The sequence below is a fragment of the Dipteris shenzhenensis genome, chromosome 26 (assembly GCF_047967505.1).
Source record: "Dipteris shenzhenensis isolate YYH24624 ecotype China chromosome 26, Dip_SZ_1.0, whole genome shotgun sequence".
Taxonomy (NCBI): domain Eukaryota; kingdom Viridiplantae; phylum Streptophyta; class Polypodiopsida; order Gleicheniales; family Dipteridaceae; genus Dipteris; species Dipteris shenzhenensis.
Window position 1 is genome coordinate 42,057,397 of NC_141621.1, and position 72,089 is coordinate 42,129,485.

At 41.2% G+C, this 72,089-nt stretch overlaps 1 protein-coding gene across 2 annotated transcripts; it reads left to right on the forward strand.

Moving 5' to 3' along the window:
• Positions 1–21,447: 21,447 nt before the first annotated feature.
• Positions 21,448–47,356, forward strand: LOC147885097 (Mitochondrial substrate carrier family protein). Of its 2 annotated transcripts, none has more exons than XM_087397507.1 (9): positions 21,448–21,712; positions 22,654–22,764; positions 22,846–22,907; positions 23,127–23,363; positions 23,453–23,623; positions 23,853–23,902; positions 24,378–24,507; positions 24,791–24,828; positions 46,891–47,356. In XM_087397507.1, exons 1-9 carry the CDS (start codon positions 21,688–21,690, stop codon positions 46,985–46,987), a joined length of 921 nt encoding a protein of 306 aa, XP_087253633.1. In that variant the 5' UTR covers positions 21,448–21,687; the 3' UTR covers positions 46,988–47,356. The 2 variants fall into 2 exon arrangements, with proteins under 2 accessions (XP_087253633.1, XP_087253634.1); XM_087397508.1 differs by lacking the exon at positions 21,448–21,712 and adding an exon at positions 21,797–22,077.
• Positions 47,357–72,089: the final 24,733 nt, after the last annotated feature.

Sequence of the window (72,089 nt, forward strand, 5' to 3'; positions counted from 1 at the left end):
CATTTATACAAATTGATTTTATGACTTTGTGAATTAAAAAACCCCTTCTAGTGCATAGTTATATGAATTTTTTGGTTCAATGCTCTTTATTTTGGATCCATGTCATATGGTTACATATTTTTAGGTGCACCCCCCAAGCACACATTTGTTGCTAAGGAATTCATTGTCTTGTTTCTCAAATCGATCACTTGTTGATGAATTGGTTGCAAACCTTTACTCTCTTAGAGCCATTGTCAACCTCTAGATGTGTGACTCACGAGACCTTGGATCAAGAACATGTGTCAAGATTGTCCAAGTCAATGGAGTGAAATTCTACACCTTACAATGGCCATAGAATCTTCAACCAAACCAGTTGACCTCTCATTAGCACATCAAATTGCAAGACCCATTACCACAAGATCAAGCTATCCCAAGCTATGTACATCATACATTTCTCGATAATCAAGAATAGGCAATATGAAGAGTGTTTCCCAAAACACTGATGATCCTTTGTTGGAAATGTATTTTCAACCCTAGAATGATTATGATGTGCGAATCTAGCAAGGATTGGAAAGGTACTTAATCATCATGAAGCTCTATCAATACTATTGGCAGTGAGCAAGTCAACGTAGTGAGATTCTACACGTTACAGAGGCCATAGAAGCTTCATCAAACAAACCAATTGATCTCTTATAAGCACCATCAAATTGCAAACCCCATTACCACAAGGGCACGCTATGTTAGTAAAACACAGTATTCAAAATTGTTGAACTTTTTCTCTTATTTTGGACTTTCCCCCCAAAATGATCACCTCCACTTCATATTCACCTAGTATACTCTAAAATGGGTGAATTTGGAACACCATATGGGTCACCTCCATACAACTATGTCCTACAGAAACAAAAATTGAAGTGTGGGTAGGGAAGAGAATGTGAGGAGGATGGCAGAATCTTTTCTAGTATAGTATTCCGCACATTTCATAGCCTGCCTTTTATTGTTTTCACTATAAACATGACTCACTATAGTTTGATATTCTAAGTTCTAGTGGAAAGAAGGAGAAGATACCCCCGGTGTGCGCCATATGTTGGGAGGGGGGGCTAAGGTTTTGGGTGGTGAACCTCAATTTTTCCCCACCTTATTTTTCTCCGAGTCAATGTTAGCTTGGGTGTACCCAATCGCGAAACTATTTTCAGGGCTATTTTGGGGCCGCAACGTCATGAAGGTGCACTGGCATAATAATGAGATGCAATCTATTTGTTCAAAACACAGCATAGCTCAACACATGGCATCTATGCACTGCTTCGCGCAGTGCAGTCTCTAGCCTATGCCACCTGATCACTTATTATCGCATAGCCTTTTGCTGCTGCAGCTTTGCCACCTGTCACTGGGCATGCACCCATGTAAATCATTAAAATTGAAGGTTGGCTTGGAGAGACCACCGCGCTAGTTCTTGCTGTAATAATTAGATGCAATCTATCATTCTGAACATCGCCGCAGTGCAGTCTCTGACCATCTATCATCATGCAGCCTTTTGTTGCTTCTTTGCCTGCAGCCCACATCCAAATCATAGGTTGGCTTAGAGAGACCACCATGCTCGTTTTTTGCATAATAATGAGATGTAATCTATCATTCTGAGCATCGCCTCAGCACAGTCTTTAGCATGACCACCTATCATCACCCAAAATTCAAGGTTGTCTTAGAGAGACCACCGCACTAGTTCTTGGAGTTATAGCTCCGTTACCTATTTTTACATATTACAGGAGGAGATCTATGAAAGCCACCGTGCTGGTTCTTGGAGTTATATATTTATTTACCAAGGAAAATGTATTCCGTTGTGCAACCAAGCAAAATGCAATTGATGATATGGCCCTTGAGGGGTCCCCTAAAGGGGCAAGGACCATATCTATGTGCATTATACAATATCCAGGATGCCACTGGTGGACAGAAAGGGCATGTCGATATGGCCCTTGCCCCTAAAGGGGCCATATCGTCAATTGCATTCTCTAAAAGTTTAATTGTATTTTCCTAGATGTATCTCCATGCAACCATACGGTGGGGTCATTGGAGTTATTCTAGCGCTATTTTGGTCATAAGCCAAGGAAATTATAGTCCTTCTTTCCTGCTATTTTAGTACTTGTTGCAGTAAATATAAATTATAGAAAAAGTATAATTTATCGAGTGAAAATTGAGCAAAAGAGATTACAATGTACATTTACGTCCAATAACAGGTTATATAAAAATTATCAACTTATACCGAGCAAAAATTGAATAGAGGATTCTACATTTATAAAAACTTGGCAATTGCTGAGAGCCTTAAACAAAAGATTATAGGTAGAGGCCATACCCATTCAAATACAAATATAACAGTTAACAATAGTGCATACTGAGAGCCTCAAATTGAACAAAAATAGATTACATAAATGCCTTAGAGACCAAAACATTACATCCAGTGAACCAAAAGATCGTTGAGCTCACCCAAAAGATTACATCCGTCCATTGTTGCTAAGAGCCTCGTCTGAGCAAGAGGGAATTTGTACAACTCAGTTTTTCGCCAGTCTAGCTTGTTGCATTAAAAAATTAAGGAGGATATGATGGAGAGGCCGAAGACCATGCACATTACCACAGGACTTAGATTATGGCCCCCCCAACAAGGCGAGAGTACTCTCCTCTCAAAATATTGAGGGCTTCGTCTCGTGACATCTAGGGGGAACCCATACAGCACAACCATAAAGAGGCCCTATGTGAGCATGTTTTCCAAGCTGATGACATTCAGATGTGTTGGGAGTCGCATGTGGGAACGAAGGGTCTCCACTAGTGCGAGCATTTCTACTCCACGTGAGTGCAATACAATCACCTTATATGAGAAGGCAGATATTATTGGGATCACATAGCATCGAGGGGGGGACTAACTAGGCATGCTGAAGATGAGTAGAAGATGAGCAGGGGAGCGGATGCAGTGGATGAGAGTTGGAGGGGGGAGCGTGGAGATTGAAGTAATCAAAATCTTGCAAACATTTCTTGAACTTGTGGTATTCTATTGGTGCTTGTAATACCTGATTTTGTATCGACCTACTTCCATGTTAGTACTTAAATATTTTAAGTAGCTCGGTGGTTGAAATCTAACGGTTAACTATACTCAGTCTAAAGGGCACTAGCACTGTGCAACAAATTTTAGGATAGCACAACAGTAGTGTAGGGATAGCACGATAGTATTGCAGGATTAGTGCACGATAAGTTATCGCCAGCATGGTGGTTGGTTGCAATAGAATATGAGCAGCCACCAGCGTGGTGGTTTGCCTCTATTATTACAAGATGAATGGATTCATTATGGAAAACCAGTGCGGTGGTTGTTGGGATATACTAAAAGCAAGCATGGGATGAAATCTGACGGTTAACGAAATGATAAACAGTCTAAAGGACACTGTTTTAGTATAGCACTGTGCAATAAATTTTAGGATAGCATGACAATAGTGTAGGGATAGCACAGTAGTAGTGCGAAATAAGTTATCGCCAGCACGGTGGTTGGTTTGCTCTAGGATATGAACAACCACCAGCGTGGTGGTTTGCTTCTATTATTACAAGATGAATGGATTTGTAGGATGTGTGGATTTGTTATGGGAAACTAGCACGGTGGTTGTTGGGATATACTAAAAACAAGCATGGGTTTTACCGTTTGGGATTTACAAAAATAATTTAATAAAACTAGCACGGTCGTTGTTTGGGATATAAGAAGCAGTCTCAATACAAATTCCGTTTTGTAGGACAAGTGGACATATTGTTTCCCTGCAATGAGACTACATACATTTTCTTAGTATTATCTCAGTCGTCCTCGTCCACTGCTCCAAGACACCCCAAGATGTGCTCATGCATGTCTAAATCCAATTTGAAGACACTCTTGCCCTTCTTTCATTGTTCTGTCATAGGTTGCATCTGGAACTTAATAGCTCTTACTAGATGGGAGTACACACATGTTTGTGGACTCTTATGTAGCAGTTTGTAATTGCGGCCTCTCTTGGATGTTTTTTTGTACCAAAAAGCTCCGACTACTACATTCACTTCTCATAGGTTGTTCTCCAATTATCCTTAAATGTTTCCTCAACCTTGTACTTAGGTTTTGTGCATTGCAATAGAAAGTATGGGTCATCTTCCTCATTCTCTTTAGAATTTGCGACAACTGTAAAGTTATCCCCCTCTTCCAGACAGTGAGTGAGGTCATCGAAACTCTCCCCAAAACTGTGGCAAGTCATTTGTCTCTCCATTGTTTGTGACTCCATCTAAACGTAGAGGAAAAACCTGAACTTGGTCCCATGTCTTTGCAGTTGCAATGTTCTCACAATCGTCATGATCCCTATGATGCACGCACTACAGAAACAAGAAAGTTTTCTTGTTTGGCCACCACTGCACTTTGAGTCTTAGAAGATTGAGCCTCAACTGAGCATCATTTATCTGTAGCCATCTCACCATGAAGACAAGCTCTCTCAATCTCTCTTCAGTGCAACCCACAATAACATCTCATACTTGCAAAACAAGGCGCAACATTAATGTATCATATAACACAAATGAAATTCGTATAGGATAGAATTTGCATATGGATGTGAGTTGGAATAGTGATGAAGAAACTCGACTCTTTTACTAGCAATGGAAACCGACTATGCTAGAGGTCAGAGTTTTTTGGCAATACAAAGATGCGACCAAGAGGACAATCCATGTGCCCGTACTACTTTGTAGAAGTCACAAGTCATCATGTAACACCATATGCAAGCCATTCACTCGAGGGGAGCATATATCCTTGCATCCAAATCGTTGGAACTTGAGATGGCTTAGCTCCTAGTAGACACACAATGTTTGATTTTTCTTTGGGGATCCAGAATTTACCATATCTCGAAAAACTTTGAATTATGTGGTCTTCCATATTGGTTTAGCTCCTAATAGACACTGGTGTTCTTGAAAAGATCCTCTCAGCATGCCAAACCCTTGTTCTCATAGAGGTCCTAGTAGAATGGCATTGGTGCAATTCCCCTCAGTTGCAATGGGGAGAATGGCACTAGTGCCATTCCCCACTACCTTCTATACTAATGCCAATTGGGATCCCTATCAGAAGGTTGAAAGTTGAGAGAGATGCATGACGGTCCCTTGTAAGATTGTGTTATTAAGTGGAGGGCAAATTGATTTGAGTAGGGACTTCTCCATCTAGAACTCCACTCTCTTCAAATAGTATCTTTAGATTGGTTCCTAGGTTTGGATTCCCTAGTCACACCAAATAGAATCTTTAGATTGGTTCCTAAATATGGTTCCATTGATCTAGATCCATGCATCTATCCTTACATCCAAACCCTTGGAGCTTGGGCCCATTATTACCTATGAGATGGTTGAAACTTGAGATAGGTGCAAGGTCCCTTGTTGGATTGTGATATCAGGTGGAGGGCAAGTTGATTTGAGTAGGGGCTTTGTCCTTATGAAACTCCACTCCCTCCAAATAGTATCTTTAAATTGGTTCCTAGATCTAGTTCCATTGATTTGAATATGATTTGAGTAGGGGCTTGTCCTTCTAAAACTCCACTCCCTCTAAATAGAATCTTTAAACTGGTTCCTAGATTTGGTTCCATTGGTGGAGGGCAAGTTGATTTGAGTAGGGACTTGTCCTTCCGAATCTCCACTCCCTCTAAATAGAATCTTTGGATTGGTTCCTAGAATTGATGAAAGAGTGACCTCCCTTCATGAAGATTCCCTAGAGGTCATCCTTGGTTTGCATTCTAGATTTGGATTTCCAAGTCACTCCCTATGGAATTTGGATCCAAACCCCACATAGCATCTTTAGCTTGGTTTCTAGATTTGGATTCCCAAGTCACCCTAAATAGAATCTTTGGATTGGTTCCTAGATCTAGATTTCCAAGTGGGATTCGCTCGTACATTATACTAGGATCTAGACTCATGGTTTAGCTCCTAATAGACACTGGTGTTCTTGTATGAATCCTCTCAGAATGCCAAACCCTTGTTCTCATAGTGGTCCTTGGAGAATGGCACAAATGCTATTCTCCTTCTCCTTAGTTGTAATGGGAGAATGGCACTAGTCTCGTCAGTTGCAATGGGGAGAATGGCACCATTCTCCTCAGTTACAACCTCCTATGAGGTTCTAGGGAAAGGCCTTAGTGCCATTTTCTTATGAGGTTCTGGAGAATGGCACTAGTTCCATTCCCCACAACCTCCTATGAGGCTTAACATGGAGGACAAATTGGTCCTCAATTGGCATGGATTGGGGCTATGACATTGCTACTTTCTAGATTTAGATTCCCAAGTCACATCAAATGGAATCTTTGGATTGGTTCCTAGATTTGGATTTCCAAGTCAATCCCTATGGCATTTGCCCCTGGGACATTGTACTAGGATCTAGACTCATGGTTTAGCCCCAATTTAGCTCCTAATGGACACTGGTATTCTTGTAAAGATCCTCTCAAAATGCCAAACCCTTGTTCTCATAGTGGTCCTAAGAGAATGTCACTAATGCCATTCTCCTCAGTTGTTGCAATTTGGAGAATGGCACCAACACCATTCTTTTATGAGGTTCTAGAGAATGGCACTAGTACCATCCCCTAGACCTTCATGCATGACCTCTTTGGAGTAAATTTTGGTGCCTCTCTCTTGTGCATTCAATGCTTTTTAGGATTTCATGTTCATTTTCTATTCACATCCCTCCACTTCAATTGGCATAAAATTTTCCTTGCATATGGCAGTTCTTGTTTGGGCAAAATATTCTTGAACCTCAACAAATGCCTTGATCCATTGGACAGAAGGATCACTTCACTTTTGGAGTACTTTGGCCTTCTATACTTATGTCAATTGGGATCCCTATGAGATGGTTGAAACTTGAGATATATGCATGGACCCTAGTTGGAATGTGATCTCAAGTGGAGTTAAGTAGATTTGAGTAGGAGCTTCTCTTTCTGAAATCCCACTCCAAGGTTCTGGGAGAATGGCAGTGCCATTCTCCTAAGTTGTAATGGGGATAATGAGACTAATTCCATTCCAACAACCTCCTATGATGTTCTAGGGAAAGGCCTTAGTGCCACTTTCCTATGAGGTTCTGCAGAATGGCTCTAAAGCCATTCCTCACAGTCTCCTATGAGGCTTAACATGGAGGACAAATTTAGATTCAGTTGGCATGGATTTGGGCTATGACATTGCTATTATTGGATTCACTCTCAAATAGCTACCTTCATGCATGTCCCATTGCAAGGGGAGTATGGCATTAGTGCCATTCTACACATCCTTAGAGGAGGTTGTGTAGATAAGGATAACAAAAATTGCACTAGTGCCATTCTGTCTAGAGCAATTGGAGAGAATGGTACCAATGCCATTCTGCCCATTGCTTAAGATGGAGGATAATGTGGCCCTGATTGCATAGAATAAGGCAAGAATGAGGCTTGACATGGAGGATAGTTAGTAAGGTGAGAATAAGGCATGATATATTGGCACTAGTGCCATTCCTCCTGAACCTCCTATGATATAATGGTTTTGCTACCACTCCTCCTAAACATCATTATAGTGGAGGATGGCACCATTTCCATTATACAGATTGTTTATGCCCATTGCAAGGGGATGATGGTACTAGTGCCATTCCCTTGACCATCATATGGAGAATGGTAGTAGTGCTACTATCCTCGTTGTTGTAGGAGGAATTGCACTAGAGTCTACTTTTCCCATGGGCCTTGGGAACAAAGAATTTCTCGATACTTTTGGGTTCCACCACCATGGAGTACGGTTCATTGCATTAGGTGATGCCTGTGGTAATTCAAATGAGTTAGACAACCACACAATAAAACCCTTCTTAGTCTTTTTTATGGACAAGGTCCCCAATCCCTCCCATTGCAATGGGGAGAATGGCACTATTGCCATTTCCCACAGCTTATATGAGGTTCTAGAAAATGATATCCTATAGACTTAGTAGAGCACTTAGTAAGAAAAATGATAGGATATAGACTTGGTAGACCACTAAGCAAGCAAAATGATATGACACATTCAATGCCATTGGTGGTTCAAATGTTTTAGACAAGCACACTATCACCCTTTGTAGCCTTTTTGATGGACACAATTTTCAACAAAACTCATCCCAATCCTTCAGAACAAAGACTTTTTGGCTACTTCCAGGTTTCCATCACCACGAGGTATGGGTCATCCATTAGGCAATGCCCATGGTGGTTTCAATGTTTTAGACAACCACACAATCCAACATGATCCAACCCTCCTCATTGCATTAGGGGGAATGGCTCTAATGTCATTCTCCAATGAGTTTTTTAAGAATGGAAGTAGCTCCATTCTCCCCATTGCAATGGGATGAATAAGGCATGGAATAGGATTTGAGCCTTATGCAAGATGTCTCATTTCAAGATCTTTCTTAAGAGGATTTTAGGGATCAAATTTTATCATAGGTATTATTCTTACACTATCAAGTGTTTTTTCTAGGTCGTACTCCAGGGAATGGCACTAGTGCCATTCTTCCCATTGCATGAGAGAATGGAATTAGGGACATTCCCCACATCCTTATAGGAAGTTGTGGAGAACGGTACTACTGCTAATTTTTCCTAATTCATGGGGAGAATGGCATCAATGCTTTCATTGAAGGTGGAATATTTTATAATTCTTTTGAAAATGTTTAGAGCATTCATTCTCTATTCATTTTCTTGACACTTTAACCTTATGAAATGGGACTTGCGATAATGGCTAGTAAGGGAAAAATTAAGGCTACTGTGCTGTCTCTTTTTGATGGTGTGGCCTTTGGAAAAGGGCAGCATCCAGACTTGTTCAATAATGAACTCCAAAAACTTCATAAAGTGCATTGTTTTGTGAATCTTCACAGAGTAGAATTTGAAGATGTGGGCAAGTCTACGTAATAAAGGAGGGCAAAGTTGATGAGAAGGAAATCATCCCTTGCCTTATTATTCATGTAGTGGGTGATAGGCTAGATTAGTTGGATCTATGAGCATGCTACAATGAAAGCCATTGTAGATTATACAATGGCATCAAGGGGCTGAGATGTCAATCTAGATGTTTGTGCCAGTTCAACAAATATCAAGGAGAGGGAGCAAGCTCATGAGTATCAAAAGACACAAGGAAAGATAAGAAAATAGAGGCAAGAGGGAAGGTTATATGGCCAGGTGCAGAGGATATAGGGGCAACTGACAAGGAACCAGAGAGAGGGGAAGTATAATAGTGCAGGTGGAGATAATATACATGTAGGTGTTGCAAGTGGTGATAGAAGGACGAATGTGGGGGATAAAAAGAGTGGAGATAAAGAGACAAAAATCTGTGAAGGAGAAAAAGAAAGTGCGAAAATAGGCAGTGTTGGGAAAAGGGGGAAAGGAGAGGGTGACGCGTCTGGAACCACAATTACACTATACAAGATGCTAGACAAACCTATTGACTTCAAGGAAATACCAAAAATTTTAGCAAAGGACACCAATATGACAAGGCTAGTGGATTATGCACAATACTTTCCATTTGGACTATAGTATGAGATTTTGATTCTTGTTATAAATTACTTCAAAGCACCAAGCCAATAAGTTTATAGAGAAATGGCCGCTAGTTATGTCAACAAGTTGGTCCATAGTTTTTCCTTGATGTTAAAGCATCATGGCACCTATGACTACCTAATTCCATTTCAGAAAGACACAAAAACTCCAATGTGCAAGGAAGAGATACATAAGTAAAAGCTAAAGGAATACACATATTAGATCCTTGTAGGTCAACGTTCTATATATGCTACAAAACTTTTGTAACTCAAAGCACAGGGGGAAGCCTTTGCACAAAGAAATAGTTTTTATGTATGTAGGAAGGTAAGAATTGTAGTCAATGTGCCATCAGATGCAAATTGCAAGATATCCTCTATGGCCAATACGAAGGCCTAGATAGTCTTAAAGAATCAGCCTTACATTTATATCTTACAACATTTAAGGGTGCAATGGACTACATTTGGATGATCCATGAAGCCAACCCAAGGCATTGTCAAGGCCCAAAGGACATAAAAGATTGCCAAATTTGTGATGTGAGTAATAAACTCTACCTTCCTTTTTACATTCAAGTTTTCATCTATTAAAAAAGATTTTTATAATCTATGAGGAATGGCACTAGTGCCATTCTTCCCAATGCACAATGGAAATTATGACTTTGAAATTGGGAAAAATTGGCTCTTGTGCCATTGTACACAGCTTCAGAGGTGTGAAATTGTGATGAAAGAATGGCCCTAATGCCATTCTCTAATCTCATAATTTTTACTTTGCAATAGGAAGAATGGTGCTACTGCCATTCTTGTAATGAGAGAATGGCCCTAATGCCATTCTATATAATCTTAAATTATAGAGAATGGGACTAGTGCTAATTTCTCCTTGCAAAAGTTATAATTTAGATCTTGCAATGCAAGAATGGCACTAGTGCCATTCTCTATTACATGATTTTGTGAAATATCTTTTCGAGGTTCATAATCTAAGGTGATTTTGGTTTTTTCTAGGATTTCATTTCAATTGCAAATGTTTTGATGGGCACTAACTTTTCCAACACGACACTGATATGGTGACATAGGAAGATGGCATCTACAAAAAGTGGATAAAGATCTTGACCTTGGCGAAGCAAGGAGAACTCCTAGGTTGTAGCCCAACAACAACATACATGAGATGTTTGTTGGGTTTAGACGATGACAATGTGTGGGTAATCCAACAAGAGATTGAGGTAGGAGAAATTTTCATGTTTAAGACTAGCAAAGAAAAGGATTGTATCAATGTGTCTCAGTGGAAAATGGACATCAAGCAAAAGAAAGTACTCAAGGAAACTATCATCAAGGAGTACAGCTTGTGACACCCATCGCCTAGGTTTCAAAGTTGGGAAGACCTTGCAAGCTAATGTTGTGAAGAGAGTGGGAGAGAAGTAAGGAGTCTCACTTGCAGCTTTCTCACATACACAATGGGGGAATACACACAAAGGTGGAGGCTGAAAACAGTTTTCCTCTTCTTAGTTGTGAAAGCCAAAAGAACTCACTCTTAGTACAAAAGAATAGGTGAACCCTATATGTGGGTCTCAAACCAAACTCAGCTAACTAAGGTGGCATACTAATTGAGCCACTAACTAGAGTACATAAAGATAGCTGTCATCCAGCTATTATTCATGAGTGGTGTGCCAACCACATCTATAGCTAACAAGTCGGTGACATAAATGCACAACGATCACCCTGGCATATCACAAGTGGAGCTCGATATCTCAACACTCCTCCTCGAGCTCAATCCCAATTCCTGCACATCAAGCAAGTCTTTGAACTTGCGCAGCTTCTCTGTGCCCAATGCCTTCATGAATATGTCAGCTACTTGATCCTCTATGCTGACATAAACTAGATCAATAAAACCTACTAGAACCTTCTCCTGCACATAGTGATAATGCACCTTAATGTGCTTTGTTCTAGGATGATAGACTGGGTTATTTGCCAAGTGTATACTGCTCATGTTGTCACAATAAATGACAACTGGCCCATTTGTAGACTGATGCATATCATAAAGTAGCTTATGCAACCAAGCTACCTCACATGCAGCCATTGCTGCACTCCTGTACTCAGCCTCTGTGCTCGTCGACAAGGCAAGTGTAGGGTGTTTCTTGCTGCTCCAAGTGACTACAATACTCCCAAAAGAGAACACATATCCACTGGTAGATCATCTATCAGAAATACTACTAGCCCAATCAGCATCAGTGTATCCATGCAACTGTATCTGAACCCCAGTCTCATAACAACATAGCTCAAATCTGGCCTGGTAATAGTCATATAAATCAAACTTCCTACTATGCATGTGTACATACTAGGGTCTTCCAGAAGCTCACCTGTATCTGCACTCAACTTCACATTCTGCTCCAAAGGAACTGAAATAGGCTTACAGCCTATCATCCCATATTTGGACAGCATGTCCAATCCATACTGCCTCTGCAAGAGCCATATCCCACTTGTGGATCTAATCACCTCAATGCCCAAGAAGTAACGCAGCTCTCCCAAATCCTTCATCTCAAACTTCTACTTCAATAGCATTTTCACATGAAGGATATCTTCATCACTATCACCTGTGATGATCAAATCATCAACATAAATGACAAGCAGCATAATGCCTTTCTCTGTTTTTCTCACATAAAGTGAGAAATCTGCCTTGGAAATCTGAAAGCCAATAGTGACAAGATACTGTCCTATCTTGTTAGACCATGCTCTGGGTGCTTGCTTCAAGCCATACAAGGCTTTCTTCAACCTACAAACACTGAACAGCATGAACATAACCTGGTGGCTGCTCCATATAGACCTCTTCTTGCAAATCACCATGAAAGAAAGCATTCTTTACATCCATCTAATGTAAAGATCATCCCTTTGATGCAACCATAGTAATGATTGCTCTTACGGTTGCCATCCTTGCAACCAGACTGAATGCTTCTTCATAATCAATGCCATATATTTGTGCATGCCCCTTGACAACTAATCTTGCCTTGCATTTGTTCACAAAACCATCTGCATTGTGCTTCACCTTATAAACCCACTTGTAGCCAATTGCATTCTTGTCTTTAGGCAAAGGCACCAATTCCCATGTAGCATTTGCTTCCAAGGCATCCATGGCTTTCTCCCATTTTTCTTTTCCCATGGCTTGCTCAAAAGAAGTGGGTTCTGGTTCATGTATCACTTTGACATATAGGCATAGTGAATGGCTGTAAATCCATCATATTTGCACACCACTATCTACATTGCTTTGAGGAGATCCTCCTGATCTCAATCTGCCTGTCCATAGTGAAGTATGTGAACCATTGCTAGAGGACACTACAGATCTGCTAATATTTTGTGATTGCTGCTGTGAATTCCATGTAGCATTACCATTTTGTGAATCTACATCATCAATCACATTTACTAGTTTATACCAACTGCCCATCTCATCAAAAACAACATCTCTACTCACTGTAAACTTACGAGTAGAAGGGTTATAGCATCTATACCCTTTCTGCTGTAGAGAATAACCAATAAAGATGCACTTCTCAGCTTTTGGATCCAACTTGGATCTCAACTCATCTGGCACATGAACATAGGCAATGCAACCAAAAACTTTCAAATGAGAAATATTTGGTTTCCTACCAGTATACCTCTCCTCTCGTGTCATGCCATGTATTGCTGCAATGGGAGTCCTGTTCATTATGTAGACTACTGTAGCAACTGCTTCAACCCAATAATAATTTGGCAGGTTTTTTTCATTGAGCATGGCACGAGATACCTCTCCAATATGCCTGTTTTTCCTTTCTGTAAGTCCATTTTGCTATGGGATATGACTGCATGAATATTGTTGCTTTATGCCATGCTCTTGCAGGAACCTTGCAAACTCATTTGAGAGGTACTCTCCCCCTCCATCTGATCTTAGCCATTTTATTTGTAGGCCTATTTCTTTTTCAACCATAGCTTTAAAAGCTTTGAAATGCCCAAACACTTCACTTTTCTTTTTCATAAAATACACCCAAACTTTTATGCTGTAGTCATCAATAAAAGTGACACAATAATGACAGCCTCCAATAGATGCAGCTTTAGTAGTCCACACATCAGACTGGATTAATTCCAATGGCCTCTTACTCTCTTGAACATGTTTAGAAAATAGTTTCCTTGCCTGTTTTCCAAATTGACAGGCTTCACATACCTTATGCATTTCTGCAACCTTGAACTTAGGCAATCCTGCAATAATATTTTGGGCTTGCATTAATTTAAGTCGCCGTACATTAACACGACCAATGCGTTTATGCCAGATATCAATATCTGCAACTACACCGATCCCATGTGCAAACATTGCTGCACTCAATTCAGGCATGTCCGCATCCAATGTAAACATCCTGCCCTTCTTCTTCCCTATTGCTATCAAGCAACCTTTATTTTTCATATCCTCAACAAAGCATCCATTAGAATTAAATCTAACCTACAAGCCCTGCTCAACCATTTGACCAACAGAAACCAGGTTGTTGGTGATATTCGGGACATGAAATACATCAGATAGGTATTTCTTTTTCCCATCGTGCATAAACAAAGGAATTTTACCAATCTGCACAATAGGATGTGCAGTATCATCACCAGTCTCCACAAATCCTAGCCATCCTGGTCTTTCCATTTTCTTTGCATCTTGCATCCATTCTGCATGACCTGCCATGTGGTTTGACGCACTTAAGTCAACATACCACACATCATTGCTTTCTTTTGGACTTGTCACAGAATTGGTCATGTGCTGCACCATAAACAAATGCTTAATCACCCTGTCTACTAGAGGATGCATAATCGCCTTGCTGCAATTTTCCAGTCATGATGTCATTTTGCTTTTTATAGCAGTCTTTAACCATATGACCCATTTTACCACAGTAGTAGCATTCAATATTGCTGTTTACATTTTGGCCTCTCTACCATCCACCACGTCCTCTTTGGCTCCCCCTGCCTCTAAACTTACCACGTCCTCCTCCATAGGACCGGTTTTCTTGAATTTGCTACATATTCTGATTTTTGCCATAGCCTCCAAATCGGATTGCTCTACCTCTTCTAGTATTTGAGTAGAAGACAGTTTCTTTTGAAGTTTCTCCTGAAGAAGATGCACCACCATTTCTCTGCTCTTCAGAAATTAGAAGAGCAATCAACTCCCCAAAATCAGGAAAATTCTCACAGATGGCAATGGATGTCCGAAATTGTGCATAATCCTTTCCTAGACCATTCAAGGTCACAGAAACTAAATCATCATCTTCCACTGGCAATCCAATAGAAGTAAGTGCATCTACAATCTTCTTCACGTTCATGTGGTAGTCATTGATGCTCATATTTTCTCTCTACACATTATGTAACTCCTACTTGAGCTGCATTTTCCTGGCTTGTGTATTTGTTCTATACATTTTTGTCAAAGTATCCCACGCCTCCTTTGACGTGCTTGCATCCTGAATATGCACAATCATAGAATCTGAAATACTGATAGACAGCCAGTACATAACTTTTCTTGCTCTCTCATGTTTGCAACTCCTGTTGATTGGGAACATTAGGAATAACTGGTTCTTGTTCAGCTCCAGTAATGAATTCCCAATAGCCTTTTCCCTTAAGGAAATTCGTCATTCTAAACTTCCATGCTTGGAAGTTGTTCTTGTCAAGCTTTTCAGTGACTATCTATGAAAGAGCATCAGACGCCATTACAGAACACTGCAAAAATATTATGTCACTGCAAAAAACACAACTTTTGCCTCACAAGGGCAAATCTGCAAAACTGACGAAAGTGGTATTTGACCACACAGTCACTTCCTAGTGACGATTTTGCATCAACAAGCAATAAGAATGATTCTGTCACTCCCAATATCTCTATGCACATGCATAGGATGCAATTTTTGTGGCAACTTTTCACCGACCTACAAAACACAGTCGCACAGCAAAAACAGGGCCTTTTTCTCAGTGCCTGCGAAAATCTTCCGCCACCAAAACGGGCCCCGAAATGGCATCGAATCGAAAAAATAATATCACCGAGGACTTTGCCCGATCCCGCAACATATACTGCCCTCTCACCACACTGCAAAGGGCATCCCAATCTGAGACAACAGTGCACTCGTGCACTTTTTAGCTGTGCTACCTACAGAGATTTGCTCCCAAACTCGAAAAAGGAAAGCAACACTGATCCTCTTACCAAGACACCGCGAACTTGGTTTGCTTTCTTGAGCTTCTTACCACTAACCGAGCTCTGATACCATGTGAAGAGAGTGGGAGAGAAGTAAGGAATCTCACTTGTAGCTTTCTCACATACACAATGGAGGAATATACACAAAGGTGGAGGCTGAAAATAGTTTTCCTCTTCTTAATTGTGAAAGCCAAAAGAACTCTCTCTTAGTACAAAAGAATAGGTGAACCCTATATGTGGGTCTTAAACCAAACTCAGCTAACTCAGGTGGCATACTAACTGAGCCACTAACTAGAGTACATAAAGATAGCTGTCATCCAGCCATTATTCATGAGCGGTGTACCAACCGCATCTACAGCTAACAAGTTGGTGACATAAATGCACAATGGTCACCGTGGCATATCACGAGTGGAGCTCTATATCTCAATAAATTTGGCATTGATGCAGATATTTATCAGTGCCTCAAGGGATGTTGTGAGACTTGGCTAAAGGAAAGGCTACAAGCTGGGAAAGTAACACCTGTATTCCAAAAGCTACAGCTAGGTACATCGATTGGATAATAAGTGTTAAAGATGGTAGCAACTCCTTAAGGCAATCCTGTTTTGAAATTTCCTCGGTGAACATGGAAGTAGAGGGCGAGAGATTTTTGACACGTCATTTCAAAGACCATCTTCCCATTAGCTTGTGTGTCCTTGACACCACACAAGGATTTGTGAAGGAGATGTCTTGGGACAAGGACACATTCATGAAGTTCCTTGCCACCATGATGCAAATCGCAGTTTCTCCATCACAGTTTGAGTTGTTATTATTCTTGGACATGACATGGATGGTAAATCTAAAGGATTTCATTACAGAAGGATCGTTGTGGTATCGAAGGTTTGTGGGTGTCATTTACTTTAAATAAGGATAAACTCGAGAGGCAGCTGTCATCAAATTCAATAGCGAAAACTTCACTACCTGGCAATTGTCCATGTGGCTCTAGTTTATGCATAAGAACTTGTGGAGTGTGGTATCTGGAAGAGAGAAAAAAACCAAAGAGTAGTGGAAATGAAGCTAACAAGTTATTGTCTTGTGAGAAGAATGAGCCGTGCGCTAAGAGATGAGTACTTTCATCACCTCAATGCATCAAAAACGATAGCAGAGAATTGAACAACTCTTGAGACATTGTTTGGTGTCTGGATGAAGCATTCCAAGGCAGCACTAAAGCAAGGACCCTTCAGTTTGCAAATGGAGGAAGCAAAGAACCTGGGTACGTTCCTCAATCGCATGCAAGCATTGCTTAAACATCTTCATGAGTTGGGATCCAAAGTTGAGGAAGAGGATAAGAAGGCCATTCTTCTAAATAGCTTGCCACCCAGGTATGAAGACACTATCAAGATTTTGAGACTAGAGGATGATCGTGTAGCTTTGCGCTTGAGTGAAGAGAAGCAGGTGTAATCAGTACAACTAGATGGTGCATTAGCTTACACTGTGAAAGACAAAAGGAAGGCTATGAAGGATCCAAGAATAGACACATGTATGTGCTCTTGTTGTGGTAAGCCAGGGCATGTGGAAAGATTCTACATTAAGAAACAAAAGGACAAAGGGATTATGAAAGGGAAGGCAGACGCATGTGTGATTGAAGAATCAACTTCGAATGCCGAGGTAGTTGGATAAGCAGACTTGATGAAGATTGGGCCTCTTAAGAGTTCTTGACATGTTTTAAAGCTGCATTGGAGTAGTTGTATCATGTGGTCGTGAGGAGGTCACGTTTCAGATGTGAGAGCTATGATAGGTTTCTTCCAATTCTTTTGTGGTGATGGTTGTATGAAGTTGATAGTACTACTTCAGTTTGCTTCTCCTCCCCCTATTAGGGGATTGTTGGGAATCCTCACTTTTTGGCCTACCATAGGAAGGCCTTGGTGAAGATGTGTGATGAGAAAGGAAAAATAGGTATTTTTTAAGACATTTATTTTTATTTTAAGGTGATTGATCCAAATATGCTCCTTGTAAGGGGCTTTCAATAAGTTTCTTCATCAGTGTGTGATCGTGCTATTGCAGCTTACATTCATATGTGAATTCTATCCTGTGCGAATTCCATTTGTGTTACATGAGAAGTTAATATTGCGGCTCGTTCTGCAAGTATGAGATGTTATATCCATGCTTCATAATCTAACAATAGGTTGTTTATAAAACATGCCATTCATGTAAAGAAGTCCTGCAAGGCTTGATGTGAGGAACAATGATCCTCTTGATTGATAGAGAATCAAGGCTAGAGCTTATGAATCACTGGCATCCCATCTTCTCTATTCAATTATAGTAGCTACAAAATTGCTATAGGTGTAGATCCAACCACTACTACAGCCTAGTTTTTGTGAGTTGTGGCTAGTGCATTGGAAGTAATATCTACAAGATGGGGTTCATCCCCATTTAAAAGTACCTATAAAACTCTGGTAACTATCAGATTTTTTACTATGAAACTCCATAAGGAGTAATTCGGTCCATCAACCTTGTCTTCTTGAGACAAAGATCCAACTAAGCTAACATTCTATGCCATTTCCACATAAACTCTCCACAAAATTCAATTCGTATGAATGGTTTCTACACCAACAAAATGGATTGACCCAACAAGACAATGCTTGGCTAAATATGTGCAAATTGGATGTACCTACAAACAATTATCCCCTTTGTATGAGGGCTAACAAAATGGGAAAATGAGAGCAAAAGCTTTGCTCTTTGAATTTTGTCTACAAGTACCAACATAATGCATCTCCTTGTACCTATAGATCTTTCTTCGGCTGGAATGTGTGCAAATTTTGAGGCAAGAACCTATGCAAAAGTTAGGGACAAGGTGATTAATAAGGAGCAATTGGATCCAGGTGTAGGATGGGAGCTAGGGAGGACAATGGATTCGAGGAGCTGATTGAATAATCGGGGAGCAACATGGATCCAAGAAGCTAGATGGAATTGGGGAGTAAAATGGGTCCATCTAAGAAACAAAAATGAATTGAACTTGAGTAGCTATAAAATAGCAACAAGATGGATAGAAGAAGAGACAACAACTCACACCCTAATACCAAATCTTCTCCCAACAGAGTGTTAGCATGATGAGGGATGTCAATACGGGGAAATTATGGAGTTGATATAAATAATATTGCTCTAATACCAAATGTACAAACTATATTCCCCAGCATGTGTGTTCCAAGGAGAAAACCAAAATGAGGATACTCTAACCCTAATACTAAGCTTGGGGGAGGGAACTCCTAACTGGAGGGAGAAATTGTCCTAAGGGTAGGTTCACATCACACTTTGCATAATCTAACACATATTAACAATGGTATTAGCTCTATGACTGACAATAATAAAGGCATTGCTAGCAAATAAATCCCCTCGATTAAAAAGTATTCAATTTTTTTTTAAATATCGGAAGGGAGGATGGGAGAGGTGAAAAAGCAAGGGAGGAGTAAAGAGGAGAGTGATTAACGAAGGCATCCCTCTATTTATGGGGGCAAGGGCCACAACCCCTCGTATTTATGAGGGTAAGAATTAAAATCCCTTTTATTATATTTTTTACACAACATCTCTATGTAGCCTGTTGGTATAATAACCCTATCATGAGTGGGTGTGCATGTCTTGCGCTCAAGTCCCCCTTTGTAAGCTATCCTTTGACCTTAGCTTACTTGGGCTACTCCACCTTTTCACCTAAGAAATCAATTGAATTCCCCAATTGAAACATAAGGCCTATCCACTTGCCTCTCCTTATGTTATATGAATTGAATAAGTTGTTGAGGCTAAGGGCCTTTAGAATTAAAAAATGGGAAGTACAAATGAGCAAAGTAATGGAAGACTCAGGTGAGAGCCACTAAGGGGTATATTGGCAATTAATAGCCGATTTACAATTAGTGCCAGTGTTTAGTGCCCATGAGTAGTTATGCTGCTTTAATGCATGAAACATGGGGTCAAAACATGTGATCACATGAGATGGGGTTGATAATGGTGGTAAGGATTGTACCTTATCAAATAAGGGCTAGTGATTCCCTTTCTTTACCCATCTCCATCTTATACAAGTATGCCATGGCGTGATGCCTCCAGGGAAGATGCAATGGTGCGGGGGGGTAGTGGAGGTTTCGAGGAGTGCCATGTGTTTGCTTTAAGGAGAGGTTTCAACATGGAGCAATTCTGGAAGTTCAGGAAGAGCAAGAGGGAGCTTTGCATGAGGTTTGGGGGGGTAGGTGGAGGTTTGGAGGAGTGCCACGTGTTGCACAAAAGGTGATCGCACGTCGTCGTGCCACATGTTGCCCCAAAAGTCTAAGACAGAGCAGGCCAGGCAGAGATGCCCTCTGGCACAGGTGGAGCTACAGTCTAGCACGGGCAGAGCTACAGCCTAGAGATATGGGACTGAGATAGAGATTTAGCTAGATGGGGCATGACACATGGTGGGTAGAGTTGCAACCTAGCATGGGCAGAGCTGCAATCTACGATCAAGCAGACCAGGTGCACTGACATGGCTCAAGCAAGTTGTAGACTCTAGAGTCTTGAAGTGAAGTGCGGTCATGACAAGTGGTGATTGGCCATTGGCAGAAGGCACGACGCATGCAAAGTCAAACAAATTGGGCTGCGGGTCGGTTCTGCAATAGGGTCAGAGAAACGACAACACATTTAGTTAGACTAAGTTAGAGTTCAACTTACAATCTCCCTATCCTCCCTATCTCCCTAATCTCCTTTATTTCCTCCCTCTCTCCCTATTTATATCCACTGTCTATAATGTCCCTATCCCCATATCCCTAAACCCATCTCCCTAAAGCCTAAACCTATATATCCTATCTCCCTATTCCCTATCTACATAGCCCTTAATTTTGCTAATTGTATGTTTGGGACCCCCCGCCCCCCCACACCGTAATAAAAGGTGGCATATTTATTCTTTTATGAAAAGGTTGTATAAATTGTAGAAATGGCCTCTCCATCATCTGAACCTTCAATTTGCTTCTCAAGGGTAGGAGAGATCCTCAAGGTGCTCGTCAAGATGCTCCTTAAGGATAGGAGAGATCTTTGCAGATGATATTAGAGACTTTCTATGGTAGCTCACCCAACAAGACTTTGAGTACTACTTGGTGCCGCTTAGGGTGTCCCAGGCCCCTTCCTAGATCCCATCCAAAGTCACATCATAGGGCACTACATCCAAGATGAGCCCAACCCCCTCAAGTGGGTCTGCATCTGGTTCTCACAAAAGAAAAAGAGAGGGGTTTTTTTGTTGTGGTGCAGGTCAGGATTACTTTCCATCAATCCCAATCCCCTCACCTATATCAACTATTGAGGGGAGAGGATGGGGTTGCTCCTCCAATAGTCCAAGATGATGTGTCCACATCACAATGGATATCCATCTCAAGAAGGGCAAATTAAAATAGGTACCCATTGTTGTGAAGGGCAACTTTCTAGGAGACTTGTCTACAAAACATATTGCACTACTTGCAAAAATAAATATAAGAGGAGAGAGAGAGAGAGAGAGAGAGAGAGAGAGAGAGAGAGAGAGAGAGAGGCATGCATGCACGCACGCACACGCATGTACGCACACGCATGCATGCAAATACGTACACTATGTATATATGTTACAGAGATAGAGACATGGTGCTAGAATTAAAGGCATTACACACACACACACATGTGTGTGTGTGTGTGTGTGTGCACGTGTGTTGTGTAGAGAGAGAGAGAGAGAGAGAGAGATGCAATTCTAGAAAAAATATTTTCCCCAACTAAATGCTTGGCAAATTAAATAAGTGCCCATTTTTGTGAAGGGCAATAAACATACTTGCCCTACTTGCAAAAGTAAAATATGAGAGAGAGAGAGAGAGGGAAGCTTGAGACCCCACCTTGAGACCGAGCGGCGCGGGTCTCTAACCGGTGTGGTGGTAGATGGGCCATGCTATTCGGAATGAGAAGGGGTCAAGGAAGGAGGGCTATGTGTAAAGGGGAATTCCTCGCATTGTATCTTGTCAGCTGGAAGGGACAGATAGTTGATCGTTGATAGTTTACAGTTAATGGTCGAAATCTACCTTCTTCCATGGCTTCTTCAGGCCTCCCCACAGGTTACACTTCCCTCTCGCTCTTTCCCATTTTGTTGTTGGCGGATTTCACCACGGTGGCTCACGTGTTTTCGGTCCATGGATTTTGTATATCTTGTTTTGTTTGCGCGAATTCTTTCCACTGCTGCACAGATGCCTTCAAACTTCTCGTCTTTGCGAGAATGCGGCTGCATTTTAGAGATTCTTTGCTGGGTGTTTCATAATTAAGAGTACTTACCTCGTACTTCCGGTTAATCCTTAGTAGAATGAATAACACTTCCTGACATGCCGTTGTTTAATTTGCCAAATAAGTCGGTCCATAGATCAGAGGAGTTTTTTGTCTGCCTTCTTCTCTAGACCACATCTTGGCATGCTGTTACGTTTGCCAAGTAAGTTGTTCCCTTTATCAAAGGAGTATTTCATGTCTAGCATATTCTCTGCACCACGTCAGTTGTTCAAAAATTAACCTGTTTTGAGTTGCCAGGGCCACACTTCTGTTTTGACGGTGTTTCCCAGGTATTACGCGCCATAATGCTTTACCAATCACATCTGCCATGCAGACCCTCTGTCTTTTTACTCCCACTTGCTCTCTTTGTTATCTGAGGCTGGCAAAGTCACAATCTGTCCGTAGGTTTGCGATTGGTTTTTCACAAGATCGATGCTTGCATATGTACTAATAGTTCTCTCTCTCTCTCTCTCTCTCTCTCTCTCCCCTAGCTTTGCATAAGGTACTCCAAGGTCAAATTGTGTTTTATTGAATTATTCTTTGGATTTCGGGATAGATCAGCCTTACCAGTGCAATGAGTTCTTATTTTTTAAAGATTAGAGACCTCCAAAAGCAGGTCTTTTCTAAAATTTATTAGTGCTAGTGTTTCAATTAGAAGCTGCATAATCAAGATTGACCTTACGATTATCAAGCTTAATTCCAAGCGTTCCCTCTTGCCCTCATTTTTATGATGATGCAGGTACTGAGAAGTCAGAAGGGATAAAGAAATACCCGATTATCAAAATAGTCCAGCACTTTTCCACTAGTGGCGCTGCTGTTTGCGTTGCAACAGGATTGACTCACCCATTGGGTTAGAATTAACGTTACTCTTGCCTTGTCTGCGTTTTTCTATGGGATGCTGTATGTTTTCCTAAGAGTGGCTTGAATACAGATGTTGTGAAAGTGAGGTTGCAATTGGAGCATGTGGGCCAAAGAGCCTCATCAAGCGGAATGGTGTTTACTTTCTCCCAGATTTCTTTGCATCATTCATTTTTGAGTCTCATAAGCTCTACATAAGCAACCCATGAAATATTTTCCGAAGGTTTTAGCAAAAGTTTTGGAACTTATGTAACCGAAGAAACAATTGTTAGTGTAGCACCTAGAAGGGTGCAAATAAATCAGTCCCTGAAGTAATTGCATTTAAATATGCCCATTTTGTTAATTGTCTTGCAGGCACAGAAGCTACTACAGATGGTGCAAAACGAAGGTCCTCAATCTTTGTACAATGGACTGGCTCCTGCATTGTGGAGGTCTGCTGTTTATGGTTGCCTGCGCCTGGGTTTATATGAGCCTTGCAAAGGAGCACTTGATTGGGCTCTTGACTATTCAAATTTGTTCACCAAGTTAGTTGCGGGAGCCCTTTCTGGTGCAGTTGCCACAGCCACAACTAACCCTATAGACATTTTGAAGGTTTTTGATCTCATATCCCTATGGCTGACAATAGGCTTAAAGCACTCATTTGTCTTTTCATATGCTTCTGAACTAGAATTCTGTTGTAGGTACGTATGCAGGTTCCACATAAACCTTTGCATGGTTCTATGGTCAGAGAATTGCAGAATATGCTAGCTGCTGAGGGCTTAGCTGGACTGTGGAGGGGCGTTGGCCCCTCCATGGCAAGGGCTTCAGCTTTAACAGCTTCTCAGCTCGCAACATATGATGAGTCCAAACAGGCAATGTCTTGGTACACACTTACAGAAAATATCTGTTTTTCTTTTCAGAGCTCGTGTACTTCAATTACCTATTTGACTCAGAAAACCTGTATCCAACTTGACTGCCGAATTTATGTTTGAAGTTAGTGGAATTTTGCAATTCCTGCAAAGTCAGGCATTCAGTTGCTTTTCAGATGGTACAATTGTATATTTGGGCTCCTTCAAATTATTATATTTTTTTCCCACACAGCTGATAAGGCATTGGATGACACTGGAGGAAGGATTCTGGCTGCACATAAGGTATTTCTATCATGCAAGACACACGAACATAACTCAAGATTGTAGTTCTGACCTCTTTAAGGGTTCTATTTGGAATGAGCTGCTGGTTTCGTGAATCTTTTGAATATTTTTCTGATGTCCTTTTTGTCATGCTACATCTTCCATTTGCAGTTGCAGTATCTTCAATTATCTCTAGTATCAGTTAGTTAGAAAGGCCTTTGTTAAACCTTTCGAATTTTCAATGAGCACTTTTCACATCAGCTTGATAAAGCACAGTTTATGCATAATTCAAGGGCTATGGCATTTCATACATTTTCAAACAGTCAGATAGATACACAAAAAGACATTGGCCTGTATATTGAAATAACCCTGCTTCGCCAAAGTACATGCCACAAGCAAAGATACAAGTTTTCATTTTTGACTTGAGTTTTGAGGTCCACATCTAACATTACTAATCATAGTGTTGTTCATTTCCTGTACTAACATGTCTGTGTAGTGCAAGTGTTGCCGCAGGTGTAATTGGGACCACTGCAACTGCTCCGATTGATACAGTAAAGACTCGCTTGATGATACAGAGAGAAACATCAAATGCTTTGTATAGAAATGGCCTTGACTGCGCATGGAAGGTGCCCCATTTATTTGCATTTTGGAATTCAATGCATTTTCAAATTACCAACAAATGAAATTGTTATGTTTGAGAATGAAGGTTTTGAGGGACTCATTCTAGATAATTCTTTGACACAGGAAGCCTGCATTTTGTAAGTTTATGAAGTGCTATAAAAAGTTCCCCATCTTAGTGACTTAAAATGAGGCTGCAGATCTTTCCTTCTTTGCAGATCTTTTCTTGTTATCAAATTTTAACTGGTCACACGTCGACCTAATGTACTGGATATGATATTTTGTTTTCAGATTTGGAGCTCAGAGGGATTGCAAGGGCTTTACAAGGGGTAAGGCTCACTTGGTTCTGTTATTTCTTTTATATTCATTCCTATTCTGTTCTTATATGGATTGAAATGCGGTAAGTTCTCTGTACTGCATGTATTGCATCACTCAGTGGTATTCTTCTTAGAGCAATATTTGCAATAAATATGAGCAGGGAAATTTTCTGCTGCTTGGATTTGAAGCCATCATTTTAAGGTGGCTTGCTTTTGCCTATTTAATACTCTCAAATGCTAGTATTGATTTTTGAAAATGTAATGAAAAGTCTATCAAAGATGCCATTCTTCAGTTAGAGATGGAAATGCTCAGCAGTTACATACACTTTGATGCTACCTACTCAATGAGAGAAGTATTGCTTGACCCTTTTCAAGTGTATTATAGATGCATAAAGACTTGCAGACAGGTAGTCAGAGGAGGGTCATTGTATAGATGATGGCTGAATTCTACTTTCTAATTATACGATTGAAGTTTACGCATGTAAGTTTGGTTGTCATGAGTTGACAACACACAGAAAGGTGATTCCTAAGGGTGAATACGTCGCCAATCAATGATAATAGGTTCCAACACTCCCCGCATTAGCATCTGTACAATCAACGCACATCTGCAAAAATCCTCCGTACAAGCTTAAGTATGCTATCCGTATTATTTCCGTACGCTTTTGTACATCCACAGAAATCCTTCGTACACTTTCCGTAGAGTCTTCTGTATGCTTCCACACATCTGCAAAAGTCCATCCATACAGGCAACCCCTATGACCTGTCAGATTTCAGCGCATCCATACATCCCTATGTATTTCTACTCGGTACAAGTGCTTCGGAACCCGTCCATGCAGTTTTCTGATTCTGTCCAATGGCATTTTGAGAGTAAAACTCTACATTTACCCTCCTTTTGGCAGATTTGCCCTCCACATTTGGCGCTTTTGTCAGATTTGCTTTCAATTGCAGTGACATTTGCTTGGTACAGCTTTGCATTTTACACTTTGTTTTGGGTAATTTGTCCTTTAGAATTAGGGGCTTTTGTATTCCGTGCCCTCCATTTGGCAATCTTGCCTCAGGGATTGCTTTACAAGAACATTCAGCCACTATTTGTGGACTCAGATTTGCATTGGCCTTTGTGCAGTCCCATTGGACAGTTTTGGTGCAGACATTTGCCTTTGATCTGGGCCAGTCACTTTTGCAAGATAGCTTTGGGTGGACATACATTGCACTTCTTACAGCCTGTCCTTGCAAGACATTTTTGGGGACAACTTTTGCATTTTGCGTAGTGTTTGAGCAGCCATGTTTGGCACTCACATTTGTAGAGATTGCTGTCATTTTTTACTTGACATTTGCTGCTTGCAGTCAGATTCTTTTAGTAGCCAGCTCTCTGCAATGATAGCCTTGATGCTTTGCAATTTTGCAAGTCTTTTTTGGAAAATTTTCATTTGCAATGGAACCATGAGTCATTTGGAATGCTTGCCCGCTGAGGTACTTGGTGCACCGCTTGTTGGTATCCAGGAATTTCCAGTGTATTGTATCTGGATCCAAGATTAGACCTGTCTCTCTAGCACAGGCATTTGCTGCCCCCGCACCCACTACCACTGCCACTTCTGGTTCATCTACCATTGCTCCCACAAGGCCTGTCGCAGTGCCTCCCACACCCAAACAGAGTCATTGGGAATCAGAGAGATGCACAGGCACATGCATTGATTGCTATGAATAGTAAGAGGGTTGTTATACCTCACATCTGGTGTTGCAAAACAGCCAAGGCTGCAATGGGACACTTTGGCCTGTCTCTATTAGATTCACAATGAGGCATTGCCTATTTGCTCAGGCAGCTGGATATTATTAAGGGGAGCGAAGGGGACACAGCATGGGTGCCTGTCTCACGCAAGTCAAGGATTTTAGAGAGCAGCTCATCAATGTTGATGAAATTGTCCCAGATTCACAGGTAGTGTCCATGATACTTAATGGGCTCCCTAACCCATACCAAGAATTTGCTACGACATTGAGGCTAGTGGCCATGGTAACTCCAACCACTATTCTTTCGCTCAGCTTGGTTCCCAACTCATGCAGGAGGAGCAGAGTATTTCAGAGGAAGAATTAGTAGTTGGCGCTTCTTTAGGTTCAGCAGAGCGGCGGCTGTCTGGAGCATTGCCTAATGATCAAGACATGGCTGCTTCTACTCATACAAATTAAGCCTGTGCCACCGATCACACGGGCAAAGGCAAAGGGGAACAAAATCACAGCAAGCCCAAACCTTCGTTTGGTATCTCATCATCTTCTTCTCTTGCTAACGGGAAGGAGCGCTGTAATTATTGCAAGAAGCCTGCCATGACATCTATGAATTTCGGAAGCGCATTGCTTGGGAAAAGAAAAAACAGTAGTAAGGTCTTCCAATAGTTACAAATGCTCTTGCTGCCCACAATCACTCTCATGAGGCAGCAAACCTGGCTCAAGATGAGTGGTAAAACCATCCTTTACTAATCAAAGGATGGTGAGATCCACTTTAACCACAGCATACATAGTAAATAATCAAATTATTAATCACCACAGATTAAATCACAAGGAGCTAGAGCGCTCCTACTTAGAAACAAAGACACCGATTGGCCCCAAACACTGGCGCCCCTTGCGGTATTTCTGTAATATTCATAAAACCCAAGAGGCTGATTACAAGGTCTCCTGAAAGCTGCACCACAGGCAAACCACTGCCCACAGACTTCCAATATCCTGCACACCCTGCAATTCCTGCTCAACTTCATATGGCGAATGTGCATCCAATCACTAGGAAATCACTCATCCTTCCTTCCGACCAAGCATGCAACAGATCCCAAAGGCATAAACTATCTCTCTGCCCTCTGCACTTGCACAACCAAGTGCCCAACCAAGCAAGCATGGCTAAACAGCTGCAGAAAAGACAAGGACAGCCAAACTCTGGCACAACCAACCAAGGAAACCCTTCCAAAACAGTTCGTCCCAATTTGTAGCCACCCTGGCCATTGGCCAAGAGCATAAATCAGCCTTTCCCTGCCTGGAAACAATACCAAATGCAATAACCAGCCCACAACTAGTCCGAGAATGGCAAAAGCAGGCAAAAACCAGCCTTCCTCTGCCAGGACTCCTCAGAAAACAAGTCGTCTGATGTGGAAAACCTTGAATGCAGCAAGAAACTGAAGATTCAACCCTGGAACAGCTCGAAAGCAACACAGAACAGGTCGCCCCACCTAGAAAAGGCTCAAAATCATCAGCAGCTGACAAAAATCAGCCAGACATCAAATGGTCTTGCTTCTTGCAACCCGAAAAGCAGCAAAATTGATTTGGAGGCTCTTGGCACAAAAACGAATTTTGCTTTTGAGCTTCTGGCAGCCCACCAACAGGCCACAGACTGCCCTGGTAGTCAAAAATCAGCAAGGCAATGTGATAGAATAGCCGTGGAGCACTTTCCCAGCCTGTGACTTGACTCTTCCTATTCTTATGTGGTCCAAAAAACAGCCCTGAAAGAAAATTTCGAGCACATTTTGACTTTTGTGCTTGCTTTTTGGCCTCCTACATGCCAAACAAGTGTCCTGTGCTGGTTTTAGAGTCCCGTGCCAAAAGTAGCAGCAATTTTTAATTGCACCACTCTTTTGCCCTTGTATTGCACACACTGGTCCTAGGAATTAATTGCATAGTAATTGGCCTGCACATCATAGTTTCCAAGGGCCCATGAGGAATTTTAATTCCCCAAGTCCCGCACACGTGGCCAAACTTCCTTGCCCCAGAGGCCCAAGGCAATCACACGTAAATTATGGGAGTCGCAAATCAAAATCCCCATAATTCACATCCTCATGACATACCTTCCTCTTGAGAGAAGGCAAATGTCCACGATTGTCTGCAAACAAAACAACTGAAAAATAAAAAGAAAATAACAAAAATACAAGCCAAATTTGAAAGAACAGCTAACAATGCTGCCAACAGATCAACCAGTCTGAAAGGGTGGCCAACCAACAAACCAACTAAATCTGAAAGGACAGCCAACCATGCCACCAATAGATCAACCAAAATGTCTACATTTATAGAGCCATGGATAACAAATACATAAGCATTGCACATTAGATGCATTATAACTGAGTGACTAATACACCAATCATAGAGGTCCCACGGCAGAAATACTGTGAGCAACTATTACCTCCGGTGAGACATACTGTAACACCAAGCGACCTCTAGATACTCGAGCGTGTCTGTATAGAGGGAGTGGAGGAACTAACAATGTGATAGAATAGCCCTAGAGCACTTTCCCAGCCTGTGACTTGCCTCTCCTTGTTCTTCTGTTGTCCAAAAAACAGCCCTGAAAGCAAATTTTGACTTTTTTGCAGAAAAGACAAGGACAACCAAAATCTGGCACAACCACCCAAAAAAACCCTTCCAAAACAGTCGTCCCAATTTGTAGCCACCCCGGGCATTGCCCAACAGCATAAATCAGCCTTTCCCTACCTGGAAACAATACCAAACGCAATAACCAGCCCTCAACCATTCCGGGAACAGCAAAAGCAGGCAAAAGCCAGCCTTCCTCTGCCAGGAATCCTCAGAAAACAAGTTGTCTGGTCCGGAAAATCCTGAATCCATCAAGGAATCAACCCTGGAACAGCCCGAAAGCAACACAGAACAAGTCGCCCCACCTGGAAAAGGACCAAAATCAGCAACAGTTGACAGAAATCAGCCAGAAATCAAATCGTCTTGCTTCTTGCAGCTTGACTTCAACCCGCAAAGCAGCAAAAACGAACTGATCTGAAGGCTCTTGGCACAAAAGCGAATTTCTTTTTTGAGCTTCTGGCAGCCCACCAATAGCCCTTAGACTGCCTTGGTAGTCAAAAATAGCAAGGCAATGTGATAGAATAGCCCTAGAGCACTTTCCCAGCCTGTGACTTTCCTCTCCTTGTTCTTCTGTTGTCCAAAAAACAGCCCTGAAAGCAAATTTTGACTTCTTTGCTTGATTTGTGGCCTCTTGCATGCCGAACATGTGTCTTGGGCTGATTTCAGACTCGTGTGCCAAAAATAGCAATTTTTAATTGCACCACTCTTTTGCCCCTCTGTTGCACACACTGGTCCTAGGAATTAATTGCCTAGTAATTAGCCTACACATTCATAGTTTCCAAGGGCCTACTAGGAATTTTAATTCCCCAAGTCCCACACATGTGGCGAGCCTTCCTTCCCCCTAGAGACCCAAGGCAATCACAAATTACAGGAGTCGCAAATCAAAATTCCCATAAATTCATATCCTCGAGACAAGTGGGCATTTGTTGTGACTTGCCACTACAATCCGCAGATGCATGCTTCAGCTTTGTCAATTTCAGATTCTATGTTAGTCTGGTATTTTGACAACGGTGCTTCTAAGAACATTACCTGCTATAAATCTCTATTTCGTCCTTGATTGATGCTCCACACGGGGGCATTGTCACTTGTGCAAACAATGCAGCTAAATCTCATAAAAGGGATTGGTCAGGTGTAAGTCACATCAGTGTCAGGTGATGTAATTATACAGTGAAAGAGATTGGTGAGGTGCAAGTCACATCAATGATACAATCGACACTTGTGAAAGATTTATATGTTACAGGTATCAAGAAGAATCTGATTTCTATTTCAGTCATCTCCACACATGGCTTTAGAGTTCTTTTTTATCGTCATCGTTGTGCGGTGTATGATAACCGGCACGATAATTGTATTGTACTCACTGGGACACTTGACAACGGCCTCCGTCACCTTGATATATTTAAAAAACAGGCTGCTATATAAGCTAATGCCATAGCTGAATCTTTGATTTTCAATACTCGCTTATGGCTTGAGAGATTGGGGCATCTAAACTTCAACAGTTTGGTGTAGATCAAATCAAAGGACATGGTGGTAGGTATCCCACCCATGCATGCAGTTACAAAACATGCATGGGAGGGCTGCTTATTGGGAAAAATACATCGGTTCTCATTTCCAAGAGATGGGACCATTGGTGCATCTAGGAAGTTGTACTTGGTACATCGTGACGTATAGGGGCCGATGTGGACAGGATCACATGGGGGCTACTTATACTATGTTACTTTTATGAATTACTTCACCAGGTTTACTTGGATTTATCCCATGAAATCCGAAAGTTGGATGTCTTCTCTTGCTTCAAGCATTTTCTTGCCTTAGCAGAGAATGAGAGTGGGGAAAAATTCTTGATTCTCCACATTGACAGGGGGGTTTGAATAGTGTTTTTAAAGCAGCATCGGTATCATACATCAGTGCACAGTGCCATACACTCTGTAACAAAATGGACTCGTAGAGTGGAAAAATAGAACATCTATGGAAATGGACAGGTGCATGCTTAAGGAGAAGTCTTTGCCCAATAAATTCTGGTTGGATGCTGTTATGTGTGCCAACTATGTGCTCAACCGAGTACCCACTTCATCATTGAAGACCAATGATCCCTTATGAAGCATGGACGGGCCGGAAGCCTATAATCTCACATGCGAGTATTTGGATCTCTTGCATATGCACAGGTTTCCTCTCAACTGAGGCATAAGCTGGATGATAAGCCCATCAAATGCATTCTCATTGGCTATAGCTCACATAGCAAAGAATACAAGTTGTTTCAGCCTAGCACAGGCAAGGTCATTATCAGTAGAGATGGTTTTTGCTAGGAATGCAGCTTTACCTTGGTTGGACTAGAAAAAACAGTCATCACTAGAAGCCTTTGATGTATTTGATAACATATCGTCCTTCTTTCAGTGACACAGATTTAGATGACACTTTGCAGGGTATGACCTCAAATGCGTCTAGCAGCACCATGGGCATGGTATGCCAAGTTACATTCTTTTTTACTACGCCTTGGGTTTCAAAATAGCATAGTTACCAGGGAAATGAGAACGTTTCGGGAATTGGGGGGTTGGAACGGGGGAACGGGAACGGGAATGCCATGTCATACAGCACCATGGGTGGTATGCCAAGTTACATTCTTTTTTACTATGCCTTGGGCTTCAAAATAGCATAGTTACTGGGGAATGAGAACGTTTCAGGAACGTGGGGGGTTGGAACGGGGGAACGGGAACAGGAACGGGAACTAGTAGGACTTAGGAAGTCCATTGAGTGTCGTGGACACTACTTGAGCATCTGAAATAATTTTATCCACATTAATGAGCTGCTCTTGAAAATCCTTGATTTTTGTGATGTATGCATCCATGCTGTCCCCCTCTTCCATTTTGACATTCTCCAATTGCTTGCGGAAGAAAGCAACACGTGCCTCATTGCGAAGATGTCCCACACAGCCTTTGAGTTTTGCAAGACCGAATGTGAGGAATGATATGTCTCTTGACTGAAAAAGCAATGATAGAATGTGCTTGGGCATTTCTACCATCCCATCTGGACTGTTCGGGTGTAGGAGGTGTGGCTGGAGTAGTAGTAGATCCAGAGGTGGCTGTAACAGCTGCACCAGCGGTGGCAGTAGATCCAGAAGTGGCTGTAGCAGCTGCACCAGCTGTAGCAGTAGTAGAAGTGGATGCCACAGAGGAAGGTCGAAGATCCGATCCTGAGACAACACCCCAAAATTTTTTGGCAACCAGCAAATGTTTCACCATGTATGACCACATGGATAATTGGGTCCATCGAGCTTGTCCTCAGTTGAGAACATACCCATCCAATCGTTGCTTCCCATGGCAAAAATAAATCCCTGAAGGAAAAATGTGCGCTCAAGAGTAGCCTCAAGTCTTTCACTACAAAATGAGCTGGCTGTCTATAAATAACAGCAAATGTCAGGCAATGACCAACCAAAAATGGACTGCTCAAACAATGAGCTAAATGCATGTGCTGTCCACAAAAATATGACCTGTAAAACAATATCTGTTCGGTCAAAGGACCCCCCTGCCAAAGATAGCTGTCTTGCAAAATATCAGCCCAAAACAAGGGGCAAATGTTTGCAAATGTATCCAATGATCAATTGAGCTGTAAATGTCCCAGATGGAGGATGCGTGCCTCAAATCTGACAAGACAACAAGCCCAAATCAAGGGGCAAATGCATAATGTACCCAAACTGAGGTGAATAAAGCAAATGTCACTGCAATGGACAACAAATCTGGCAAAAGCCTTGAAATCTGAGAGGGCAAATATGCCAAAAAGAGGGCAAATTGAAAAAAGCCCCAAATTGTGCTGCAAGTTGCAAATGTGATTCAATGTGCTGCAATTCCAAGCCAATGTCAATGTTCCTGCTTGTCAATGTCTACCAAATGCCCAAAATTGGCTATACCAAGCCAATGTCACTGCAAATTTCAACAAAATTGACAAAACCCCTAGTTTCTGGAAGGGCAAAACTGTCAAATTTGGGGCAAATGACCAAAAGCCCCAAATTTTTCTAAAATAAAGCAAATGTGACAAAATAACGTGCAAATCTAAATATATCCCGCAATCTGTCACGAATAGATCCCAAATCCCCAGTGTCGGAGTGGAAATGAAGTCAAAATAGGGCAAATACTGCAAAAGCCCCAAAATGTGACTAAAAGGAGCAAATGTCACTGCAAAATTTGCAAATGTGACACAAAAGCAATCTCCAGAGCAAAATCACCTCAATGTCACTGCAATGTGTGTAAACGTGACACAAAAGAGGGTGAAAAGCTTCAAATCCAATTGTACCAGGTAGATCTGAGTCAAGAGGGAGAGAATCCCAGCCAAATGGTGCTAGAGCAGGTTGGAGTGTTGGTAAACTGAAAAGAAAGCAAGGAGTGAACACAAACTCAGAAATCTTGCTTATAGAATGAAGAAAGACGAGGTCCTTAAGTAGGCACCTCTTACATGATCACTGACATCACTGATGACTTCAGAGCTCCACAATCATCTCCTCAATCTGCTCCTAGATTCTCTCAATCATCCTATGTGGCTTCTACCACCACCTAACTGTGCTTATGGGCACCTAACTGTGCCTCTAGCACACACACATAGAAACCAAGGTGTGCCTGAGGCATATACCTTGAGATATCCCAACAAACCCCCCCTCAAGGGAATGCCTCAGGCTATGTCAAGAATACATCTTAGCACAAGGTGTCACATGCCATCTCATGGTGGTCATGGATCTATCAATGGCTAGGATCTCAAGCTAGCAAGGGTTCCCATGGGTGTAAGGTAAACAAAAGGGATACAAAAGATCTTCCAATGGTTATCTCCCCTGCATGTACATGCACACAATGTCTGCAGGAGGTACCATGGAGAAAACACATACACATGGCCTACATCATATGGTGACCAAAGGGGTGTTTACAAAACACACAAAACACAATAGTTTATTTCATTCATTTTGGAGAACTATCCAGGCTGAGTACCTTGACTCAACAAAAGAGAGATCTGGAGCATACATAGAGATGATTTCAAAAAGCATAATCTTCAAAGGATGCCTTATCTTGTGGAGGCACATCAACTGAAAGTAGATTGGCATTTTCTGTCTTTGAAGTTGCTTCCTTTTTTGCTCTACAAAACCTTTCATGATGATTGTTTTTGCCACAGTGTTTGCGTGGATCGATTTTGAAGCAGTCCTTTGAGAGGTGATTTGTCTTTCCACAATGATTGCAAGGTGAAAACTTGCCCTTCTGGATTTTTATGGCATAGGCTGTGTCATTGCCTTTCCGGAGCTCCATGTGCCTTTCTTCTTCTTGGAGAGCAGAGATAAGACCTTCAAGATTAGGATTAGGAAGATTTTTTAAAGTGGTAACAATATGATCATAATCTTCAGGCATACTCTTGAGCAACACTGCCATTGCATCATCTGTAGTGATAGGAGAGTTGATAGAAGCAAGTTGAGTCATAAGACTCCGCATGTAATTGACATGGGCAGCCAAAGGAGTGCCACTAACCATCTTCAATTCAAAGAAAGAAATTTTGAGTGATAATTTTGAGATGTGAGAGCTAGCACCAAAAATAATGTCAAGCTTCTGCCAAGCTTCTGAAGGAGACTCTAAGTCAGAGATGTGATGAGTATAATCATCTCCTAAAGCAAGAGCAATGATGCCATGTGCTTTCTCCTCTCTAGCGGGATCCCTTGCCGAGCGTGTCGGAGCTGAGGATTCTCTAGCATTGGAGGTTGTTGAAGAAGAAGTTGAAGCCGGTTTGACAACTCCCCAGAGGTTTTCCCTCATCAATGCAAATTTCACCTTCATCTGCCATGTGTGGAAGCCCTTACCATTGAACTTATCTATATTCAATATGGTAGCCATGAGAGGGTCTAACCCAGGTATTGGGCAGTGTCTTCTCTCTTACAAGGCTAGACTGAAAAGCTTCAAAGTATAAGCATTTAATGTAGCAAAGACTTGTGACCAAATTTCAATCAATGATGCTCTCACTTACATGCTTCACAGAGGTGGCTAAATGAAAGCTTTCCAGTCAAATCCAGGTATAGCAACTTAAAATAAAGTTGTAGCCACAGTTGTACTGATGCTTTTCAAAACTTCAAAAACTCAGAAATGCTAAAGTAGCATCTAATGTAGCATCACTTTCACAACCTTGTCAAAACTGTCAAAAACAGAGGCCTGAACTTGGAGGGCTTGTATCTTACTCTCCAAAGGAAAGAAAAAGGGGCTTTCTGAAGCAAAAGAAAGCTCTTATACCAGAGAAGATCCACTGAGGAGGAGAGGCGCAATTCCGCGTCAGGTCGCCATAGCTCGCTTCTTCAAAGTCGACTGGTTTTTCTCTGTTTTCTCCTTGAATATGCAGCCATTGCTGCTCAGATTTCAGCACAAGATAGCCCAAGGTATGGAGAAGCTTCCCCTGAAAGGAATTAGAGAAAGAAGGAGCAGGCATAGAGAAAACGTAGAACAGATATTCGACGATCTGCGTGAAATGGCGACCAGCAGAGATGGAGATGCTTCAATTCCTTGCAGCCAAAGGTTCGCCCCTTTGAGAGGTATCTCCAGCAGGAAGGGCTTGGAGAAAGGCGGAGAACTGAGGGAGAACAGGCTTTAGCAAGATTTGGGAAGAAAGAGGAGAAATGGTGAAGATGATAGAAGAAGAAGAAGATGATGTGGCAGAAATGGGCTCAAGGGGGATCAAAGGGCTCTGATACCATGTTGGTAAACTGAAAAGAAAGCAAGGAGTGAACACAAACTCAGAAATCTTGCTTATAGAATGAAGAAAGATGAGGTCCTTAAGTAGGCACCTCTTACATGATCACTGACATCACTGATGACTTCAGAGCTCCACAATCATCTCCTCAATCTGCTCCTAGATTCTCTCAATCATCCTATGTGGCTTCTACCACCACCTAACTGTGCTTATGGGCATCTAACTGTGCCTCTAGCACACACACAGTTGTATGAATTCCTGTCCGGCCAATATGGTGCAGGACAGGGTCATTTGTATGCGGGCAGCTCAAAAATTTCAAAAAACGTTGAAATCGGACCTCAAAAAGTCAGAAAACAGTCGTTGGACTGTTTTTATGCTTAAAAAACAGGTTTCTGGCGATGAAATGAGGCACCGGACTGAGCTGGAGCAAAATGGCAGGCAGGAGCAATGGGAGAGCACGAGGGAAGTCAGGTAGGAGCAAGAGAACCTGCTCTGATACCATTGTTGGGTGTAGGAAGCAATAAAATGGGAGTGGAGAGTGCGGAAAGTAAACAACAAGCTGGTGCAAACCGTAGTACTACTCAAATGGATAAGAGGAAAATACAAAGGGTGGCCTATATGGCCCCCAAGTCAACCATATGGTTGACCAAAGAAGTCAACGAGTTGACCTGACCTACAAGGCTCATACAGGGCTAAGTGCTAACAAGAATAACCAGATGTAGCAGCTCTAAGCGTTCCATTTTAGCTTTATACTTTTACAGGCACAAAATCCTTAAAAAGCTGAAACATCATCCTTATGCTCAAGAGCATCCTTTGCTGAATCACTATTGGATTCAAAGTCTTCATCTGGTCGAAATCCAAGGTATGGCTCAAGAGTGCAATCTGCCCTGAACTTGCTAAGCAAATGCAAGTTTGCATTAACAAATACAAGGTCATTTGCCTTCTGAGCCCTAAGCATTGAGGCCCGAGAGCTTAGAGTGGTTGTGGATGAGTGGGTGAGGAGAGAGCTTAGAAGGGAGTGGAAGGGGCTGAGCCTTGAGGCCCAAGAGCTTAGAGAGGGGAGTGGGCTGAGAGGGGGCTGAGTGGATGAGAGCTCAGAGAGGGGGCTGAGTGGGCTAATTGCTTTAGAGAGGGGGTTGAGAGGCTGAGTGGCTGAGTGGAAGGGGGTGGAGAGTGGTTGGAGAGGGCTTCAAGTCCCCCATTGGCGCCAAAACGGTGCTCTTGTGCATCCCTAAACTCTGAACACCGGAGACCCAGCCCAGAACGCCTTTCGGCCGCATTCCCGGAACGTTTCCCGGGCGTTCCCACTTCTGGGAATGTTCCCATGCATTCCCAGACGCCTTCACAGTGCCATCCACTTGGGAACGGTGTTCCCACATTCCAAGATGACGGAACGCCGTTCCCTGGTAACTATGCAAAACAGCCCCCCTACAAAGGCCACTCTTTATGTCTGAAAGAGTGAATCAGAAATTCTGATTTTTATGTGGATGACATGCTTATAACTGGACTCGACACACATAAAATGGCAGATTTCAAGGCAAATTTGCAGAACTCATTGGCAATGTCAAAAAGAGCAGGTTGCACTATTATTTGGGCATCCAATTTGCTAATGTTGAGGGGGGCATAATGATGAGCCAATCCAAATATATTGGACACCTTTTGCAGCGCTTCCGATTCGAAAATTGTAAGCCAATTTCTACTTCATTGGAACCTGGCTTCCTTTTCCTCCGAAGATAGGAGTGCCCTTTTTGATGCCAATATTTATCAGCATGTTGTGGGCTGCCTTATTTACTTACGTCATATCTGGCCTGATTTGCATTATGTCGTTTCCTAGTTAAGCAGGCACATGTGCAAGCCCATCACACAGCATTGGCAGGTAGTGAAGCGGGTTTTTTGTTACTTGAAGGCCACACAACATTTGGGACTGTTCGGACAGTGATTGGGTAGGTTGTTACGACATGAGGGTGTCTCATAGTGGCATTTGTTTCATGCTTGGCTCTTCATGCATTTCAGGGTTTAGTAAGAAGCAGCCTACAGTTTCTAGTTTGAGTTGTGAAGCTGAGTACAGGGCAGCCTTCATAGCCATTGTAGAGTATGTTTGTCTTTGTAAGTTACCTGTAGATCTTGATGTGAGCCAGACCTTCTCTACCATGATCTACATTGAACAGCCAGAGTGCTTTGGACGTTGTGCATAATCCTATCTTCATGTGCATACCAAGCACATTGAGGTGCACTACTTGGTCAACAGTTGACTTTGGTCAACCAGCCACCTGTTATACTTTCTCTCCCTCGTCTAGTGTCTTGAGGTAGATCTCCTTTGGGAGCGAGACTCTAGGCGCTCCACCACTCATGGACCTTCCACCTCAGACTCCTATTCAATCACAACCACCACCACACAGGACATGGACCTGAGACTCTAGTGAGGGACTCTCACTCTAGGATTTCTCAAACTATGACTTCGATATCCAACAATGACACCAACCACAAAGGGCCAGGTACAAAACGAAACCATCGAGAAAGGGCCAAGTGCAAAATGAAACTATCCACAAAGGGCCAGGTTGATGGATTCATCCACCTACATAGGGTTTCATTGACATAAGAAACTAAAAAGTCATTTCTCAAAGCATAATCTCTGTCATCCTATGATTCATTAGCAACCACAAGCCTGCAAGATCATCTGTCGTCGAGTCGTCTTCAAGAATACAGGCCTGTCTCTTTGTATTGTGCATTATAAGCCTTCTTGTAGTAGAACTTTACTGAATGACTTCTCTCCCACAATACTCACATGCAAGTTTGCCCTTTATATTTTTGTTCTTCGTCTTCTTTTCATGTTTCACTGCGAATGCTAGTTCTCCTCCAAGGAATGATTGTTTCAAATCAACTTTCTTCCTAAGAAGCATTGAAACTATGCATTAAAGTCCATCTTTCTGAACTTAGATCTGCATATGTGGGGAAGAATTTCCTTGGGGTCTTCATCCTCCATTAAGAGCATGTAACTGCTCAAGATATCTTGCATTTGATTGAGATGTGTGCCCAAGCTTGCCTTCAGCCATATGTAGACCGAACAATCTTGCTTCAGAACTATCTTAGAGCTCTCCAAATTTTTTCCAAACAAGGTCTTTAGCATGTTCCAATTCTTTGCTGCTGCCTTCATTACATCAACATGATGGGATAGTTAGGTCTTGGAGCTTTGCCAAGGTCTCCCAGGCTGATATTTTTTCGGCTCCTTGATTCAGTTTCTTCTCTGTACCAGATGCCACACCCCAAAGTCCTTTTTCCAGGATGGAAATTTCATTCCATTAGATTTTGGTTCCATTATAAGAGGCTTCTCCATGTCTACGAGCAAAACCTGGCTCTAATACCAATTGTTGGAAAGTGGAAGCAAAACCTGACTCACAAACTATGTCACTCTCTCAGAAGTATTTGAACTGTAAGCATGAATGAAGAACAGATTTGACAGAATATGAAGCAAAACACTTTATAAAACTGAGATCATCCCTATTGGGCTTGTTGCTCGTAAACATGTCTTACTAACAATTGCTCACAAGTGTCATCCTGCTTCAACATGTTTCCACTTGCTTGGTACTATTTCTTTTTGTTTTTCAATAGTATGCTTATTAAGAAATGAAATGTTTTCCTACTGTTCAGTTACGAACAATGGGGACTAGGTCTAGCATTTGAGGGTGGACCCCCTTGCTTGGGGTTATGGGCATTAGTGACCCACAAGAGTGATGGCCTTGTGGATTGGGCAAGCCAAGAGTTGAAACCTGAGCTTGAAGTCCTCCTTTTTGTTGTCTACCTTGCACATATGCTCTTGAGTCTTGTATCTAGGTCCTAGGTTTTCACTGAGTTCATCAATTTGGAAGGTGCATTGCACCTTGGTCTTGTATCTCCATTTTCAAGAATAAAGTGAGCCTGGATAAGGGGGGGGCGCCGTCTTGGCCCCTCAATCATATTGCATTTTCCAATGATGTCACTTTGTGTTTAAGCTGTATAAGTCTTAATTCCAGCTTAATTGCAAACTCTTAAGTTCAAGTATATGTGTTTGGCAACTCGCAATCATCTCATTCAAACGCCTCTGCAAAATCCGTTGTCTGAATTGATAGAAAGCACCAAGTAGTTTACATTGGTATCAGAGCTTAGGCAGTGGTCCTGTACTCTATGCTTTCTCTTGTTGAGTCTCTCCTTCATTGAGTCATCTTGTCATCATGGCAGCCAATGGACCTGACCCTCCTTCTAACCTGCATGAGTTGAGTGCTCTCTTGGCAAACATTTCTCAACAGGTTCAAGTGCTGGAAAGCAGCCAAGCAGAAACTCATGACATAGGGCCCCAATCCCAAGGAAGAGGCTGTGCGGACAACACCAACTCCAACAAGGAGGGAAGATCATCCTCTTCTTCCCCTCCTCGAGGTAGACGGCGTCATCGGAGTCCATCTCCTTCGAGACGTCCACGGAGATGAAGGTATGCAAAGCATAAGGTACCTCTTGGAGATAAGCTCTTTAAGTTTACTAAGTACAAGGGAGAGGACAAGCCCGAGGTCTTGCTGGCCTGGATCCGAGACCTCGAGTATTTCTTTGAGGGGGACGAGTACGAAGACAAGGCGAAGATTCGGTTTGCCGTCCTGCACATGCAAGACCGTGCTTCACTCTGGTGGGCAGCTATGGTCAACACTGGACAGCAAGCCCACACCTGGAAGCACTTCAAGAAGAACTTGATGAGGCACTTCCCGCCTAAGGAGTTTAAGAGAGATACAATGGTGCAGTGGGACATCCTCTGCCAACGCCAAGAAGAGAAAGTCAGTGAGTATGTTGATCGTTTTTGGGATACTTTGTTAAAAGTTCAAGCATTCAGTAGGAAGGATAAAAAAGAGTAGCAAAGGAAGTTCTTTGCTGGCCTATGGTATATCGTTCAGCATGAGGTGGACATTGCCACTCCTACTTCTCTCGAAGACACCATCAACATCGCCTTGAAGGTGGAGAAGAAACAATCTTTCTCCAACAAGTGGAATGGCAACAACAACAAGCGGAAGTCCCAGGGAACCTCTTCCAAGGAACAAAAGGGTAAGGAGACATCAAAGGACGCACCAAAAGAGCAAAAGTCAGCGAGCCAGCCTCCTTCGAAGAAAGCAGCCTGCACTTTCAACTCATTGTCTCCACAACAGAAGCAAAAGTATTACTCCGAAGGGCGGTGTTTCAAGTGTGGCGATCGAGGCCACAACTTCTACGAATGCCCTCAAGCTGCCAAAAATAGCAGCAACAAAGAAGCAGCCCTCAAAAAGCCAGTTTTGGTAGTTAACAAGATGGAAGCACCTCCAGAAAAGGGAGCTGTAAACGACACCCATAGTTTGTTGAAAACATGGGGTTAGGTAAAGGATCAATTGGCTTTGTTTTTGTTCGATAGTGGAGCTACTCACAACTTTATTTTGCATGAGATGGCACAGAACTTGGGATAGTCCTAGAGGATAAAGGAGAAGCCTTGGAGGCAACTGCAGCCTTCAAGAACGAAGAAGAGAAGGCGTACCCCATCATCGGCAAGCTTCGGGTACACATCCAAGGGTACTTGGATCATCTACCCTTCATGGTGACACCACTTCAAGGATCAGATGTAATTCTCAGCATGCCCTGGCATAAGCAAGTCAAACCCGGAATCGATTATGTGAAGAATATTCTAACCCTCCAACATAAGGGTAGAGATGTGAGCATTACAGCGGGAGTTTCAAGAAACACCATTCCTATGGTAAGTCATGCACGATCTCCCAATTTGCTTAAGAAAGGAGTATGTTCTTTTCTAGTGTTTGTACGCGATAAGCAACCAAGTGAAGAAAAGTCAGATCCTCTCACAAAAGAAAGATTAGATTTCCTTCAGGAATTCTCTAGTTGCTTCTCTCAGGGACTTCCTAGTCATCTCCCTCCTGAGAGACCAGAGGATCACAAAATTGACATAGTTCCAGGGTCTTCACCTCCAAATAGACCCCCATATAGAGTTAGTCAATCTCAACAAGATGAAATCTTCAAGCAAGTCCAAGAACTCTTGGACAAGGGATTGATCCAACCCAGTAGTTCTTCTTTTTGCTCTCCTGTCTTACTAGTCCAAAAGAAGGATAAAACCTTCAGGATGTGCATAGACTATAGAGCCTTAAACAAACAGACGGTTAAGAATCGTTTCCGGATTCCTCGTATAGACGATATCTTTGATCGCTTAGGAGGATTTGAAATTTTCAGCCGCATAGATCTTAAGAGTGGCTACCATCAGGTACGAGTTGTACCTGAGGACATTCATAAAATAGCCTTCCGAACCACATTTGGGCTGTATGAATATATGGTAATGCCATTTGGCCTTACTAATGCCCCAGCCACGTTCAATCGGCTGATGGAACGGTTGTTCAGGAACTATAGACAGTTCACTGCCGTCTTCTTTGATGACATCCTTATTTTCAGCAAGAATAAGGAAGAGCATAAGGAACATCTAAAGATTGTATTTCAAATCTTAGCTGAAAATGCTCTTCACATCAATGAGAAGAAAAGTGAGTTCTTTCTTCCTGAGATTCACTATCTTGGTCACATTATCTCACGAGAAGGTGTCCGTATGGACCCAGCCAAGATACAGACAATTGTAGAGTGGCCTGACTTGAAGAATGCCCATGAGGTAAGGTCTTTTCTAGGCCTATGCTCATATTACCGAAGGTTTATTTGGCATTTTGCTGAACTTGCAGCTCCTCTACATGATCTCACTAAGAAAAATCTGAAGTTCAGATGGACCCAAAAAGAAAAGGACTCTTTTAATGCTCTAAAGCATGCCTTGACTACAGCTCCTGTACTTATCATTCCTGACTTAAGGAAATCATTCCTAGTAGCAGCTGATGCCAGTGGTGATTGCCTTGGGGCTTCTCTTACCCAGGATGGTCATGCTGTGGCCTTTGAAAGCCGATGGCTAAGAGATGCTGAACTTCATTATGATATCTATGAAAAAGAACTCTTAGTTGTAATTCATGCTCTCAAACTTTGGAAACATTATCTTTTAGGGATAGATTTTCTTGTAAAAACTGATCATGAAAGTCTTGAATATTTTCTAATTCAACCTCTGATCAGAGAGAGACATATGAAATGGTCTACCTTTCTGCAATCATTTCATTTTCAGATACAATATACTCCTGGAAAAGAGAATGTAGTGGCTGATGCCCTTTCTCGTAGACCACGGCTTCACCATATTTCAGCTCCCTATCATGATGAGCTAACAGCCCTCAAAGAATTCTATGAGGGAGATGCTGATTTTGCTCAGCCATGGGCACATTTGAAAGATGGAGGCACCCATCATGCCTACCACATCAGGGATGGCTATTTATTCATGGAGAACAAACTATGTATCACAAAGCAGCTTAGATCTAAAGTGATGGAGGAAAGCCATAACCCACCCTATACTGGTCATAGGGGTATTGTGGCCACTTTTTCAGCCATGGATAAAGTTTTCTACTGGCCTAACATGCAAAAGGACACTGCTGCCTACATTTCAGCTTGTCTCGCATGTCAAAAAGCTAAGTATGAGAGAGGAAAACCCAAGGGTTTACTTCAGCCCCTACCCATTCCTGAGAGACCATGGGAACACATCACCATGGACTTCATTACAGGAAATCCCAGGACCAATCAAAATCATGACATGATTTGGGTGATAGTAGATCGATTCAGCAAGCAAGCCCACTTCATTCCTTGCAGAAAGAATCTCAAGGCACCTGAAGCTGCCCATTTATTTATTAGACACATCTTTAGACACCACGGCATGCCCAAGTCTATAGTATCAGATAGAGACTCAAAGGTCACTAGTAACTTCTGGCAGGCTTTGTTTGAGAACCTTGGAACTCTTCTAAGTTTCTCCTCAGCTTTTCATCCTCAAACGGATGGCCAAACTGAAGTTACGAATAGTACACTCTTGGATTTGCTGAAATTTTATGTGCATGACCAGCAAACCTTTTGGGAGAAATTCCCTCCTCTTGTGGAGTTTGCTTATAACAACACAATTCATTCCTCCACTAGAAAAGCTCCTTTCGAAATTGTATATGGTAGATCTTTACCAACTCTACTCATGCAAACAAAAGAGAAAATCTTTGCCGCTGATCAATTCGTGGAGGATTATGACTCTGCTTATGCCACGGTTCGAGCAGCCATTCAAAAGGCATAGGAGAAACAAAGAGCAGCTGCAAATAAAAGACGGAGGGCGTTTGCAGTGAAAGAAGGCCAATGGGTCTTATTGAAATTTGAGAAAGCCCGGTTAAAAACCAAAGTGGGCAAAAAGCGCATCTACTTCAAGCTATCCTTTCGATATTATGGTCCTTTTCAGGTGTTGCAGGTAATAAATGATGTCTCAGTCCGATTGAGACTTCCAGAGCATTGGAAGATCCACAATGTCTTCCACGTAAGCTTGGTGAAACCCTTCATTGGGGAACCACCTCAAGAGCCCACACTGGACGATGCACCTGAAGTAGAGGACACTGAGATCTTGTTGATCCCAGAGCAAATTATTTTGCATAACTTCACTACGGGACGTTGAGGCACGACTCGCAAAATGTACCTTTTGAAGTTCAGAGGGCTCCCATCCACCGATGCCCAATGGGTGGACAGAGCTACATTTCAGGAGTGTCCTGAAATCCTGGATGCTTATGAGGAAGCATTTCAGTTGCGGACAACCGAATGAAAGACGGAGGGAATGTCATCCTGCTTCAACATGTATCCACTTGCTTGGTACTATTTCTTTTTGTTTTTCATAGTATGCTTATTAAGAAATGAAATGTTTTCCTATTGTTCAGTTACGGACAATGGGGACTAGGTCTAGCATTTGAGGGTGGACCCCCTTGCTTGGGGTTATGGGCATTAGTGACCCACAAGAGTGATGGCCTCTCTTTGAGAGGGACATCTGGAAACCACACCCCACCTGAGTACCCAAACATGGGACCAATCAAATGCACAGATTGCATACCGACCTAGGAACCATTCAAGAGAATGTTCCCTGGGTGTGGGCCTGGTAGCATGCCAAGAGTAATGGAGATACAAGATAAGACGACAAACAAATGAGCTCAGTATGGCTCAATTATGACCTTAGAGTACGTCAATAGATAGTCTAAGCTGTGAGGAACCCGTGGGTGCGATCAGAATTGAATTCTGACAACTTTGAAATTTTAGGGTTTTTGGGAGTGACAAGTGGCAGACTGCCACATGGAATCTGAGCTGGCAGGTCAGTCCACCTGTCCCACACATGTGGCAGCATGCATGGCAAGTGGCAGGGCATGCAGGCCAAGTGTTTGGCCCCAAATCTGGTAGATTTGGGGCAGGTTGTGGGCTGTCCTCTTTGGGACTGCAGCCCACCAAAAATCTGGGACAAGTGTCCACCTTCCACTCTAGGCCTAGGGGGGGGGCTGAGCCTATAAAAGAAGGCCTCTCCCCTTCATTCCTCGCATGAAAAATTCGTCACTTTTCTTCTCTCTCCTTTTGGATGATGCAGCAGAACCTCTCCAGCTCCTTGGGTGCAGCCAGCTTCTCCCCAGGCCATTCTCTCACCTTAGCAGCACTTTCTCTCTCTACAACAGCACATTCTCGCTCTACAGTTCCAGCCCCTCCTCTCCAGAAATCTGCCCCCGCTCAGCTCTTCTGGAATAGCAGTAGCATCCTCTCTCCTTCTCCTAGCCTGGAGCAGCCACAGCCCCTTTCTCTCTCCTGCTGCAGTCTTTCTCTCTCTACTGCAGAATTTCTCTCTCTACTGTTCCAGCCCATTTCCTTTGTAGAAATCTGCCTTTCTGTGCACCTGCTGTTTTTCTAAGCTGTTCTCATTCCAGCCTCATTTCCACACTCTCCTCACCTAAGGTAGCTTCAGAGGCATCAAGGACTTCATCTACCTAAGGGTCAAGTCACGAAGGGAGCCTGTATTGTCAAGTTTATCTCATTTACAGCACTATTTCATGTTGTTTCTACTATCTTTCTAGAAACTAGTGCTTGTCTCTAATGTTGGATGTAAGTGGTGATTGTTGCAGGCTTCTTCCTTGTGGATTGGGCAAGCCAAGAGTTGAAACCTGAGGTTGAAGTCCTCCTTTTTGTTGTCTACCTTGCACATATGCTCTTGAGTCTTGTATCTAGGTCCTAGGTTTTCACTGAGTTCATCAGTTTGGAAGGTGCATTGCACCTTGGTCTTGTATCTCCATTTTCAAGAATAAAGTGAGCCTGGATAAGGGCGGGGGCCCGTCTTGGCCCCTCAATCATATTGCATTTTCCAATGATGTCACTAGCTGTATAAGTCTTAATTCCAGCTTAATTGCAAACTCTTAAGTTCAAGTATATGTGTTTGGCAACTCGCAATCATCTCATTCAAACGCCTCTGCAAAATCCGTTGTCTGAATTGATAGAAAGCACCGAGTAGTTTACAACAAGAAAGCTGACTTATATACAAAGCACTCGACCACCCACGAACTCTGTTGCTACACAACGACTCTCTTTGAACCTGACATATAAACCCACACACAGAGTGTAAAAGAGAGCCACCTTGCTCAACACCGCCAACATGCTGGGAATACAAAACTACCTGTGTTTTATTGGCCTGCCACAGCCTATGTATGCATAGACGATGCTATGTTGTATTGCATGGCCAGCCCTAAACTCCTAAAGTCCTCAAACAAGGTTTAAGTACCCAACTTCATAGCCCCTCAAATTTCTGAGGTTGGCTGTAAATGTTGAGGATTTAAAATAATTCAGTCCATTGACTAGATTGGAGATCCTATCAAGCCATGATTGCATATACCCTTGCCAAGCTTAAAGATATTATTTCTGATTCATTCCCTAAAGATATGACTAAGGTAGGTGTTACGAGGGAAGAATACCAAGGGGTCCTTACATTGAATTCTTTCCTGGATGAACTCTTATGGCTGTGATTAAATGCAGGAGTTTTACAGCTGCTTTGTTGTGTAAATGGATTCATGATGTGAAGCTTTATCTTTGGCTCTGTGCTCATGTGACTCTTTAGCTCCACTTACTTCTGCAACACTTTTCAATGCTCTGTATAAGCAGTTGGTCAGCACTGTTTGCAAGACTTGGCCCACAGACAGCAATCACATTTTTGGTTTATGAGAAACTCCGACAGCTCGCAGGTATGAAAGCATTATGATGGAAGAGGCATTCAAATTTTTTGTAGCAGTTGTTTGTTCCTATTACCATTCTAGTCATGTTCCACTATAGTACCCTTCAGGGAGCAATATCTAGCAACTGTTGCTACTGACATTCTGGCAACATATCATTATATCAGTCCCAAATGGATGTATCATAGATTATTGATTCTAAGAGCAAAATGGTCAAAATGGGATGTTTTGATGACATTACTACTGCTTACTGAAACCAATGATTTGTTCAAGGAAAAAAAGTGCCGAAGGCCTATTTTTAAGCACATGGGAGGAAAAGGTTCCCACTTAATCTCTGGATACCTGAAGTTCTCAGTATGATGAAATATGTAAACAATACGGCAAGAAGGGATTATTTTTTGGCAGTTGGTTCTTAGAGTTAAAATTTGGAAATCTCGTTCTTGATTCCAGTTCTCTTTTCAATGCTTGAATTTTAAAGTGAACTAACCAAAAGCAGTAATCAAACAGGTTTAATGGTAGATGTTAGGCCACCTGTTTTTGTACACAAGTGACTGAAGGAAAAGCATACATGTGTCGACCTTTCAATCGGCCAGCCAAAGCAAAAAACAACATTTTTCGCAATTTCACATGACCCTGCAAGCCTCTTGCATTCACTCTATGCATAGGGTAGAAATATTGAGTCCGCTTGGTTGAAATATATACTTGATGCATTTTATACCTTATAGGTTGTGCATAAATTTCATGTCTCATAGTACTGTAAAGTGACAATTCGAAACCTAATGGGATGTGGCTGGCAGGTAGTCATTGTATCATAAGAAAATTTGAATGCCAACTAAGGGCCTTAGCACATGGATGGGGCTAGCATGGGTTTAGGATGGGAATCTTTTTGTCATCATTACTCCCATCCTACACCAAGTGGTACCAAGTGGTCTAGGATGGATTTAGAATGGGAGTAGCCACTTTTTCTCCCATCTTGGACCATGGCCGCTAGCCCCTGGCAACCAGAATGGGTTCCTCTTTTTTAGGGATTCAAAAACATGGAAGGATGACATGTGTCCTTGTCCCCACGTGGTTCCCACCTCTTAAACACATGAAATGATGGCATGTGTCCTCTTCCTCCTAAACCCATCCCTAGTTCTTTTTTTATTAGTACATGGTGGGATAGGAATAGGATAGAAATATGCATGGGACCACCTGGGACGATCTTTTCCCATTCCCATCCTATTTCTTCCCATGTGCTAAGCCCCTAAGTAGATGTCATCACTCCTTGAGTGCACCAATTGAAAACCACAAGCCTCTATGTGCACCTCAAATGTTTTGTTAGGTCAAGGTAAATGGGCAATAGATGGATGAAATACGCTTTCCTTAAAAAATTAAATGCTTGTATTCATTCATTAGGCAATAATTAGAACATCACAAACTATAAATTTGATATTTAGAGATGCTTGGTTAAGCCATGGTAAATGGATAAGATATGGAGGGAATACTATTTTCTTAAAAAAATAAATTCTTCTTTGATTCATTAGGCAATAACATGAACATTGCAAACAATAAGTTTGATTCGACATCATCTTTTTTCACTATTGAAAGGCCATGTAAACATCTTTCGAACCCGGTAGGCCATCATCAATAATTTGATAAGATTGTTAAGGCTACAATATTTGGAATAGTTTGTCAAGTTGCACCAAGAGATGCATGAATTTTGAAAAAATAGGTGTGGCCTCCTTTTATGCCACACCCATGAATATCATGACTTTGTAAGGTGAATGAGATAAGCTATGAACAAACATTCGTATATCAAATGCCTTCTTTTGAATATAACTTCCTAAATGTATTCTACTTTGACCCTCATTTATTAAAGAACATCCTTTTGTTATAAAGTTGCTTTAGAAGGTCAATCATCTATGCAATTTCTTATGATTTATAAAGGGGTTATAGTCATTGCATAGGTATATGTTGTATCTCTTTTGGGAAGTAAGACCATTAGTGCACTACAAGGACATGAGGAAGTTTGTAGAAGGGATTTAAGTAATAGATCTTCCATGTGATTTTATCACTTCATTGTAGAAGACTTATAAGCAGGAACTTGGGTAGGTAGCTACACAATTGGAGGTTTAATACGATCCATGGATTTATGGGCTGCACCATGAGATTCCAAGGCAATTCCTCCTTAGCCTTCCAAAGTGTGAAGGCCTTTGTAGTTCTTGTGGATGAAAAGGTGTTGTTAGATACATCTTACTAAAGTAGAAATGATTGAAACTTGGATGCACAATAGGGAATTCTAAGAGTATAGGAGTTTTGTTTCTTAGATGTGTGAGAACAAGGGTGGCATTAACATGCTTATTCCTTATCGGTGAAATAGTTTTGCATTATATAATGTATTTATTTGCAATTAATAGGGTTTCCCAAGTAGTAACTACAATTAATGACACTAATTAATGCCTCATTTTAACATTTTGGATTTCAAGTCTTAATTCCCATTCTTGTTATCCAAAATGGTTTTGAGGATGCTCGCGTATGCATTATAAGGTGCCCCTGAAAGCATTGAATATCAAACCCTATTGTGGAACTACACTACATTTAGTTCTTCAAGAGTCTACTATATCTCAAAATAAGAGTTTGATACCCTCTTTTGTGCCACCAAATCATTGTTCATCTCAAAACTTGTTCTTGATACACCTTGTGTGACGATGCATCTTCTAGTAATCCACATCGATCTCTTTCATGACCCTTCATTTTTTATCAAGCATTAAAGGAATTCGATCTCAATGTTGGGTATTTATATTTTCTCTCATGAGTTTCTTTTTTTCAGTGCGAATGGGTTCTTTTCTTTTGTGAATGGGCCTCTTGTTTGTTGATGTCCTCACTTTTGAGTCCATTATAGGTATTGAATTCAAGATGTTTTCCTTGATTATTATAATATCCTATCTTTTAGTAATTAATTATTGATCCACAATTCTTGGTTAAACATATTAATCTTTTATTCAATTAGAATCTCTAATGGCATGGAAAAACCTTCCAATGCACTAAATTTTATGGTTATCATCAGGTTCATCCATCACAAATTCTAGCAGCCATGAATCTTTCAATCCTTAGTAAAATAGGATACGAAGGTTCGATAGTAGTCACATTAAGGGTGCATTTACACCATAGGGAATGTGAAGGGTTGTAGACCTTCTTGTATCCTAGTTCCCAAGACTACTGTTGGGGTTCCATCTTGGAGCTCTATGTTATATGTATCTTGCGAGGAAGGAAAACAACAAGCACAAAATAAAGTTTTGCATTTTGGATCTCTCTCTCTCTCTCTCTCTCTCTCTCTCTCTCTCTCTCTCTCTCTCTCTCTCTCTCTCTCGTGTCTTCTTCTTGCTCAAGAAATGTCTCTTTTAGTTATCAATACACTATTCAAAAATTTTGGACTTGTGTAAAGTCCAATTTTAAAACTGGACTAAAGAAAAGTCCAAAAATCATGAATACACTCCTAATGCAGTTTTTAAAGCTAACTTTAAAAACCAAACTTTAGTGAAAATACCACCTACTTGCTATTTCTATGCTCCTAATGCAATTTTTAAATATTAACCATATATTTATATATTTCAAATTATGCCAAAGTCAAAAAACTTTTCATGAACATTGTACTTTCTATCATTTCTTAAGAATAGATGACCAATTCTCTTAGAAAGGTGGTGTACATATGCACCTTCTTGGTGTGGAAATACACCCTTAATGGAAGACCAATTCTCTTGGAAAGGTGGTGTATATATAAACCTTCTTACTGTAGAAATACACCCTTGAGTACAAAGTCAAATTAATAAGAAAGGGACATAATATTAATGAGAGTAAAGACATCAAAACAAATAAAAAACAATGTACTTGATTATAATGGAACCAAAATATATTGTTTTATTTCAAAATTTATTTTACATCGAAGATCAAAGTAAGGGCTATTATCTACAAGGTCCTTACTAATATAATACATCTTATTTTATACCAAAATTTCTTTTACATTGAATATTTAAAGCTCTTGCTCCTAAGTACCAAGCATAGGCCCTTGACTACCAGGGTCTTGACTAATAGGCTACTCTGGGTGTCTAGAGGACTAGGATCCTCAACAATCTACTTTGGAGGATTAGGATTCTCACCAATCTGCTCTAGAGGATTAGGATCCTGGCCTTCTATAGGATCCTCGCCAATCTTCAAGCTTTTAGGTTCAGGCTCTTTGCTTAGTATCCCACATGCTCCACTTCCTCACCAGTCTCCCCACTTTCAGTTTCAATCTCTTTAATTAATATCCCAATTGCTCTAGTTCCCTAGCCTTCATCTAAGACTTTGGATGGCTTACGTGGTTTTAATTTCTCTACACTTTCCACTTCTATAGCCTTTCCTTTTGCCTATGACGTGGTGGACTACCTCTTGCCTCTGACCCTCTCGTATGATGAGTGAAATCTCCTTTGCTCTCTCTGATACTAAATCCCTCTTCATCTTTGTGCACACTTCAAGTAGGTGCTTCCCACTAGTTGAAGAGCTATCCACCTCCTCATTACTTGCACTAGAGTCATCAGCCTCTAAGATCATTATCTTCTTTATCTCCTCTCCTTCGGAACTTTCATCTTCAAAGACCATAGTGCAATTGTAAAGTGCATCAAAATACTATATTTGATCAATGATATTTGCATTCATACCATGGCGTAGTAATTTTCTAGCTTGCAAAACCCATTCAATACAATGTTACCATCCATTTGTCGTTCACATAAGTTGGATACCATCTTATTTATCAATTCAGGGTGCTTTGGCTTTTGATAGTCCATCATTGCTACATCTAGTTTAGGCTTTTCTTCCTCTTTGTAATACAGCTCCAAAGGATTTATAGAAAGTTGAATTAAAGGGCTGCCACCCCTATTTAAGAAGCAAATCAAATATGGATTTAAGACTTGAATGCCAGTGCCTTCTAGCATGGTCAAGTCATAGTGCAACGCTATACCATGAAAGACTTTTGTAAGTGGATATCCAATTGATGTCAAATTGGCAAGGAGGGGTTCCCTTTGTGATTCTGACATGAATAGGACCAATGTTGATCTTTTCTTGTCTCCCAAAGTGCCTCATATGATAAAATTTACAAGGCCAAACATCCCCGTCACTCCAAAGTCTTGCAACTCATCCAGGGAAAAAAAAAGGCTTCTCCCAATCATCACCAATTGCCATGCAGCGCTTTGTATCAATGCCATTGATGCGTGTAGATTTGTATCCTCCTTTGATAAGAGGATGCCATAAGAGAAGCTGAAGGCTGAACCAGTTGCTGCTGCTATACTTTGCAAGTTTAGTGCCAAGGTGTTCTTCTTCTCTGCATACACTTTCTTTAGAATCTTTGGCATCTTTCCTCTCGCATCCTTTGTTGGAGTGCCATCCACATCTAATAAACACACCCACTTTTTAACCCACAGCTTGTCAATCATTTGACCAAGACCAAGGAACTTTTTCTTATCCACTTTAACAACTTTACCAGCTAACTCTTGATCTAAATTCAATAAAAACAATACTCCTGATAAAGCAGCTTTGCTTCTGACCATTCTGATGACTACCTCATCTAAGTGACTATGTTTGCTCTTCTTCCCAAAGAACCAATCACCATCAAGCAACTGTTGGCATACATGCTTCGTTATTTCATCTGGAGCATACCGTAATGGTCTCCACCAAACAATAGACAATTGCTTTGTTGTTGCTTTTTTCGACTTGCCGCATGCTCTGGTGCCTCGTAGGATATCTTCCCTATTTCATATGCTTTACAAACATGCAAGATAAGCTGAAAGATTGACTCCTCACAAAACATTATGTAAGTAAAGTCTCAATATCTTGTAACCATTTTTTCCAAGTCCTGCACACCTGACTGCGTATAATTCACTACGTCCTTCAAGCATCTGTAAAAGCGAGCTCGCTTCATAGTGTATTCAGTGGTAGGTCTCCTTCCCTTAACTGTTTATGGTGGCAAGCCACATCCGATCCATAACTCCCCAACCTTTGTTAGGATCTCAGAAAGAGTTGAGTTTTCCTCTTAGTCAACGGAACCAGATTGGACCTTTCGGATTCAAGAATAAATAAGCATATGTAACAGATGACCCGTTGAAACTTTTGTAGATAGTGTGATTCAAGTTTCCTTTTCGTCCTTCTTCAAGGGTGATTCTACAAGCTTTGCAAAAGTGTTTCCCATCAATGTGCTCAGACTGCATCTGTCAAGGAACCTGTTCTTTGCGAGCATATATCTCTTCTCAATGTCATTCCCATATCTAGTCTGGTAGAGATCAGCTTCACGAGCAAAGTCACTATCTTTAAACTCTTCAAAGGCTTGGAGAAAATCTCCGTGCTTTTGAAATGTGACTTCCTTCAATTGAGGATCATCTTCTCGAAGTCTCACAAATTTCATTGGATGGAGAGTGACATTGCCTACAAATGGCATTTTAGCATTCCTGGTCTCTTCATACAACTTGTGTGCAAAATGCACATCCAGCTTCCGTTGATTTGTGAATGAGGAAGCTCGATCAATGAGCGGTGTGATGTCGAGGAATTGTAACAATCCCAAAATATATCCCTCGTCTTCAGGAGGATGTAAATTTTCCACGCTTACAGAAAAATCAGCAAATGCACCTTCCTCCTCCTCTGTATCCTCATTTTCACTATCCAACTACTCGCCTGGTGCTAAATAACTTGCAGGGTACAACCTCAAAATGAGAAGTTATTGGTGGCACACTTGCTGCTACTAGCACACACTTGCTACTGGTGGCACACTTACTACAGATATAACAACACTCAGCAAACCATCCCAATTTATCTCGAGTAATCTCAAGGCATCAAGTAGTTTTGCAAATCCTTGAACTGAATCTGGTAAGGCTTCAGCATGTACTTCTTATCCATGCTGGACAATTAGTCTAATCGCCCCTAATCACCTCAGTTCCTTGTGTGTGAGTACAAGGAACATGGGCCCAACTGCTACCAATCACCCCATTTCATTGATTAATAAGGGGAAACCCTATCTCTACTGAGTACAATCATACTCCCTTCCTAATTGTTCTTGCTTACCCTCTACTTAGTTCTTACGAGTGCATTGATGCACATCCATATATCAATCACCCTCATTCAAGAAACTCCAAAAAATTTCAAATTTTATGGTATTTTGGACACAACATATCAAATATGTGTTTTTAACTGATCATCTCAAGCTTGTGTCCCTTAACATGGTGGGTAATGGGTCCACAACCCAATCACCTCTACTCCTACTGTATGACTACAAAGCTGGTGTTCATCCATTAACTGAGTTGTATTGGTATGTGAGAGTGATGTCAATGGAAGCAAGAACTAAAGAGGGAGAGAGAGAAACAGAGAGCCACACAAGTTTTGGTGGGTGTAGAACCACCCTAATCTTCTTTTTCATTCATTTATATATGTGTTTGAGTATTGTACATAACCGGGGTAAAGGCACAGTGACCTTTAACCCCCACAACCTCCCACTTAAAGGACAATGTGCCTTTAAGGGAGAACAACCAGTGAGCATACTATCCAATGCTCATCAATACACGACAATACTCAAACTGCTGACTAGGTAGACTCTTCGTTAGCATATCTGCAGGGTTATCATCTGTATGAACCTTGACAAGCTCTATGCGCTTGTCCTCAAGTACCTCCCTGATGAAATGGTACCTGACCTCAATGTGTTTGGTCTTTGCATGAAAGACCGGATTCCGTGCTAGCTGAATAGCACTCATGGAATCGCTATGCAATGTCGGTACACCTATATGAATCCCCAAATCTCCCACTAGCCGATCAAGCCATATAGCCTCCTTGCAACCCTCTGTGGCTGCAACATACTCAGCCTCTATGGTAGACAAAGCAACGCACTTCTGTGCGCGAGACATCCACGACACTGCACCACCTGCAAAGGTGAACACATAACCAGAAGTGGACCTTCTACTATCCACATGCCCTGCATAGTCTGAATCTGTGTACCCAAGTACATGCATGTCTCCTCTACCAAAGCAGATGCACATCTCCTTGGTACCCTTCATGTACCTCATGATGCACTTAACTGCCTCCCAATGCCTCTTTCCTGGATTAGTCATATACCGGCTAACAACTCCCACTGCAAATGCAATGTCTGGTCTAGTAGCTATCATAGCATACATAAGACTCCCAACTGCTGATGCATAAGGAACCTTGGCCATCATGGCCCTTTCCTCATATGATTTGGGACTATCTGTATGACTCAGTTTCACATATGGAGGCAATGGAGTACTCACTGCCTTCCCCCCCTCCATATTGAAACGATGCAATACTTTTGTAACATACTCTTTTTGTGAAAGCCAAAGGAGTTTCCTACTCCGATCACGCATGATGCACATACCAAGAATATGACCTGCAAGTCCCAAATCCTTCATATCAAAGGCCTCATGCAACTTGGCCTTTAAGGCATCTAGCTCATAAGTATTCTTGCTAGCCAATAGCATATCATCCACATATAGTGCCAGGATTATCAGGCTATTATCCTTAGCCCTTTTAGTATAGAGGAAGTGATCAATTTCACTCCTTCTAAAACCCTGGGACCGAATGAAAGCATCAAACTTCTGATACCATTCTCTAGGCGCTTGCTTAAGACCATAGAGACTCTTCTTCAGCTTGCAAACTAAATGCTCTTTGCCCTTTTCTTCAAAGCCTTCCGGCTACACCATGTAAATTTCCTCATGCAAATCCCCATGCAAGAAAGCAGTCTTGACATCCATCTGCATAAGCTCCATATCCTCTATTGCCACTAGTCCAAGCATGCATCTAAGTGTGGTCATCTTCATAACCGGAGAGAATATCTCATCAAAGTCCACACCCTTCTCTTGCTTGAACCCTTTAGCGACCAAACGGGCCTTGTACCTAGGCACATCATCACCTGTGACCTTCATCTTGTAAACCCATTCACATGGCAATGCTTTCTTTCCATGTGGCAAAGAAACCAAGTCCCAAGTTTTATTCTTCATAAGTGAACTCATCTCTGATTGCATAGCATACTCCCACTTGCATTGATCCTCACGCATCGTAGCCTCTCTGTAGCAAGAAGTCTCCCCGCAATCAGTAAGCATCACATGGTCTACCCCTGGAACAAACCTATCAGGCGGTCTAGACACTCTAGATGATCTTCTCAAGGGCATTTCAGCTTGCTGTCCCACCTGTATATCAGCCACATTTGGCTCATCATTTCCACCAATAGATGATCCATCATCTACCCTTGATTGTATACCTGTGGGAGTACTTGGTGGTACCATTTCTTGTACATTTGGTGCATGGACAGCTTGCTTTCTATCAACATATGCAGGTGGATTCACATCCTGGAAAGTGATTCTCCTCATTTCCACATCCCTTATGGGTGCCTTATGCATCTTCTTCTCATTGAAGACTACATCATGGATGCGTATGATCTTCTTTGCTTCTGGATCCCAGAGACGATAGACCATCTCTCCACTTTCACCATAACCCAGAAAGATGCATTTCCTAGACTTAGGATCTAGCTTCTTTCAAAGCTCTTTTGGCACATGTGCATATGCCTCACACCCAAATATACGCAAATGAGTAAGAGGGCTTCTTGCCACTCCATGCCTCTTCAGGAATACCACCATCCAAACTCTTACTAGGTGATCTATTGATCACATGCATTGCAGTCTTCATTGCCTCAGCCCAAAAACCACTAGAAAGACTTGCATTGGAAAGCATGCATTGTAACCTTTCTTGAATGGTACGATTCATCTTTTTTGCAACTGGATTTTGCTCTGGAGTACGAGGGGATGTGAGCTCCATCTTAATCCCACGTGTATCACAGAAATGCTGAAAGTCATGAGAGAGATACTCTCCACCATTGTCAGCCCATAGGCATTTAAGCGTTCTACCTGACTGATTCTCAACCAAGGCCAGCCATTTCTGAAATTCCTGGAACACATCACTCCTCCGAGCTATGGCATAAGCCCACACTTTCCTAGTTGCATCATCAATGAATGTCACATAGTATTCAGCCCGGCCTAATGACCGTGTAGGCATGGGACCACATACGTCTGTCAAGCTTTTCAAACTCTTTCTTTCCCCTTCTTTTATGGGCTGATTTAGTCTGCTTCCATAGAGACAATACTCACAAAATTCAAAATCAGAGAAACTCAAATGCGGTACATAACCCAAATGGCATAAGAGTTTCATTCCATTCTGGCTCATGTGCCCCAACCTGCAATGCCACAAAGAAGTGCTTGGCTGCTCGATTATTGCAACAACATGATCAAATACCCCTGATACATGTAAGGGATACAAAGTCTCACACTTGGCATCCCTGGCCAAAAGCATAGAGCCCTTCTAGATTTTTCAACTCTAAAAGCCAAAAGTGGTGTGAAAACAAGCATCATCTAGCTGACCCACTGAAATAAGGCTCTTGGTCAACTTAGGCGCATGTCCCACATGTTTCAAAATAAATGCAGACCCATTTGCAAAAGAAGACTTTATGTCACCTACTCCCACTATGTCACATGCATAGTCATTTCCAAGATGCACACAACCTGTCTTTCCACTGTCATAAGTGGAGAACCATTCCCTATGGGGAGTAACATGGAATGAAGCACCCAAATCCAAAATCCAATCCTGGGAATATGCATCATCTGAAGTGGTAAGCAACTCTACAGATAAACTAGACATGAAGAGAACGTCATTGTCACTATCATGTGTGACTGCATTGATCACCTCGATCTTCACTTTTCCTTTGTCCTCCCTTGGACTCTCTTCCTTTTGATTTGCACCCCAATTTGCAATCTTTTTCTTATCCTTTTGCTCTCTTTTCAGCTTGTAGCAATCCTTTTTCATATGGCCCTTCTTGCCACAGTGGTAACACTCAATATTCTGTGCCCTGGATTTGCTACGAGACTTCCCTCTTTCTTGGGACTTCCCCCTGAACTATGATTTGTCGCTTTGCACATTTAAGGCTGCATCCTGCTTGTTGCCGTCCATAGACTTCCATCTAATCTCCTCGGCCAACAAGCTACCCACAACATCATCAAATTTCAGTACTCCACCAGGTGCAGAGTTACTGACAGTTGTACACAAGGTATCTCATGAGGATGGCAATGAACATAAGAGAAATATTGCCTTAGTCTCCGCATCAAAATTCATCTTGTGAGCCTAAAGCTGGCTGAAAATAATATTGAATTCATTCAAGTGATAAGCAATGTAGACCCCTTCCTTCATCTGCAGCTCAAACAACCTCTTCATGAGGTAAACTTTATTAGAGGCAGTTTCCTTTTCATAAGTGGCACACAGTTTCTTCCACAAATCTTCCGTAGTCTGCTCATTTACTACTGTGAAATAAATTGACTCTACAAGATGAAGTCTAATAGTAGATTTTGCTAATACATCCAACTCATTCCAATCATCCTCAGACATATTTGCAGGCTTAGCTTCAATCCTTGCCAAGGGTTTAATCTGCTTCTTTTGAATAAGCACATCCCTTATTTGTTCTTTCCACAAAGAAAAGTTTGTCCCATCAAACTTTTTAATCATGAAAAACTCCTTTTCAGACATGGAAGAGCATGCCATGATGCAAATGAAACAAAACCCCAAATGCTAGTACCTGCAAGAGAGAATCACACCAAATACTAGGTGCACCCAAATGTGTATGCCCAATAGAGTGAAATATCACAAAAACTCAAAGCTCAAAGCATCAAAAGATGCATCTGACTCATGTGCATATACTATGCATCCATATGAGCAAATCTGGCCCAAAAGAAAATGTCAACTGCAATGGCAATCCAAAATCCAATAAGTGCCAAATGACTCAAGCATAAACACCGTCCACTGGCTGCCCTCTTTGAAGACTGCACCACTCTTATGCAAGTCGGTGATTAACTCTGTGTTAGTCTACATCTGTAAATAAAAAGATTTCATTATCCTCTCATTCCCTTCTTTCTGTTCGGTACTGAAAGAAACATTGCTATGAATCATGATGTTACCTTTACTCTCGAGCCATGAGGAATTGCAGGAGACCCATCCACATTGTTTGGCAAGAAAATTTCCCAAACTCCGAATTCATTCTGCAAACACAAGAGAAGCTTGTCAACATGGAGGTGCATCAAATGTGATTTTTTAAGCCAAGTGGCGGGTCTGCATCGACTATAAGAAACTCAATGTAGCCACCAAGAGGGACCATCATCCTCTTCCCTTTCAAGACCTCATTCTTGAGAAGGTAAGTGGTCATGAGATGTATACTTTCTGTGATGGTTACTCCGGGTTTTATTAAATTAGGATTGCTGAGGAGGATGTGCTTAAAACCACATTTGCCACACCTTGGGGGACATTTGCATTCAAAGTAATGCTATTTGGCCTCACCAATGCTCCTGCTACCTTTCAAAGATTTATGCAGATGGTGTTTGCTCCTTATTTGAGATATTTCTTAGAGGTGTTTTTAAATGATTTTTGTATATTCTTGTCACGTAAGGAGCACGTCATGAAGGTTAGGTTGGCCTTCCAAAGGGTCAATGATGTGAATGGTAGTCTCAACCCTGAGAAACGCACCATTGGAGCCACTCAAGGGAGGTTATTGGGACATATTGTCTCATCTGAGGGCATCAAGCATGACCCCGAGAAGGTAGAAGCTATCCTCAAGTTCTCCCCACAAACAACCAAACGTCAGGTACGCTCATTTTTTGTCAATCTAGTAGGATACTATCCCCGCTTCATCGATCAATATGCTGCTTTGACACGACCCATGACTATGCTATTAAAAGATGGAGTTGATTTCTCTCAGGATGAGGATTGCAATCATGGGTTTGTACAAATCAAGAGAGCTCTGGCTTCAGAACCCATTCTACACAATCTTGATTGTTGGTCAAAGACTTTCTATATCAATCATGGGTTTGGTGAGCACACTCTGGTGGGTATTCTTCTCTAGCAAGGGGAGGATCGGTTCATGTATCTAGTTCGATTTGCTTCTCAACAATTGCTCAAAACTGAATGACGCTACTCTGAGGCTGACAAGCATGCTTTGTCTTTGGTGTTCTGCATTGAGAAATTTAAGCATTATGTTGCTGTAAAGTCCTTCATTATAATTTGTAGCAATGTCCTTGCAAAGCAGGTTCTTCAATCACCAAATCCCATGGGCCGGTTGGCCAAATGGTTGGTAGTTTTACAAGAATATGATTTTTCTTTCAAAATTGTAAAAGGGGGTTGTTCCAACTTGAAGAATGCTTTGATTGATTTAGAGGAGTGCCTTGGTGTAACCCTTGTAGTGGCCATAGAATTTGGGGATCCATGGTATGGCAGTATCTATAGGTTTCTAACTGCTTTCTCCTTTCTTCCAGAAAGTACTAGTTATGAGAGAAAGCATATCTGCAGAGATAGTAGGCGCTACACCCTCTTTGATGGGGTGTTGTACCGTCAAGGCATGGATGGGGTACTAAGATGGACCACTGATGCAAATGAAGTACCTAAGGTATTGAAGCATTATCATGATGGATTTTGTGGAGGCCACTATGCCAGTGACTATACATCGTACCTTTGAAATTCTCTTGCTGGCCCCCCACAAGAAAGATCTACATTTGGAAATGAATTTATCCAATCCAGTTTTGCAGGGATACCAACAAGACAAGTAGAAGATAACTATAGGGTAGATGTAGTGATTAAGCACCATCTTTCTACCTGCCAAAGTGCTGAAAACGTAGAAACTGACATAGTGAGTCAGAAATCCAATGAAATGATCCCAGATTCAAGAATGAAGGTGTTTCCAAGCTCCTGAAGTGAAGTGGACATCAAAAGCAAGTAATAGTTGCCTCTACAAGTCAATACGGAGTCTTTGTCATTGAACGAAATAGGGAAAAGCTCAAAAAACGACTTTTTCTTTGAAAAGAATTAACAGGCTCTCAAAACCACTTCGTAAAACCAAAGTGACGTTTCCAAAGGTTCCTCCAAGGTCTCTACACACTCGGATGCAAGTAAAGTCACCCACAAAGCTTCCCACAGAGCTTCTCCTTCCTCCCACAGAGCTGTTGAGCTTCAAGCATTCACACACGCTCAACTAGATCACCCGGGCTCTGATACCAGTTGAGAGTGCTCTCAACGGAAGCAAGAATGGAAGAGGGAGAGAGAGAAACAGAGAGCCACACATGTCTTGGTAGGTGCAGAACCACCCTAATCTTCTTTTTCATTCATTTATATGTGTTTGAGTATAGTACATAACCGGGGTAAAGGCACATTGACCTTTAACCTCCACAATATGGCCAATATCTAGTACCTTCATGTAGTTATATACCACATCTTCATTCTTACTTCAGCATGCAACTTCAACCGAGCCATTGTCTTTTAATATTTATCATTAAAACTACTCTACTATTTCTTATTGCCTCTTTATTATAATTCGAGCTTGACACATCCTTGTTGGTGATCACCAAGAAACACGTTGAATTCCGCTCTAGCAAATACCAACCATGTTCAAGGAATTTCTCAATAATCTTGGAAGCCTTGGAAGCAACTTGGCGAGCCATGATTCTCTGCATTAAACAAAGAAAAATGTTTAATTAGATTTTTAACCCAGATATTATAAAATTCAATTACATTACGTTTAAAATACACATAGAGTTAAATGAATATATTTTTAATTAATAAATTTAATTACTAATTATAATTTTTAAATGTAATTAAAAAATAAGTTTATTTTTAATTAAAAATACTTTAAAATTAATCAATCTTTAAATAAAATTAATTTGAGAGAGAGAGAGAGAGAGTTGAGTGGAAGGGAGGGAAGAGGGAGCACGAGTGGAGGGGAGAGGGAGGGCGGGGAAAGGAGGAAGGGAGGGAGAGGGACGGGAGAGGCAGCAGTGGAGGAGAGGGGGGGGATGGAGAGGGAGGGGAGCAGGAGGGGGGAGGGGAGTGGGAGGGGGGAGGGGAGGGGAGGAGAGAAGGAGCGGCGGAGCAGGAAGGGAGAGGGGAGGGGAGGGGAAGGGAGGAGAAGGAGTGGAGTAGGAAGGGAGAGGGGAGGGGAGGAGAGGGGAAAGGAAATGGAGGGGGAGGGAGAGGAGAGGGGAGAGGAGAGGAGAGGGGAGGGGGAGGGAGAGGAGAGGGGAGATGGAAGGGGAAGGCGGGAGGGAGGGGGAGGAGGAGAGGAGGGAGGAGAGGGAATACCTAGAGAGGAGGAGTCCGCCAATGACAGAGGAGGAGGAGGATTAAAAAAAAGGAGGGAGAATGTAGGTTTAGGGCAACTTTTAAGGCTTTTTAGTTTAAGTATAAGTATAAGACACTCCTTCATTCGGGAGCTCATTCTTTATTTTTTCCTTTTCTCTTGTCATCTCAACCAGTTTCACGAATCAACAAAATTTTCCAAATCATGCAACAGGTGGAGCTTTCCAACCTAATTGCATATGCAACATCTTCTACCTACTATCAATTATTTTGATTTTTTTTTTTTGTATCTCTTCCAATCTATTGCATGAGCAACACCTTCAAAAAGCTTCTTTGCTTTTAGTTTTTTAAACTTTTAAAGATTAAAAAAAAAACTTTCCTAACTTAAAAAAATTATCTTAACCTATTGCGTACGAAATAACTCCAATTTTTTAGGCTTTTTAAAATTCCAACCTAAGTCAAAACATTCTCTTAACCTTGGCTTATTCAAATTTCAACCCTGTGAAGACCTTTGCATGTAGCATGTGATCTCTTGCTTCCTACCTCGTGTTGTACCATCCTGTATGATCTCTTCTTCTGGGATGTCTTCACTACGCGTATGCAAGGTCCTTCCCCTATTTCACCCTATTCTTGGGTCTCATGCAAGATAACTGCTATTCCATACAATTTCCTTACCATCGTGACCTATTCTAGATCTTTGTGCAAACTGATAGTATCTCATATGACTTCTACAGTAGCTTTGCTTCCTTTTTATTTCCCTAATTCTCTATTCTAGTTCATGGCCTACAGTGTGGATTTCGCCTGTATGAGTTGGTAGGCTATATTCTCTATTTTGTGTGTTTTTTCTTCTATAACATTTTGCCAATTCAGTCTCTACTTGCTATATAGGACTATTTTGCATATTTTGTACTTGTCCTATATATTTTCTACTTGTCCCATCTTCTTGCCTTCCTATTCATAACTCTTAGACCTCTTGATCCTTTTGTACATCCTTCATAAAGGGCTACTTTTTGGGGACCTTTCTTGCCTCTATTGATAGAGTCCTTTAATCTTTATTTTTTAAAAAGCTTTTCTAGATTTCTTGGTTCATACGCTGGGCAGCCAGTTATAAAGTTCATATTTGGAGTTTATTCTTCTTCACATAGGATGGATGCTTATGAATATGACAAGTCTTTTAATTAAAAAAGCATTAATTTAGAATAAGAAGAAAAATTAGGTTATGGGATAGGATACCCGTTTGTGCCTCTCATGAGGGTTAGTTGGTTTTTGATATTATGCATACTTTGAAGACACATGGAAAGATTCAAAGCACGCAAATTCTCTCTACATCAATGTTGAGAAGAGTGAGTTCTTCAAGACCCAACTCGAATATTTGGGACATGTTATTTTAGCTCAAGGCATCTCTGTGGATCCCAAGAAGATCAAGGTAATCCGAAACTGGCCTACTCTTAAGAATGTTCATGATGTCCGCTCTTTTCTCGGATTGGCAAACTTCTACCATACAAAGGTCTATCAGTTTTCCAAAATCGCAGCTCCTATGTTCGAATTATTGAAAAGCACATCAATTTTTCAGTGGCTTCCCAAAACAGAGTATAGTTCCCAACAACTCAAGCAAGCACCACCACACCAGTTATGGCTATTGCTGACCCAAACCTTCCATTTGAGGTCATGACTGATGCTTCCGACATCGCTACAGGAGCCTACTCCTATTGTTAGAATTATGGTGGAGGTTGATGAAATTGTGGATCCATTATGTGAATATGCTAAGCATGCTATGATTATTTTCTTCCAAGGTTGTATGCTTGTGGGCAACAAATGTGGGCAACTGTTTGACAAGGACACTGGGATACTATTTTGTCTATGGTAGATGAGTCAGCACAAGCAAATGTTATTGGATCATTCTCCACTCTTTTTTGGGTAGAAAATGGTGCATGTCTTCTCTTGGTTGCCCACTAGTCATGATTACCAAGCATTGGTCGAGTATCATTGCTTGGTTTGGGTTGAGGTAGTGGATTTTCCTCAATGCTTGGCTACACTCTTGCCAAAATTTGCAACTTCTTTAGGAAAGGTGGTGTGTCTAGCTGGGACAAATAAAAACTCCAATAGATTTTTGCATTTTGTGGGAGATGTCCCCACTCCAAAATCTTACTCTATTATTGTTAACAATGTGCCTATGGGGAGTGCCTTTTATAAAAGTAGAAATGGCATCTTTTTGTAGAAGCATGCTTTAAGTGTAAAAAAATTGGGCACATGACTTTGCAATGCCCCTTGTTTTTGCATAAAATTCCCTCGAATGCCATACATTATCCAAGTAGAACAAGGATGCCCTTAGGCCTTTTGTTGTTAAAAATAAAGACAATAGACTAGTAAATGTAGCACAAGATAAGGGAAAGGCTCAGGTTACTTCCAATGGTAATGCCTCTGACTCGTGCCTTCTATGCCTGAGTCTAAAGCCAAGGAAAAGAATTATACTTCAAATTTCTAGACTAAGGAATGGTCTCAATTAGGAGGCCAAATAAAGACAACGGCATGAATCAACTCACATGTATAGATTTTAAATCAAAATAATGTAATCACTCATGTGATTATATGTTTTACCTCATCTTCATTTTAAATGAATGGATTAAGAAGAGGCCTTTTTGGACTATCAAATGTTGGATATGCTCAATGCCCCACCCTCCTGGTAGCTACCAATGGTCCAAGGTGCTGAAGTTGTAAGGCCCCCATATGAGGAGAAGCCATGTGTGAGCCAAGACACTGGATGGATCCTAACTTGCACGTCAGATGAGGTCTATCAATGAGATCATTGATGGTAGAAACGTGATCTATGTGAGTCTAGCCTATGGGCTAGGTAGAGTAGGTAAGCTAGTAGCACAACGACGCACATTGTCTTGATTGTGTGGGAGCCCCTAACTCTTGCTGGGGCTTAGGGGCGAGCGGCCCCCTTGGTGGGGGTTCGAGGGCAAGAGCCCCCTAGGTGACGGTATAGGTAATATTCCCAAATCTTCCATGGATGACTAGTCGGTTCCACCAACTAGGTTGACTGGTTGGCTCCATCGACTAGGTTGATTGGTCGGCTCCACCAACCATGTTGATTCGACTACCGCCCTCATAGCTATAAAGAGGCAACCTTCCCAATCCATTGTACCAGATCAGATATTCCAACAAAGATCTTCTAGCTAGTAGCTCTTCACCTAGTATCTATCTAGATCACCATCTAAGCTCCACTGTGGGAGCGCATAGGTGGGGGGTAAAACAAAAACTATGCTAAAATATGAAAACCCATCTCCTTTCAAATTAATGTTACTTTTTCATGTGTTACCCAAATTTCAATGTGTAAAGACATATTTGAAGCTCTTTTAGTATAGAACATAACCATGTTAATTTGAATTATTTCAACTCATGGCATATTGTTAAATTCATCTCAAACTCAACATTTTGATAGGTTTTCTTACTAAAGGGAGTTGGTGCCCTAGGATCCACATCTTCATATATTTTGATTTGCTCAAAACAAATGGACAATTCTTTTGAATAATTGAACCTGTCCTCCAGCTTTAACAAAGGATCGTCTCATCATTAATCTTGACTTCCTTGTTGACCTTGCAAGACTGAGCAATAAAGGCAATTGCATAACCCTCTCTCAAATTGAAGAAGCATTGTATGTCATATAGCAGCCTCAAAGTCATCCACTGGAACAACATCTCTTAGTCTCATTTTTTAGAGCCACTAGATCTAATGCTGCAACTACAAGCTCCTCCCCTTTTGGGTAGATCTTCTCTTCCACATCTTGTATATCCAACTTTTCTTCTATTTCCTCTTCCTCATTACTATCCTTTTCCTCCTCAACTGACCCATCAACATAGTGTATGTACATCGCAAATGCAAGTGACTCTTCCAGTATGATCCTGCAATTACCCTTCTGTACCATGTAGATTCTTTTATTGTAGTCTCCAAAACTATCAAATAGTTTGTGCACTTGATACCTGATCCTATCATTTTCGGCAATGTCGTTAATATGTACAAAGGTTTTATTGTTTACAATTTTAGATCCTTCAATTGTCAGCTTGTTGAAAGACTCATACACCTCTTAAAGAAAATCCTTGTGTTGTGCCAGAAGAGAATGCAAATCCATCTCCTCATTGAACATATCATGGTATTTGTGATAATGCATTTGACATTCATACTTCTATAAAAATTTAAAAAGCTACAATTTGCGGGTCACTTATTTTCCTCCTTCTCCTTTCCCTTAACATCTACCTGTCCACCTTTGTTTGAACCCTTCTCATTGGGCTTTCTTATCTTGACTACATAATACAAAATTAAATTTGAGTCCTGCTCAATGTAGCTAAAGTAAACAGAAGGACTCAAAAATCAATTCTCACCCGGAGATTCCTCCTCCCTTACATCATAAGCTGACAGGTCAATGGTCTTCCTGAATGGTTTTATTGCATCACCTGCACAAACACACATAAGGGCTAGGCTCCCCTCTTTGAATGTTTGCACATAAACACGATATTAACGTTTTTCTTATTAAATACCCTAAAATCGTGTCTTTAGGCAAAGAATTTTGTCTATGGAAATAATACTATGTACCCTAACATCAAACCTTAGCACACATTAGATGAAGCATATGCATGGGACTAGGTGCAATAATAATAGGTTTTGCCCATAAACATGATATAGGATGTTTCCCAAGCATACGCTCAAATTGCATTTTCAAGAAAACACCCTGGCCTCAAAGTAACAATAACCGGTCTCCAAAGAAAACATGAGGTCCAGACAAATTCAGATAATTCTAAAAAGAAATGGTCTTAGATCATGCAAAAGATGAAGCAAATGCCTAAGATTTGGTGCAGTATTTGCCCATTAATTTTATATTCATGTTTTTCTTTCAACAGTGCACTAGAATTGTGTTTTTAAGCAAACACATGGAAAGATAGATTAAGAAAACACATGGAGAGGTAGATCAAGACTGTGGCGTATATAAATACCTAGATTTTTTCCCTCCATGGATTTTGCACAAGTGTAGGTAGGTGAGGATGATGGTGGGAGAAAAGCCAAGGCTAAGGTGTTGTCCAGATGAAGATGAGGAAGAAGATGAGGCTATGGTGTTGGAGAAAAGTGATGAAGATCAAAATTGTTGGAGGGATGGATAAAAGTGAAGATAAGAGGAAATGGCACTCCTAGCCTCTAAGTAACACCAAGGAAAACTGAGGTCCAGACAAACACAGATCAAGAAAACACTACTACCCACAAATATGACAGATTCCAAAGTAGCGTATATAAATACCTGGATTTTTTCTCTCCATGGCTAGCCTTTGTGACTTGTCTATGGCTCTTGCATAGGTGCAGGAAGGCAGGGATGATGGCGGAGATGATGTTGTCTAGATGCAAATGAGGATATGGTGTTGAAGAAAAGGAAAGAAGATAAAAAATGTTGGAGGGATGGAGAAATTTGAAGATAAGAGGAGATGGCACAGGTACTATGCAAGTCACATCAGCCCTATCAGCCACACATGCCAAAAACAATCTTCTAGGTACGTGTGAATTTAATTATCTAATCATTTCTTGCACATATTTTGAGACCAAGCCGCCACTAAGTAGAGTTAAACTTCTCTTTTCATCTCTATCTCAATTTTTAGCTGCCTCCCTACTATCTTGTGCTATCCAACCTCACCAGCTCTATCATATAGACCCTGCAGCTCCAGCTCCATCTTGAACCCTCACGTGGAGCTATCTGTCATTAGGAGACACAAGCCAAGGTAAGAAATCTGTCACCCATCAAGCTCATATTACCTTCATAACTATAAGGGAGTCATTGTGTTCTGCCTATTGTTAAGGTCAAATGGTCTTTCTCTAGCTTTTTCTCAAGACACTATCTCATTTGTTTTTGTTAAGCACAACTCATCTGCATTCTAGAGTATGCTACATCAAAATTAGGTGGATGCTGCATCAAACTTATTTATCAGAATATGATGCAGACAAATTTGATCTAAAATGTAATCTCATTAGTTTCTTCAAGTCTCTGATCCAAATCATGTTTTCAAGCAAATGTTTGTCTGGCTTATTTCTTTAGTATGTTTGGATTTATGTTTAGGAAAAGACAACAATAGAGTATGGCAAGAACAAAAGCAATAGCCAGGAAGAAAGGTAAGGGACCTGACATTGCAGGGACTACCATAGCTATATCAAGATCAAAATCCTCAAAGAAGGGCAAGCCTATGCATATGCTAGCAAGGAACAAGAAGAGAAGAGTCAGCCAAGGTAGATATGTCTTGATGGAGCTCAAGAAGGATCAGAAAACCATTGGGTATGCAGTACCCATGGCACCATTCCAGAGGCTTGTGAGGGCAATATGCAACAATTGGAACTTGGACTTCAAGTGGCAAAGGACAGCACTGCTTGCTCTCCAAGAAGCTATTGAAGAGTGGCCTATAAAGTTTTTCCAAGACACAATGTTGGGTAGCAGCTCATGTACACAGGGTGACTATAATGAGAAAAGATATATAAACACTTGTAAGGGTCAAATGGAGATATGACAGGATCCTTAATGTAGAGGATTGGGATGATCTTAGATTGAGAAATATACTACTTAAACCTCTAGCTAGGAAACCTAAAGCAGATGTAGTAAAGATAATAGAGGTCACTTACATGAGACCAAAGGCAAGGTTGCATATGAAGAGTGCCTAAGGGATCTAGTTAAAGAAACAATGTATGCCTTGGAATCCCAGACATTACTAAGGCAGTTGCAAATTTAGCAGAAGCTACTGCAACTTAGACCAAGGACCAGAATATCTATACATATACTATGAATGATGATATGGGCTCGGATTTGACAGAGGATTGCATAAGTGCTTTAGCATAGAAAGAAAAACATGTCACTTGCACAAGGGTTGCATTAGCACCCATGCTCCTTTCGCCACCACTGCTATACTTTTCTAGCTACCGTCCATGGTCACAGTATTGAAAACTTCTACAGATGAGATTAGTGAGGTAGGTCTTTGTGGCAAAAAGATACTTTGTACATCCACATCTTTGCCAAGTAGATCGATAAACCGTTTCCTAGTGGCACGACCATAGTTTTTGGTTGACATCTAAAATCCTCACTCTAATACCTATGAAGTCAAAGAAACACATAGCAAAATAGTTAGACATTATCTTTATCACTCTGAAGTATATTGCCCAAAGTAATTGACGTTTTTAGAAAAAAACTGAATGAAACTTAGAACAAGTGAGTGAAAGGTGAAAGGATCTTATTTTCTTGAAAGTTTAAGAGCATCACAACAATAGTAATGCAAGGAGGAATGCTTATCAAAGAGAGAATGGAATGGCTCGTGGCAAAAATAGAGGAATGGAAAAGTAGAGAAATGCTTGTTGAATAGAGAATGGCACCTAAGAACAAGAGAAAGTGGATGGTTGTTTTGGGACACTAGGCGGGAAGGTTTCAAAATGGAGTTTTGTTTCGATTTTGGGTCCACATCTCTTGATAGAGACAAGAAAATCATAAAATAATAAAAAATAAATCTTCTCATTAATGCCACATGCTTGTAGCAACATAAAGTACTTTTTTTTTCTATTTTTGCATTTTTTGGGTGGAATTTCTACGTTACGTTGGCCTTCTCTTCATTGGTTGAGAGACGTTTTTCCCAACCCTAAAAGGCCCCAAAATGAGCTCCATTTTCTCCTAATGCATATGGTAGGCTTTCTTTGCTTCTTCTTCCTAGATTTGATGTTAAATTACATGATGGTGTAGCAGAATAGAAACTGAACAAAGAATAGAGAGTACACAGCAAATTGGAGATGAACAAAATTTTCCTCCAATACTGATGTAGTATAGATGAAGAACCCCCCCCTGGGCCTCACATATTATGAACAATATGTATAAATCTTAAAATCTTGCATATTTTTTAAGGTATATACCTTATATTTTATGGGAAGGGGGGACATGAAATTTTCATATTTTGCCCTTCCAAATTTGAAACTTTTTAAGTAAATCCATGAATATTATATATGGACTTTGTCTGCCCCCCATACCCTGGATTTTGGACGAGGGTAGTAACATATTACATATTGAGTTTGCACCCCAAGATGTGGATGAGACAATATTCCAGGAAATGCAAGCACGAATGAACCTCATAGAAAGCTTGGATATAAGTTAGAGCTTCGAGGGGAAGGAGGAGATGGGTATCTCCTTGTTTAAGGATGATGTGATGCATAAAGATGAGAATATTGATGTAAAGCACCTACCTTTCTTGAATTTGGAGTTTAGATATGCAATTTAATTGTCCAGTTTTTAATCTGAGTGTGTTTTGTGTATGGCACTTGACCGTTGAAGATGACACATTCCTCCTGAGGGCAGGTGGAAGTAGAATTCCTGGGCTTGGTAATGTTGTGTATGTCTAAAGAATGCATTCTGTGCCATGTAGTGTGATTTCTCCATTCCCTGTGTGGACCAAATTGCTCGAGGAGGTCACTCATAAATATGTAAGCACTGCACGTGGGTTCAACAGAAGGACTTTTTTAAATGTCTTTTTTCCACATGTTTCACATACATAAGGATGTCATAAAAGGGGGTATTCACAGATTGAATAGAAAAAGGGTGTGTTTTATTCATGACAAATTTATAGATAAGGGGTTTTACAAATAGGCCTTGAATGCACGTGATATAAAGTATTTATACAGAGACCCCTCCAAGCCAAATTGTAGGGCATCTGTATTTTTTTACAAAGAAAGGAACGTGATTATAGATTATATGCTTTTTTGATACATATGCAAGTGGGCATTAGAAATACAAAAAAAAAATATTGTTTGCTTTAAAAAAATACATGCACAAAAACAAGATATTATTCTTACCATGTGGTGAGTTATGTTACATATTGTCCAAGCCTCTTTCATTACCTTTCCAAAACTCTTTACCGCTTCTTCAAATGATTGTTGATCATTCTTGCTCTATGTACTTGGTCACAAAAAACAAAAAGCTTGTCTAAGCATTTCCACACTTCTTCCTTGACATCTCTTGCCGATCCATCTGCCTGATGATCTTTGATAGCATTGTGTACTTTTTTGCACAAGTTATACTTTATCCTTGATACATATGTTGTTTTATTGCCATTTATTTTTATTTTCTCTAGATGTGACAAAAATCTTCTAGCCTTTACTCCACCAATAGATGGCTTGATAGGGACATCTTTTCCATTCATAGCTTTGTTAAGATCCTTTGCATCTCCTCCATGGAGACCAATTTCTGATAGCACTATTCTAATGATTGCAATGCCTCTTTTCTTTTGCTCTCAAGGCAAAGTTTCCATGCAAATCCAACATATAGGAAAAATAGTTTCTCAATGATCCTACATAATGCATGCAATGCACAAATGATGGGATCTCAACAACTGCTTTGAAATTTTTGTCTACTTTATCTCTGTTGGGTGCTCTTTTCCCCCATTTAGAATCTAAGACATGTGCTGGTCCGTTGCAGTACAAGAAAGAAGACTTTGAGTTACCCCCTTTGCTTATATTGAACATACACTTTAGTGTCTTCAAGTCACTTGCCATATAGAGAGAGAGAGGTTGTGACTACCAAATGTTCAAATTTTGAAAATCGAGGGAGAGAGAGATAGTCCATGTGGGATTGGATTGTAGATGTGCTTCAAAATTTGTCTTGCATATAGATGGCATATAAGGGGGGTATTCACAGATTGAATAGAAAAAGGGTGTGTTTTATTCATGACAAATTTATAGATAAGGGGTTTTACAAATAGACCTTGAATGCACGTGATATATATTATTTATATAGTGACCCCCCCAAGCCAATTGTAGGACATCTATATTTTTTGACAAAGAAAGGAAGGTGATTATAGATTATATACTGTTTTGATAGATATGCAAGTGAGCATTAGAAATACAAAAAAATAATATTGTTTGCTTTAAAAAAATTAATGCACAAAAACAAGATATTGTTCTTACCAT

What these genes read in the sequence shown, in the direction of transcription:
- LOC147885097 (XM_087397507.1), top strand. Translation starts at nt 21,688, where the DNA reads ATGGCTTCTTCAGGCCTCCCCACAG. An exon ending in TTCTTCAGGCCTCCCCACAG is followed by an intron (nt 21,713 to 22,653) that starts GTTACACTTCCC and finishes ATGATGATGCAG; the next exon opens with GTACTGAGAAGTCAGAAGGG. An exon ending in CATATGATGAGTCCAAACAG is followed by an intron (nt 23,624 to 23,852) that starts GCAATGTCTTGG and finishes TTTCCCACACAG; the next exon opens with CTGATAAGGCATTGGATGAC.